This window comes from Miscanthus floridulus, chromosome 1 (assembly GCF_019320115.1).
Source record: "Miscanthus floridulus cultivar M001 chromosome 1, ASM1932011v1, whole genome shotgun sequence".
Taxonomy (NCBI): domain Eukaryota; kingdom Viridiplantae; phylum Streptophyta; class Magnoliopsida; order Poales; family Poaceae; genus Miscanthus; species Miscanthus floridulus.
In genome coordinates this window covers 80963381-81035469 of record NC_089580.1, presented here as the reverse complement: position 1 = coordinate 81035469, position 72089 = coordinate 80963381, and the positions used below count along the sequence as shown (strand labels likewise).

Sequence of the window (72089 nt, the reverse complement as noted above, 5' to 3'; positions counted from 1 at the left end):
TCTGTGCAAAACCCCCGAGCTCACGTAGGTCGAAGGTAAGCTTGGCGTGGTCTAGAGGTAGCGGTCCTAGAGGCGGCCATTCGACGTTCGTTGCCATCTGCATATTTTAAGGAAACAGGTGTTAGCATGTCAATAAATATATAAGCCTTGCATAAAAGTAAATGCAGGGTCGGTATATAACCGAAAGAAGGGCTGTTCTTGTCCTATTCTATCATCCATTTCTGAGGGTTTCATCCTAGGGTCAAGTATGGCTCTGATACCAACTGAAACGACCTGATTTCCGTGAAAGGAAATCTACAGAGTCAAAGTGTATTATGACCGTTGTAGATCATATTACCCAAATTCTAGTCAAATACCACATCCATACAACGATAATATCAGAGTACAAATAGTGCGGAATTACATAAATTATTACATCACCGCATTGGCGGAATCAAAAAGTAGCATTCATTCAGAACAGCTTGAAGATAAGATTGCCAAACTCAAGTGTAGGAACGAACCCCTCAACCATCAAACTCCTCAGAGCTATACTCCTCAGTAGAACCTGTGTGCCAAAATTTATCAGTACGATTTGTACTGACCACTCCCACCCTATGAGCTATGCTTTGTGGAAATTGGATGCAAGTTGGATATAATCAAAAGGAACCTATAAGGCTGGGGTTTCCTATGTATTAGCATATCAAGTATATAATAGTATAGTCAAGTTTTAACATCATTCCCACACACATTCCACCCTATTTCCGTCCAGAGCCAGGTTTTGATCCTAGGATCGATATACCACCATCTCCATATCATCACCATACTATCGCTCAATCGATAGGCCAACTCCCTCTCAGCACTGTCTCATGGCTCGTAGCCCCTGGCTACGACCGACACTCTCTCACGGGGAAGAAGAGAAGGACTCATCTTGCTATCTAGTTTAAGCAAAACCCAGGAAAGGTCCATAGCCGATAAGTCGACATATGTATCGATCGATCAACCATACACTCTATAGAGGTTTTACATAACCACAAGATCTGCCTTCTTCGCTGATCATCGTTAACTGGGCTAATTCTGGCCGCTTGCTAGCCTAGGATAATGCCACTCTACCATCCAGCCCTGGTACACCCTAAGTCTAGTCTGGGGTGGCTAAAACTGTGAGTCATGAGATGGTCCACATGGTCTCCATGAAGTCTCGGAAGGGTGTAGGGGAAATCCTCCATGCCCTATACCTCCTTGCACTGTCCGCTATCAACCTAGCAGTAGTGGCAATATCCTACCAGGTAGTCCGGCCATCCCACTCCATATAGGGCGAGTGGTACGTAAGGCTTCCCGGTGAGTCTGAGTACTAGTAAGTCCTTAGAGTTTACCAAGCCAGAATGTCTTCATCAGGGTTTTACCGTGCCACCACAGCACCTCCACCCCGGGCTCCTCCCATCATAGGTTCACACCTAGGGCCACCTCATATCACCATTTACCCACCACAGGTATCCATTCTAGGGGTGCCCAGGTAGCATCTCACGACAAGACTTGCCCTAGGCTCGTCATATACTCCAACTTGGTCGACACAACCCTTACCCTCCACATACCAAAGTCACCCACGTAGCACTCTCCCCAAAGTCCAGATAACTCTAGTTTCCACCACACATCAATATAGTATATAAAGCATAGTAGAAATAATAAGCAGTGAAATATAGCAGCGTGCGTGTGACTAGCCTAATAGTAGGGTGAGCAAGGGTAAGGTTGTGTCAAGGTAAAGGCCATCAAGAAAGCATACTACCATGCAAGTCCTATCGTAGTGTGATTATAACAATAAAGTAAAGCAATAGCAGCTCTATATTAGCCATGCGTAATAGGTGCTACGAGATTGGGGGGGATGTGGCACCTTCAGTGTAGTCGTCTCCGTACTCCTCACGGTACTCTCGGTCCTTGTTCGTCTGGTTCTCCTTCGAGTCTGCAAACGATCACATTATAGTCGCGTTAGCGACGTCCATAGAATAGCACAAAAGCAATGAAAAATCAAAAGAGTCAAATGCACTCAGACATGGGTTCATTGCGTAGAGCTCAATTTTAGATTAATTTTGGTCCTGGTCTTGTATTTTTTTGAGTTTGTATGAATTAGTTATGAATTTCTGAAGTCTCAATCATTTCTGGAAATGGGAAAAGGCTGAATTAATATCGTGCTGACACATGTCACGCTCCTGTTGGTCCACGTGGCATGCTGACATTAGTATGACATCAGCATGATGTCATCATCTTCGGTTCCGAGCTGATAGGGTGGGATCCCCTGACGTTAGCTTGACGTTAGCATGACATCATCAACGTCATCAGTTCCGACAGTGGGACCGGGGGGCTCTTGGTCCCTGTCATGTGGGTCCGGTCAAAGTCAATCGTCAAGGTCAACGGGTGAGTCAACGATCATCGGATCACAGTAACAGACAGGTGGGGCTAGAGCAGCTGATGTCACCGTGACATCATCAATGACGTCACCCGTCGACTGTGTTTGTTACCAACAGGTGGGGCCCGCATGATGTCTCATGATGTCCAGCATGACGTCACCCACTGACAAGTGGGTCCAGAAGTCTCTGTGTCGCTGACATGTGGGCCCGATCAATCGGTCAACGTTGATCGGTCAACGGTCAATACAGGCCGGGCCTCGACTAGGCCGAATGGGCCAGATATGGGCCGGGCTTGGCCCGCCACGTGGTGCTCACTGGTGAGGCCATGTCGCCCCTGTGGGCTTTTACTGGCCTGGGTCCACGGAATCGGTTCATGGTGGACTATGCGGTGTTGGTTCATGGACTGCAGACACGGTCTACGTAGTTCGGGTCCACTAATCCTTCTCCTCCATTTGGTTCACCAGGACCGGGTGCACATGTGCGTGAACTAGTTGGGGAGAATTCCCCATCATCCCTGACACTCCCGCCAGTGGTGAGCTCACTGGTGAGCCCCTCCAGCGGCACAGGTGTGCAATTAAGGTGGGCAAAGCTTGGCCTTGCCATGGCGGGTGTCCCGGTGAAGTTAACATGGTGGCCAAGCGGCTCCAGTTGGCTAGCCATGGTGGTGGCGGTCCTCGTACACTGGCGAGCGGCGGAGTGGTGGCTATGGCGGTGGTACCAGAGATTGGTGGTGCGCACGAGCTCCCCGACGCTGCTATGGCCATGGCGAGCAGGTCGAAGGGGCTCCGAGAGCTCTCAATGCCTCCGGCCATGGTGACGATGGGCTTGGTCATGGCAGTGCTTGGTGATAGTGCCACGTGGTCGAAAGAAGGGCTACGGCGATCTTCTTGCTCACTAAGCATGCGCGCGGCATATCCCATGGAACGGCGGAGCTTGGCGTGATGTTAACAGCGGCGTGTCCGCGGTGGGGTGGCCAAGGCAGCCTCGCCATGGTGGTGCTCTAGGCCATGGTGAGCGTGCCTGAGCAATGTCTACATGTGTGCCTCACGTGCGTGTGTCTAGTGGTCGTGTCTTCGAGCAGCGCGTGCATGTGCATCGACCAGTGCATGTGAGCATGGGTGCTTGTGTGCGCGAAGAGAGTGGCAGCGTGCGGTGTGCTTGAGCAGGGATGGCCTGATGTCGACATGGCGTTTGTAAGCTCGTGCTCAGGCATGCGGTGTGTAGTTGGCCATGGCTTGACCTCAAATTGGCTTAGCATAGCACCGCAAGGCTAAAGAAGACGATCATGGAGGTCTTTTGGTGGCAGTTTGGCTAGGCCAAAGCTTGGCTTGAGCTCTGGCGTGGTTTATTCATGGTGGCTAGGGGCTTGGAGTTAGTCTTAGTCATAGGAGGCTTACCGCGTTGTTCTTGATGGTGTGGTGTAGTGGTGCAGCGAGATGGTGTGGCCATGTAGCTCCGGAAGCAGTGCAGTGCGACGTCGCTCGCTCCAGCTCCGGCGAGCTCCTCCCCATAGCAGCTTCCTTCTCCTCCTTGCTTCTCCCTCCTCCCTCTCTCTCAGCTTGACGCTATTGGGTGCTATGCCACCAGCGGCGGCGGCGAACAGGCTGAGGGTTAGGGCTCACGGACATTGGCTTTTATAGCCGAGCTCTAAGGGCTCCAATGGCATATACGGTGATCGGGCGGTGGTGATGCGTGCGGCGCATCCGACGGCCTGCGTGCGGTAGCATAAGCGCGGCGCAAGGGGGAAATAGGGTCATGCTTCTTGTGTGACCCCCTGGCCCACGCCTGCCATGCTGGTCGGACCCCGGTCATGTGGGGAGAATGTGTGGGCGAGGGGAAGAAGATGCTACTGTGCTGACAAGTGGGGGTCGGGTCGTCAGGCGCTTGGCGCGATGTGGCTACGTGCGGCGCGTGATGGCTGACGAGCAGGCCCAGCTTGTCAATGGCTATGCGCGTGCGGGCGGCGATGCTGGGGCGGCTTCATGGGCTATGCGCATGAAAGGGTAGGCGAGGCTCGGCTGGGCTAGCTGGGCTGGTCGAGGCAGGCTGGGCTGAGCTGCTGCCTCCCTCTTTTCTTTTCCATTCTTCTTTTTCTTTTGTTTTTCTTTCTTTATTTGCTTTCAAATTGATTTGGAGTTTGAACCATATAGCTTCACACACTTATACATGGTATATGTAACTTGTCCAACGGTTAGAATGGTGGCCTAGACTCATCCCATATATTTGGAATTTATTGGCTATTTTTGTTATACCGAAATTAGTTATAGTTTTCTATTTTATGTATTTTATCCTTTGAGTTGAGGTCTTAATTGTTGAAAGTTTATTAATTATTTAAGGAGTTAGTCAAGTATCACATAAAGCAATGAAAATCCAAATCACATGTTACATTAATAATTATGCATGCAAGGTTTTACGTGTTGGGGATTTAAACACTCATATATGACATGTGTCATGATATGGTTATGAAAATGACTACTTAGGTTATGCTTACATGCAATACTTAGGGTTGGCTCCTACACATGGCACTCAACATTGCATGGGGTTTAAAACAAAAAAAATTCAGTTGGGATTTTTGGTGTGTGGATTTTTGGGTTGTTACAGTGACCGCGTCCAGACGCTAGCACCGACCAGGAACGTGACATGCACACATTTTAAAGCACCCCAAAAATCAAACTCGTTAGATCAGGCGCCAAACCACCTTTTCTATCCTTAAGAGGGTATGTTAAACTATTGAAACAAGCCCTAATACCACACCATTACTTAACCCAAATCTCCAACAAAAATTGCCAAACTTGCCCTTGTCGAACCATTTTCTGACTTAAGAAAATTGACTAAGTTTTGCTCGGATTCACGTCAACTTTCGATTTCCAAGCTACCAACCATGCTAGCTAGGGAATTCATTTCTCGATCATAGGTATTTCATTGTCACCTACGAAGTTTGTACTACAAACTTTATTAAAGTTTTGTCTATGCGTTCTATAGCATTTTCGTCCAATAAAAATTCGTTTAAAACCCTAAGTGATATAGCGTGACATTGAAATGTAACTTTCGTTTCTCGTTTCCGATGAACGTTTTGGGTCACAGAATTTGATTTACACACACTATATTACATACACTATCACATAAACATGATGCCCATATAGTATTTTAGCAAAAGATTTATAGTGTAACACCGAGGGTGTTACAAATCTAACCCCCTATAACAAAATCTCGTCACGAGATTTCATGTGTCTAGTGTGGGACAAGAGATAAGAATTACATTTCGATGTAGACAACTACCTCGGTGAACCAGAAAGAAGATGGAGGTAATGCTACAAGATATAGCTCTCTTGTTCCCACATGGCTTCATCCTCTGAGTGGTTTTGCCACTGAACTTTGCAGAATTTCACCACATTGTTCCTTGTCACTCTCTCCTTTTTGTCCAAGATCTTGATGGGATGCTCAATATACGTCAAGTCAGGCTGGAGGGGAATTCCTTTAATTTTCACAGCTTCATAAGGTACCCACAAACATTTCTTCAACTAAGATACGTGGAACACATCGTGTACCGCCAATAAAATATCTAGAAGTAGGAGACGATAAGCAACTGGGCTACACTGCTTCAAAATTTTGTAAGGACCCACGTATCGAGGAGCTAGCTTGCCATGGACACGAAACTGATGCACCCCTCTCATAGGAGACACCTTGAGGTACACATAAACCCCAACTACAAACTGCAAAGGCCTTCTTCGCTTGTCCGCATAAGCTTTCTGTCGGCTCTGAGCTACCTTCAAATGACTCTGAATAATGATGACTTGCTCTCGAGCTTCTTTGATGAAGTCAGTGTCAAAATATCCACGGTCTCCCACTTCAACCCAGTTCAGTGGTGTCCTACATTTCTTCCCATATAGAGCTTCAAAGGGTGCCATGCGAATGCTTTCTTGATAGCTATTGTTCTAGGAAAACTCAGCTAAGTTCAAGCATTTGTCCCACTTCTCCAAAAAAGAAATGGCACAAGCTCTCAACATATCTTCCAATACCTGGTTTACCCTTTCTATTTGGCCATCAGTCTAGGGGTGATAGGCTGAACTATGGAGGAGACTAGTACCAAGACACTCCTAGAGTTGCTCCTAGATGCGAGAGATAAAAACTGACCCTCTATCAGAGACAATAGTAAGGGGGACTCCATGCAGGGTCATAATCTGATCCAAGTACAACTCGACATACTTGTTGGTAGAATATTTGGAATTCACTGGGAGAAAATGAGCTAACTTGGTAAGGCAATCCACAATGACCCAGATAGAGTTATAGCCCTTGGATGTGCGGGGTAAACCCACAATGAAATCCATGGAAATATCTTCCCATTTCCACACAGGAATGGGCAAGGGCTGCAAATATCCTAGAGTACGCATGTGGTCGGCCTTAACACTCCCACAAGTGTTGCACTCCGTGATATACTTGGTGATGTCCTACTTCATGTTGGACCACCAATACAAGTGGCACAAATCATGGTACATCTTGTTGCTGCCAGGATGGATAGACAACTTGGAATAGTGAGCTTCATTCAAAATCTTCCTTCTAATCTCCCCATTTAATGGAACCACCAATCAATTCTTGTACCTTACTACCCCTTGTTCATCAATGCTAAACTAAGGACCACGCCCTTCGGCAATCAATTTCTTGATGTGAGGAATTTCTAAAGTGTATTGCCTTTGCTCCAGAATAATCTGCTCAAGTAATTATGAAACTAAGGCAATGTGAGCCAGCACCTCTGCATGGTTGAGAGACAAAGGTGTTTCTTCAACCTGATATGACTTCCGGCTTAAGGCATCAGCTACCATATTGACCTTTCCTGGGTGGTAATGTACCTCTAAGTTATAATCCTTGATCAATTCCAACCATCTCCTTTGCCTCATATTTAACTCAGACTGAGTAAAAATATATTTGAGGCTCTTATGATCTATAAAAATATGTACTTTGTTGTCCAACAAATAATGCCTCCAAATTTTTAGAGCGTGGACCACAACAGCCAGCTCTAAATCATGGGTGGGGTAATTCACTTCGTGCTTTTTCAGTTGGCGCGAAGCATAAGCTATCACATGCCCATCCTGCATAAGCACACATCCCAACCCCATCTTCGAGGCATCACAATATACATCAAAAGGTCTATCGATATCTGGTTGGGCCAGGACAGGAGTAGTGGTAAGAAGGTTCTTTAAAGCTTGGAAGGCTTCTTCACAAGCCGGGCTCCAAACAAATTTGGTATCTTTCTGGAGCAGCTTGATCATCTGCTGAGCTATCTTAGAGAAATTTAGGATGAAGCGCTGTTAGAGAAATTTAGGATGAAGCGCCGATAATATCTAGCAAGACCAAAAAACAGACGAATCTGATGTACTGACTTGGGAGAATTCTAATTTAGCACATCTTGCACCTTGCTAGGGTCTATAGAGACACCATCCGATGTCAAAACATGCCCCATAAACTGCACTCGATCTAACCAAAATTCACAGTTGCTGAATTTAGCATACAACTTGTGTTCCTTCAATCGAGTCAGTACTATCCAAAGGTGTTGAGCATGCTCTTCCTTGTTCTTGGAATATATCAGGATATCATCAATGAATACCACTATAAACTTGTCCAACTCTGGCATAAAGACTGAATTCATTAGGTACATGAAGAATGCATGAGCGTTGGTGAGACCAAACGACATGACTAGGTACTCATACAACCCATACCTAGTAGAAAAAGCTATCTTTAGTATATCTTGTGGTCTAATCTTGATTTGATGATAGCCTAAACAGAGATCAATCTTAGAGAACACCTTGGCACCAGCTAGTTGATTGAATAAAGTATCAATATAAGGTAAAGGATACTTGTTCTTAATGGTTACCGCATTGAGAGAGCGGTAATCCACACACATCCAAAGAGTGCCATCCTTCTTCTTCACAAAAATGATTGGATAACCCATGGTGAAGAGCTAGGACGGATGAATCCTTTTTCCAACAACTCTTCTAACTCTTTCTTTATTTCAGCCAATTCCTTCAGGGCCATGCAGTACGGGCGTCGGGAGATAGGAGCAGTACCAGGCTTTAACTCAATGGAGAACTCCACATCTCTGTCTGGTGGCAACCTAGGTAGATCTTTAGGAAAAACATCCTAGAACTCACATATCACAGGAATAGAGACAAGATCAGGAGAAGCTTCAACATGAGCAGCAACAGGTAAGACTGGATTTGAGGGCATAAGAAGAGACATCCTATCCTCAGAAGAAGGAAGCCGTAACTCCACAACTCTCTGCTTCAAATCCAAGGCTACCCCATATACATGTAACCAGTTCATTCCTAGAATAGCATCAATAGCTGGCCTAGGTAGTACCATGAATTAGAGACAGTAAGTGTGAGTGGCTAATACTAAGCCCACTGTGTCCATCCGAGTATTAACGCACAACTGTGCACCTAGAGTATTGATTCTATAGGCAAACAATATAGCCATAAGAGGTATATTGTGCTGGTGTGCAAATCCCATGCTCATGAATGAATGTGATGCACCAGAATCAAACAACACATAAGCTAGATGGGAATCAATGGTGAACATACCAGCCATCACCAGTTCATTTTGCAATATTTCCATAGCCTTCGTGAAATTAACCTGTCTAGATCGGCTGACTGGCACCTTCTTCTTGATAACTGTTCGCTTGATTAGCCTAGAGTTAGATGAAGGCTGAGCAGACTGGGCCGACTAGTTTTGTGGACAATCCCGAGCATAGTGGCCTTCCTTGCCACATTTGAAACAAAGCACCAGGCTTGTTCCCCTATCCCGAACGAGGTGGGACCTACTCTCCCTGGGGCTACTGATGTTACACCTACTAGGTAGGTGCATGATACTGAGTGGAAGGAGCCTAAAAGGTCTATTGAGGTTGTCAAAATGAATGCCCACCTGATGACTGATAGGGCACCTGCCTGATAACCTATACTTTCTAAGCATGGGGGTGACTAGAAGACCCAGTAGCCACCCGCTTGCACTTCCATTCTACTTGAGAGTCTCGCTGCAATCCCTCCATGGCAATAGCAGTGTTTATCATCACCCCAAAGGTCTGATAGTTGCCCATATATAACTCCTACAAGATGCAAGAGATGCAGCGATAAAAACGGTCTCTCTTCTTCTCATCTGTATCAACATGAGTCCTAGCATACTGTGACAAGTGGTTGAATGTGTTGACGTAGTCCATCACGGACATACTCCCCTATCAAAGGTCCAGAAACTCTGTCAACTTTCTATTTAGAACACCAGCAGGAATATAATACTCTCTGAAGGCCGTCGTGAACTCCTGCTAGGTCACCCCGGTGATCCACCGGCAGCATGGCATTAAATGTATCCCACCATGCACTCGCGAATCCCAATAGCTATTGCGCCGCAAAGTGCACCTTCTGCTCATCAATTACGATGAGCAGCAGAAACTTTTGCTCCAGAATGTGAAGCCAATGCTCCGCATCTAGGGGCTCAGCCATCGGTGTGAACATGGGTGGGTGTGTCTTTAAGAAATCTTGATAAGAGCAGGGTCCCTTAGGACCATGGGCACCACCCCTGTTCCCACCATTTCCCCCGTGACCTCCACGGGCAAAGCCATCGATAGCCTATGCCAGTAGCTTCATGGCATGGGCTGACTCGCAACGAGTAGCCAACATTTTTGCCATCATCTCCGCATGAGTCATCGGAGACGGCGGTGGCAGAGGAGGAGCCAGAAGTGGGGCCTCATGGCTCTCCCCGTTGCCATTCCCATTGTCCGGCCACTTTCACCTTGGCCTTCGCTAAGATCGTGGCCCACTCCAGCACTGGTGGTCCCATGTCTAGACCTCAAGTTCATCTAAAAATAGATAGGAGCCAACCATTTAGGACAACCCTCTAGATTAGGAATAAGAGTTAGAGAAATGATAGGACATTTATTAAAGCATTCTTTTAATTTATCCTATCAATTTACTAATTCAATTTATACGTGTAGGGGAATTTAGTTTTAGCAAGATTCTCTTATCATGATGCATGCATCGGCCTATACGTTTACTCAAGCCGGAATATAGCGGCACTCGCAAGAATTTTCGGCACATCGCACACTCATGTCACGTATGCCAAATGATCCTTACGCAGCATAAGTTAGTGTACCTATAGAAACTGATTAGATAAAACCAGTGCCGCTATCCTAGATAGACCATATTGTTAGGGCTTATACTTATTTACATAATTTTATCGCATCCTACTTTTCACAAACTTTTGTTGGTCAAATTTTTAGGTTTTGTAAAAGAGTGATGAAACTCGTAGACTCATTATTGGCTCTGGTACCAACTGTGGTAGAACCACCTAAAATAACGCACTTACGGAGGCGCTTGTCTTCCACTAACGCTAAGCACCCTGAGAGCGAGCTACATCGGGCGGGTTCCATCGAGCACACCCCAAGAGAGAGCCCGAATCATCCACATTTTCCCGTAGGATCCAATAATTAGAATGAGTTTACATTGCTTAGTCCATTTTATAATCCAGAGTTCTTGAAAATTGTATTATTACATTACCAAATTCAGAGTGTGGAATATTAAACTACGGAATGAAAATAAACATCAAGTAAACATTTATCGATAATAAGCAAGGATCCGTCTGTGCCCACAAGAAGAATCCTTCAAACAACGGCTACGTCTCAAGTAGTACCTACAATAGGGGTAAATAAACCCTGAGTACACAATGTACTCGCTAAGACTTATCCGACTAGTGGAAATAATTTCCTGACTCCAAGGTATATGATAAGCTTTATGGTTTGCTAGTTTCCTTTTTTGTAGAAAGCAATACTAATAGTGAATCCTTATTTCTGTTATTATTGGCAGTCATGATTCATTCATTACCTAGCCATTCTATGTAAGCACATGTTCTACTTTCAAGCAAGAGCTGAGCAAATAGTTCCATTTCATCATCTTTCATCTTTCAGTTCTTACAATGATGCTAGAGTTAAGACAAGTCACACCGACATGGTGGCGATTCATGAATCAATGTGCCCAGCTGGGTACCCCAAAACACACGCCCCACTTATACTCTAGGCACAAGTAGGACCAACCCACCACTCTCATGTCATTGGGGTCTAGGTCCCCAGTCCAAACTTGGACTCTAAGCCCCCGCTCCTGAGTCCCGGACTTAGTGCGGATGCTTAGACCTCCACCTTCCCTGCCTCCAATTAGTCTATCTAGAAAGAGCTAGAACCCACGACAAGAGAGCAACAAGTCTTCCCTGCGCCCATCCTCAAGTATGTGCTCGGGATAATAAATCCATGACTTGCCTAGCGTCCATTGCAACGGTCGGTCCTTAACCGACATAGACAGGGAAAAAGTGTAACCAAGCTATGCCACATTGGCCATAGGACACAACCTTGTACACCCACCAATACCCAAACCTATATCCCTACCCTAGTCTACCATTTTCCTTTCCACCATTTTATCATGAGTGATAATAATCACCTATTGTGAGTAACGGTAGGTTACTCACGCTATCCGAATCCTGAGCATAGCAGCTACTCGACCTATACTAGTATGACTCATAGGTAGATATATTTATGCATGTAGTTTCCATAGAATGCCTGTAACGTAAATGCACATCATATATATTCAGTGATAATTCAAAATAAGGGTTATGCACTGAGGCTTGCCTTGGGCAGGCGGTGTGTCAACCCGTAGTCCTTTCTACTATTTCACTCTCTCTAACGCTCTCACTAACCCCCCCCTGACTTACTTCGAATTCCCATTTCAAAGTCCCTAGGCCAGAACTTAATGGAGGTCGCATGGCATCTCTGGCCAAACTGTCGACGAGCACTGGACATCCTAGGCAACAAACATCACCACCAGTGACACTCTTCATCACAAGCGCAGTCGATAGAGGTACAAAACACCACGATTGGTGCCGCATAGAGGCATGACCATGCACCACGGTGGGGTTTGGCCACGGTGACACTGACGCCAGTGAAAACGTCTAGCCCAATGCTACCATCACTACCTAGACTCCATGCCTGGAGTATTGATAACATTCTAGAGGTCCTAGATATTCCCGTTCTACTCCCAAATGAGCTGGCCATGGACACAGCATCTACACTATGTTCGCCGGAGGCGGCCACGCGCTTCGGCGAGCCTCGGCCCTAACCAATTCAACCATCTACGCTAGGAGCAGGAGGGCCTCACCAGAGGCATGTAGGACGGACTAGACGAAGTCATGAGGCTCAGCAAGGCGGTTGGCCATGTGCGTGGGGTTGCTCTGGTTAACGGCAAGCGCAACGACGGTGTTCTCAGCCACTCGCTGCACCCTTGGTGAAACTATTTCACAGGAGATGCAACCAAGTCAAGGAGACGCAAAAACACTGCTCAATTGAGACAAAGGGGCAAGGAACGATGCCCTGGCCGAGCACTCACAACGATGGCCATGGTGGACCACCATGAGGGGAAATGCTCCGTAGTACCTCACTAAAGGATGAAAGCTCATTGGGTCGACTCCAATCGTGAGCTAACCACCAGAGCTAGTTGGGTGCATGGTTAAATGGACAGACATGGAAGGTGTGAGGCCAATTAGGTGGACAATGTCGTTTGGTCTTAAGGGGGGTCAACGGTGGGGGAAACCTCAAATTGAAGCCCCAACACCGTACGGCTACAGCAGTGGTAGGCTTGGCGCGAAGCTAGGCTCCAATTCAAGCTCCAGGTGTGTGCAATTACATGGATGGGGCTAGGCTCTGTGGGTTGGCCCTAGCATGGCTTGGTCGACTGGCGCGACGCCATTCAAGGCGACTGTGATGGGGAGCACGCCGTGGCGCTGCCACTAAATGGGAGAGGACAACGGTGCGATGGATGACGGCTACACGTGATGGCGTGCATGATGATGTGCGACCACAGCGCCTTGACTTGCAAGACAATGGTGGCTAGGCCATGTGACGGCGCAGCGGGAGCGTGCAGCAGCGACAACGACTACACGATGCAAGTGATGTGAGCGCACGTGAGGTGACAACACGATGCAGAGGCACGTGCGCATGCTGGCGACGATGGCAGTGGCCATGGAATGCCACTACACCCGAGTGGATGATGACTACGACTGGCAGAGCAGGACTGGCAACAGGGTGACGAGGGCGGCTCTAGGGCACCAATAGCGGCGACAGCGTGCATCGCGACAGTGAGGCGGGCCCGCTTCCAGCCAGGGTTGTCGGCCACCGTAGTCAGCCGAGCATGATCGACACGTGCGCGTGTGGCCGGCTAGCCGGTGATGGCATCGGAGCGCGGTGACCACGTCTAGACGCTGGCACCGGCCAAGAACGTGCCATGCACGCATTTTAAAGCGCCCCAAAAATCAAACTCGTTACATCAGGTGCCAAACCACCTTTTCTATCCTCAAGAGGGTATATTAAACTACTGAAACAAGCCCTAATACCCCACCATTACTTAACCCAAATCTCCTACAAAAATTGCTAAACTTGGCCTTGTCGAACCATTTCCGGCTTAAGAAAATTGACTAAGTTTTGCTCGGATTCGCGTCAACTTCGATTTTCAAGCTACCAACCATGCTAGCTAGGGAATTCATTTCTCGATCGCAGGTATTTTATCGTCACCTACGATGTTTGTACAAACTTTATTAAAGTTTTGTCTATGCGTTCTATAGTATTTTCGTCCAATAAAAATTGTTTAAAACCCTAAGTGATATAGCATGACATTGAAATGAAACTTTCATTTCTCGTTTTCGATGAACGTTTCAGGTCACATAATTTGATTTACACACACTATATTACATACACTATCACATAAACATGATGCCCATGTAGTGTTTTAGCAAAAGATTTACAGTGTTACACCGAGGGTGTTACAAATCTAACCCCCTAAAATAAAATCTTGTCCTGAGATTTCATGTGTCTAGTGTGGGACAAGAGATAAGAATTACATTTTGATGTAGACAACTACCTCGGTGAACTAGAAAGAAGATGGGGGTAATGCTGAAAGAAGAGGTGGAAAGGGATAGGCCCCGCTAGCGGCCAGTACCTAGGCACACGAGCGCTGCGGGCATCTCAGCCCACGATCAAGTCTCGGTCGGTTACGATCCATAGTTTTTCTTCGAAGAAAGGTACTTAGCCCTTGGGACCGGTCAAATGGACCCGAGAACTATATGGATTGACCACTGAGAATCTTGGCTCAGTCACCAAGCTGACCCAAGCCAGATCCCCATGAACGGGATGCTAGAGGCCCCACTTAGACTGGCCCATTAACAGCTCAATGGGTACCATGATTTGTCCTTAGAGAAAAATCAAGGCATGACTTGGCCCCTCCATTTTAATCGAAAAAAACAGTTGAGGGAAGGCAATTGCAAAGACAAATCAATCCTCGACCGGGCCCCTGCTATGGGAGGGGGCTCAAGGAAGGTCACGCTGTGGCAACAAAAGAAGGCCGAGGCCTTCAGAGTCGTCTCATTCGGAAAAGCCTCCGAAGGAGTTTTCTACTCCTTCATAGGCTCGGGGGCTACTGTCGAGGACCAATACTAGGGTACCCGAAAAGGAGGAGCTAATAACCATTAGCATTGATTCATCCGAGCAGTCAAGACCACGACTATAGCTCCAACCGACCCCTAGGTGCGCAAACTCCGCCTCACCCAATATCGAGGCCGCGAGCTCCGCCTCGCCGTACACCGAGGTCATGGGCTCCGCCTTTCCCAACCTCTGGGGGGGCGGGCTCTGCCTCGCTCGACCTCTGGGGGCGAGCTCCGACCTCTGGGGAGGCTCCGTCTCGCCCGACACCGAGGTCGTGGGCCCTGTCTCGCCCGACCTCTGGGAGCGGGCTCCGTCTCGCCCGGCCTCTAAGGGCGGGCTTCGCCTCGCCCGACCTCTAGGGGCGGGCTCCGTCTCGCCCGACACCGAGTCCGCGGGCTCCGCCTCGCCCGACCTCTGAAGGCTTGCTCTGCCTCGCTCGACACCGAGGCCGTGGGCTTCGCCTCGCCCGACCTCTGAGGGTTGGCTCTGCCTCGCCCGACACCGAGGCCGCGGGCTCCGCCATGCCTGACCCTTGGGTCTGTGCTCCGCCTCGCCTGGCCTCTGGGAGTGGACTCCGCCTCATCCGACCCCAAGGCCGCGGGCTCCATCTCGCTCGACGGAGACCCATACCGCCGCCAACCACTCTAGGTCCAAGCGAATGGGCCTGGGTTAAAGTTTTGACACCATGGAGGTGACCGACACGCCCCGATATAACCCGTGGCCGTGACGGGCCATACCTGGGGACACACGTCACGAACAGCGTCGGGAGTACCGGTGCTGTTCTGCCTAACCCTCGTACGGGCACTGACAGGCGCGTCAGTTCACCATGACATCCGCCAGGACAGAGTGGAGCGCCATGACCGGGAGACAATGCATGCGCATGGCGCCAGTGATGGACAGCACATCACACTGATTCGGACTCGAACCCCGAACCGATTAGAACACACAAGCATACAGCCGAGGAGCGACCGAGCTCTCGGCATCCGTTCGTTCCTCTCACCAGAGACTTGGGACCTGTCCCTCTCTCGACCTTTTATAACTCCTACTACGGACTTTCAGTGCTAGTAACACGAGCAGCAGCAACGAACTGAACGTAGGGACATTCTGCCCGAACCAGTATAAACATCGTGTCCTCTTAGCGTACCATTCGAGCTAGACACATAATATTAGAAATTTACTTGTTGGTGGCAACTCGAAACACCAACACCGCCCCTGAAAATGGTATTTTCGGGAAGCGGTTCTGAAAATGCATTTTCAAGAACAGTTGCGGTAGACAAACCGCCTCTAAAAAGCCATATGTGGTGCGTTGTGCAGACCGAAACACATCTTTAGCGTCGGATGGTCTCAGACAACCGGCCTTGAAAATGACTTTTCAGCATTAAAAAAAAAACTCGCCGGTGGCCGCGTTGCTGCGGCCAGCCAGCACACCGACGCCATCAAGCCACCACACGAAGCTCGCTGGTGCTACCGTGCAGCAGCGCAGCACATCAACCCAGCTCTGCACCACTGCAGACGAAGCTCTTCAGCCTTTTTGTTTCGGCTGGATTGACTTATAAGCCATGAGCTAAAATACTGCTGACTGGTTTGGTGTGAGAGAAAAATACTATTGACTGACTAATAAGCCAAGCCAGATACAGACAGATATAGCCTACTGAATAGGCTGCTTGCTGTCGGCATGGCCGCGCTGCCGCGGCCGGCCAGTACACCGGTGCCGCCGAGCCACCACACAAAGCTCGCTGGTGCTACCGCGCAGCCGCGCAGCACATCAACTCAGCTCTGCACCACTACACACGAAGCTCTTGCTGTCGCATGGCCGCGCCATGGCTGTCGTTGTCGCCGCGGCCACGCCATCGCACCGCCCCTTGGCTGCGAGCTACGGCCATGCGCAGTGGCATTTGGCCACGCTACCATCGCTGCGCTCCTAGCTGGACCCTAGAACGACGCGGAGCGACGCGTTTTTTTTACAACAGGAGCGACGCAATGAAGAGAGAGACAAGGGAGAGGGAAGTTGGAGCCTTGGAGACCTGGAGAGTACGAGTCTACGAGAGAGAGAATATAAATATAAAGGTTGTGTTCGGCTGATATTTTTTGGCTGGCTAGTTGGCTACAGTTGCCGACCAAAGCAGTGTTTTTCTCTCACAACATTCAAATATAAACAGTATTTTTTAGCATAAACAGTAAAAATTTAAGTTCAGTCGAACACTGAAAAAGAAGATAAGGATGTTGGCTGGGAAGGGATCTAGGAGCACGTGGTGGGTCCCATGCACATGGGAATGGACCTGTGGATGACATTCAAACCAGGCGCTTACTGAAATTTTCAACTACGAGCGCGCGAATTAGCTTTTTGCGCTCTTTAGAAGCGGGTCCAATTTGACTGCTACTAAAAAATCAAGTCTGTTTTTAAAGACGGGTGGACTAAGAGAACAGCCTCTAGAAAATAAATTTTAAAAACGGATGTCCTACTACAACTGTTCCTAAAAGTATATGTATCTTTAGAGACGGTTTTGTAAAAATGACCGCTTCTAAAGATCTATTTTCAGGGGCGGTTCTCTTAACAAAATCGCTCCTGGAAATAGACCTACTTCAGAGACGGTTTTCTTAATAGAACCGCCCCTGAAGATGGATCTTCAGAGGCGGTCACGGAGCTACAATGCCCCCTGGCGTGGTTAGAGGCAACATGCTAGTTGAACCGCCTCTGTTAAAAAAGGGTGGCGTCGTTAAAAATCATTTATGTACTGGTGATGAAAGCTTTTTCTGATTCTTCCTCATAAACTTATCGAAGCTAAATTATTATAAAATTATCATTTGCTAAACATTTTTCAAACGGCCTCAGCTAAAAATTGCTCCATAAAAGGAGCCGAAGTTGTGTGTGGCACCCAACTTTGGACGTTCTCGCCCAATGTGGCACGTCATACAATTCACCATTTTACCGATGTTGCGCATGGTGCACTTTCACCACCGATAGGTTGTGCTCGATGACCTGTCATAACTGTGCACGTTGCCGACTAGTGGCCGCTCGACTGTGACCACGCTCACATCAACATTTTTATGTCATCAAGTTAGTTTCATTAAGTTTTCTTTGAAATATATTTGATAGTGCATTCATTATAAACTGAAGATGAAATGAACTACTAGAGTTTGATTTAGGTCAAAGTCAAAATAAACTATAATTTGGAACGAAAAAAGATTACCATATCTCAAACAACCTTATTTGTTATCTTATTTTCAAATGGTGCTAGAGAGAAAATATGCACAGATGATAATGTCTATATAGTTGTCGCCGGTAGTTTTCATCACATTTTAATGTCTATAAAGTTGTCAAAATGTTTCGTTTCTATACAGATTATGTATAATTGCCCACATAATATACTTTTCTAGGTGATTTTAGAGTATGGTTGATTCGATTCTTTGATAATCATATCTTCTATATATATGTTTCTCTGGTTGATTCATTTCTTTAATTTGATAGCATCATTTCAATGTACCATCCCATTATATATGGTTATAGTTGTAGGCATATAAAGCTATTATGAGATAATAATAGATAGATGGGCTGGTTCATTCCTTTAGGGCCGTTCGGTTATTCAGGAATGCACTAGGAATTGTTCCAGCTGCTCAAATCTTGTAAAATTTGACAAGCAATCCAGGTTGAACTCATTCCAGGGATGGGTTTACTATTAACCGAACAAGGCCTTAATCTTTTGCAGAACCGAGTAGGCAATTTGAAATGGGTGACGGTGACCCGATTCACGTTTATATCGGTAACACAGGTACAACAGAGCACTTCAGCCAACGGGGCCAAAGGTTATTGATGTACTGTACTAGGTAGGCGTTGTTGTACTGTACTAGGTAGGCGTTGTTGTAAAACATACGAACTCTATCCTATAAGGAAAGGAGAAGGTGAAATTCTAATTCTAGTCCGTTTGTATGTGGGCTCTTACCAAACTTTTAGGCTATATATATATATATATATATATATATATATATATATATATATATATAGGGAGAGGCTATTCAGTAGCCGGCTACAAAATAAGTTATTCTGTAGCCACCTCTATTTACCATAATTTTATACACTAATTTACGATAATGTTAATACATATTTACGATAGTTGGGTTACTATAACACATGGAGATATTTACCGTAACGTTATAATAAACCACTTAGTAAATTAACATAGTAATTATCGTAACTCAAAGTGGCTACAGAATAAGTTATTTTGTAGCCAGCTACAGGATAGTAGTTCTATATATATATATATATATATATATATATATATATATATATATATATATATATATGAGCTCTATGTTGTAATCACGAATATTCAAAGCAATAAATAATAGTCTCACTATCTTGTGATTATTTGTTCTTCTACTTTCTTCTACTATGTTGATCATGAGAGCGATCATGAGAGACGGAAAGGGGAAGGTTCTAACCGCTGGCAACATGTTTTATAACACGTTATTAGCACGACAAACTCTTCCTCGACATCGCCGTTGAAGTCGTCGCTGATCTTCGATGCCGGCGCTTGTACCATCGACATCCCTGACGTTGTTAGCGGAACGGACCTGCTACCTCTTCCTGCAACTAATCTACGCTACATCCACATGCACTGTCGCCGTCAAGCAGCCAGTTCTACGACAATGCCAAACACCCTACGCGGTATGTATCTGCTAATCACTGTCCTACGCAGCATGTGACGTAGATCAAATTGGCATCCTCTAAACGGTATGAAAGAACTGCATCTCGCAGATTGCGTTTGTCTTGGCTATTAAGCCTGTTTACTATTTTCTTGATTGAATAACCGAACTGTACATGAAGTACGTACATACCACTACGTAAAAAACGATTTTTAGCAATGGTTCGATTTTTTTGTAGGGGCGGCTGGTGATGGAGCCGCCCCTATAGTGGCGTGCTCGGGTTCCCAGACACCAGCCGCCCCTACAAATGGAATAGCAGGGGCGGCTGGTGTTACGAGCCGCCCCTACAAATGGGTCTGATTTGTAGGGGCGACTCAATCACCAGCCGCCCCTAGAAATTCTATTTGTAGGGGCGGCTGGTGATTGAGCCGCCACTACAAATGGCCCCGTATTTATAGCTCCGATTTGTAGGGGCGGCTCAATCACCAGCCACCCCTACAAATGCCCCCCATATAAAACAAATGCAGCACCTTCTTTCTCCTCGGGTCACTCACTCCAACCCGTGAAAGAAATGTAGGCAGGTCTTGGGCACCTCCCAAAAATTGCTCTACTAAGGAGGGAAGGTTTTGGTCTCAAATCCTTTGATGAAGAGGTTACAGAAGGTAAGAAAATGCTATTCCATACTTTTTTATGTTTTAATGGTTGGTTAATGAGTAATTAGAGTTTTGTTTTTCTCTCTCTTCTATGGTGCTTGAGCTACTTATGAAGCAAATTAGACCCAAGTTTTAAATGGACTAGGGTAAATTAGGGAGGGGAACAAGATCATACCCTTATTTGGTCCATGTTTCTTGATTTTAGTGAACAATTAGTTAGTTTTATGGATGTTTCATGTGCATGTGAATCTAGATCTAGGGTTTGGTTTTTTTATTAATTTCATTTTTATAAATTTATGTTTGATGAAATTGGACTAGGGTTTGTATGAAAGATATTGGGTAAAGTATAATTGTTGCTAATTGTTGTCTTTGAAATTTTTATTGTAATCAATAAATATGTATTTTAATTATTTATGGACTAAATGGGTCATTAATTAATTTTCCTTTACCATGGTGTGTTTGTATGCTTCATGTAATTATATTAGATTTATATTCATATATATCTGAAGTATATACAATTATTCTCAAGTAATTATTAATTTGTTTCATTTTTATATATATCTGAATAAGTAGTCCTTTAATGTTTGTTGTTGTTGTTGTTGTAAAAGATGGAGTACAGGAACTCTTGGATGTATGGTTCGTTAAGGTTCGAGGCAGGTTTCCGTGAAGAGGTGGATAAATTTATTGAAGCCGCAAAGAAGCATGCAACGACATTGAAAGAGAATAAGGATACAATTATTTGCCCATGTAAAGATTGTAAGAACCATATGGCATGGACAGATGTGACTATCATCAGATCACATTTGATTATGCGAGGATTTGTTGAGGACTACACAGTGTGGATTCATCATGGTGAAACGGTTATTGTTAACGACGAGGATGAGGAGGAATACGACGACGAAACCATAGAATCCCTGTCCCAATATTCAGCAGAGCTTGATGCACGAATGGATTTCGAGTTTGGCAATGAACAAGGTGGTGATGCTGGTGGTTGGGATGGTAACGACGAAGGTGGTGCCAATAATGATGGTGGAGCACATGTCGGGAGATGAAGATGATTTGGAGGACATGATTCGAGCCCTTGGACCAGAGATTTTACTAAATAGCCCAAAAGGTCTAGAAATTTTGGAAAGGGTGACAAAAGCATCGAAGGAGACTGTGTATGGTGTTGAAAAGGGTTGTCCGACACATTGGACATTGCTACGTTTTATGCTTGAGCTGCTCATCCTAAAGGCTAAGTACGGCTGGTCAGACTATAGTTTCAATGATCTATTGCATCTCCTGTCATGGGTGCTGCCACAACCAACTCAGTTCCCACCAACACATACCAAGCGAAGAAGGTCATAAGTCCATTGACAATGGGGGTTGAAAAAATCCATGCATGCCCCAACCATTGTATACTTTTTCGTGGCAAAACATTCAAGGCACTGGATAAATGTCCCCGATGTGGGGCCAGCCGGTACAAGAACAATGACCTTTACGGTGGGGACGAAGCCTCCACGGGAAAAAAGAGGAATAAGAAGGGTACAAAAAAGGTGGTACAAGAATCTCAGCCCCCAGAGGAACACTCCATTAGGCAACGATGCAAAGCAGAGAAGAATTCCTGCCTTGGTAATGTGGTACCTGCCAGTGACCGACCACTTGAGATGTATCTTTCTAAACCCTAAAGAAGCCGCACTCATGACATGGTGGGATGATGAGCGCAAGGTGGATGATGATAAGATTGCACACCCGACTGATTGTAGTCAGTGGCAAAGGTTTGATGAGAAGCACAAATAATTCAGTGATGACCCAAGGAATGTACGGTTTGGCTTAAGCACCGATGGAATGAATCCCTTCAATGAGAGGATGAGCGACCACAGCACATGGCCAGTGATCTTGACCATGTACAACATCCCAACATGGTTGTGTCAGAAGAGAAAGTACCTTCTCCTCACTATTCTTATTTCTAGCCCTAAACAACCAGGCATTGATATAGACATGTTCCTCGAGCCTTTGATGCAAGAAATGGAGAGGCTATGGAGGCATGGGAAGTAGATGTACGATGCGTTCCAAAAGGAGGACTTCATATGTAGAGTAATAATATTTGTTACTACCAATGATTACCCCGCGCTGTTTGCTTTATCTGGACAGATCAAAGGGAAGATGGGATGCTTGGTTTGCTTGGATGGTACTACATGGGTGTACCTGGATGCATCCAAGAAGATAGTTTACCTAAGGAACCAACGCTTCTTAAAGACAAGTCACAAGTACCGCAGCAAATTGTTCTTTAGATTTTATGACAACGCCCCGAAGATTGAACCCCCTCCGGAGAGACGTCATAACGGAGAACACGTGTACAGAATGGTGAAAAACATACGCGTCATCTATGAAAAGAAGAATCCAGATGGGATGAATAGAGATAGAAGCACACCTCCTGTCGAAGGAGTACCTTTCAAGAAATAATCGATCTTCTTTCAGTATCTGTCTTATTGGCCAGACTTGGAGGTCCCCCATGCTATTGATGCTATGCACGTGCAGAAGAATGTCTTTGAGAGCCTCATTGCTACCTTGATGGACACAAGCAAGTCAAAGGATGGTCTTAAAACACGAAAAGACATGGTGCAGCTAAACGTGATGCCACAGCTTCACCCGGTACCTAAGGCTAATGGAAAATACACTATGCCCGCGGCTTGCTTCAACCTAACACCAGACGAGAAGATAGCTATATGCACTTTCCTAAGGGGGATCAAAGTCTCGACTGGGTTTTTAGCAAATGTGAAGAAGCTAGTGTCGATGAAGGACTTATCAATAACACACTGCAAGGCTCATAATTGCCATGTGATGCTGACAGTGTTTCTACCTATTGCACTTAGGGCTATAAAGCTAGAGTTCTTAAAAATGGCCATCACCCGCATGTGCTACTTCTTTTCGAAGATCTCATAGAAGACGATTAGCAAGCGAGAGCTGAGTGACCTACATGAATTTGTGGTGGAGACACAAAATCAACTAGAAATGTGTTTACCTCCTGCTTTTTTTATATAATGCCACATCTCATGATTCACATGGTTCATCAGATACAGGCGCTGGGCCCTTCCTACTTGCATGAAATGTGGTCCTACGAGCGGTTCATGTCGGTTCTAAGTCGATACGTGCATAATTGAGCATACCCAGAGGGCTCCATGATAGAGGGTTACAGTACTGAAGAAGTCATCGAGTGCTATCAAGAGTACCTAAAAGTACAGAAAGGGATTGGTAAACCTGATTCTCGTCACAAGGGTAGGTTGGCTAGGAAGGGCACTAGTGGTAGAAAAGTGTTCATCGACCATGATTACAAAGAGGTGAGTTGGGTGCATTACAGTGTCTTGTAGAGTACACAATTGATGCAACCGTACATTGATGAACACTTGGCTATCATTATGGCGGAGAGAAATAGCCATTTAGATGATTGGGTCATGAAACAACACAAGCAACGACTAACTACATGGTTGAAGGACCAAAACATACCGCTTGGAGAAACCATAGACTCTATTACCATCAGTAGGTTAGCGGAGGGGCCATCGAGACAAGTGACATCTTGGAATGCTTATGACATCAATGGGTATACATACTATACCCACGCAAAGGATAGTAAATATGTGAACCAAAACAGCAGCGTTCGAATAGAGGCTATCGATGGATTGGGGCGAAAGATCCAATACTTTGTCATCATTGAAGAGATATGGGAACTTGACTATGGAAGGGATATAACGGTGGCCCTATTTTGATACCGCTGGATTAAACAACACCAACTGAACGAGATCGAATTGAGAGTCCTGGACCTCGAGAATCTAGGCTACCAAGATGACCCTTGGGTGCTCACTTCATGTGTCGCACAAGTTTTCTATTTGTCTGACCCACAAAGTAACCTTCCCTTGAAGAAGAAGACAAAGCACGTGGTTGCCTCCAAAAAACAGCATATTATTGGAGTTGATGGCGTGGACGATGTTGAAGCTTACAATAACTACGATGAGATGCCGCTATTCACAGACTTTCCTAAAAATATCAATGTTGTGGAAAAGAACCTCCCCAAAGACATAATGCCATGGGAATGAAAAGGTGTCAAGGGGAAAGTTGTTACAGTGGGCTAGCTAGTTGTTGAACGTGTAGTGTTTGTGTAAGTGTGTGTTTGTACGTGTTTAAGACTACATATTTTTATATGTGTGTGAGACTACATTTTATGCATGTGTGTGAGACTACCCTTTGCAACATCCAGATGACTCTATTTGAACATCCACTCTATTACTACTAAAACTTTATGAAATCACTTAACACTTTATGAAATGAAGAAATGACCAAAATAAAAGTAGGAGATCTTGATGAGTTATACAACTTTTATATTCATCACTTTAAGAAATGAAGAAATGACCAAAATTTGTAACTAGTCTTTCTCTCTCATACTAACTCCAAATGTGATGATTTTTTTTCCTAAAATTTTCTAAAATCTTGCCCTATCAAGTTAGTGTGTTGATTTGGTCATTCTTTTTATTTGACAAAGTTTGAGCACTTCAAATTTTCAAATTTAAAAAAATGATAAGTTCGAACGAGATTTTCAACCATTAAATAATTTCAGCTGAAAAAGTGATGAATACCAAAGTTGTATAACTCATCAAGATCTACAACTTTTATTTTAATCATTTCTTCATCTAACAAAGTGATAGTAAATATTATTCACAAATCAACATGTTTCTCGTATAGTTCATGAAACTATGAGTCATATGTGAATTTATGAACAATATTTACTAATACTTTGTCACATGAAGAAGTGACCAAAATAAAAGTTGTAGATAGTGAGGATTTCAACAACTTTTATGTTCACGACTTTTATTGTTGAGATCATTTAAGGTTTCAAAATCTTGTTTGAAGTTGCCATTTAGTGAAATTCAAAATTTCAACTGTTCAAATTTGGTAAAATGAAAATATGATCAAAATAAAAGTTGTACATATTGATGAGTTCTACAACTTTGATATTCACGAGTTTTTCATCTAAAATCATTTACTCTTTCAAAATATTGTTTCAAGTTAAAATTGTTTGAATTTTAAAATTTGAATCGTTCAAACAAAGTCACATGACAAGATGACTAAAATAAAAGTTGTACATGTTGATGAGTTATACAACTTTTATGTTTACAACATTTTCATTTTATTTCATTTAATGTCATAAAATTGTAGTCGAAGTTCTAAAATTCAACTTTTTAATTTTTGTTTTTTTATTTTCTATATTGTTTTGACTACAATTGTTTATATATATATTTCTTCATATATAGAATAGTACAAAATATTATATTTGTGCATATACACAAATTTTTTATATTACTTTGTGTTTTTATGATATAAAAAATAGAGAATTTATAATAAAAAAACAGAAAATATTTGTAGGGGCGGTTGGATTAAGATCCGCCCCTACAAATGTATTTATAGGGGCGGCTAGATCAGGAACCGCCGCTACAAATACTGCCGAGTATAAATAGGAAGAAGCGCACGGGAGTCATCGTCTGGGCGTTGTCTTCTTCCTCCGACACTGTCAGGCTGCCCGCGCCTAGGGTTTCCGCCGCCGGTCCCGCGCCCGCCCACACCAGCCCCCGGCCCTCAGCGTCCCACACCCGGCCACCGACGCCCGCCCCCGCGCGCCAACCCTCGGCGTCCCACGCCCGGCCCCCGGCGCTCGGTGTCCCCGGCCCCCACGCGCCGACCCCCGGCGTCCCGCGCCTGGCCCCCGGCGCCCGCCCCCGCGTGCCGACCCCCGGCGTCCCGCCCCCGCGCACCGACCCCCAGCGTCCCGCGCCCGGCGCCCGCCCCCGCGCGCCGACCCCCGGCGTCCCGCCCCCGCACGCCAGTGCACATCGTCCATCTGGACCGGTAAGTGTCAGCTCTCTGGTTGCTCATTTTAACTTGTTTAACTTGTTTTTTTAATATGTTTTTCTTAAAATTATAGCGACATGATACTCTGGTCAAAATCTATACATCTTCTGTGCTAGTGTTAAAACTTCTGTGATAGCCAAATTTCAAGAACTTGCATTACACAGGATAACGTTAGGATAGTTTGCCACACAATATTCCTAACTTCTAGCAAAAATGGCATCTAGTGTCTTCTCTGCTTAACTGCTTTGTTCACATTTTAGTTAATAAGTCCAGAGGTATGTGGTGGTAAATCAATTACTTAAGGACATTTGTTAGGGAGAACAGGTAGCAGGGTTAGGGGCAGACTGAGTTTTGTTACTCATGGGATTGTGGAAGCCCAAGTATTTGTGCATGCATTTTTTTCGTTGTTTGATAGCTTGACTTGTATGACTATTTAATCCAATTTTGAATTAGCTATGTATCATCTGGTCGAAGTTGCAAATACCGCGCAGTTTCAATCAGAGGCAGAACTTTATTTAGAACAATAAGTTAGCAACAAATAGGAATCGTTTTACAACAGAAATGCCACATAACATGTTTAACTTGTTTTTTTAATATGCCACATAACATGCTTAGTCATTTTGATACTAATACAATCATTTATGCTCAAGTATGTAGTAGCTTATCGAGTTGTTATACTCCGGTCTTTCTTTTGTGAATTTTACAGCTTGGTATTAGGTTAACAATCTATCAGCTTACTGTTGTATGGTAGAAGTAGAAGATCTCTCTCTTTTTCTCCATAGGTCACACTAGATGCCTCCTTGTGATGGCATTTAGCAAATTTTCCAACCATTTTGCTTGCCTATTGGCCTCCAGCATGGCTTCTATCGGCTACTAACACTTGTCGGCTTCCTACAGGCCGATTTGTTTTTGCTTCCTACAGGCTTACCGATAGTACTTGCCTATCGGCTTCCTGCATGGCTCATATCGGCTACTGTATGGCTGACATGATCCTATCGTCTCCACTCTGTTTCTTATCCTCTCCTCTATGTTTGGCAGCAACAGCTGCTCTATTTGTTTTGTCAAGCTCGTGCTACTCTATTTGTTTTGGCAAGTAGCAGCTGCTTTTTTTTGGCCTCCTCTCCTCTCCTCTTCTCTCCTCTCCTCTCCTTTTTGCCTATGATGAAATTGTCATCTCCATATGTTATCTGAAATGAGCTGATGATCAAATTCTTGTGAGGAACTAGGCATCATCTACCTTACCTTCATGCACTTCGTTGTTACGATGATCATGATCAAATGATTATTGACATATTTCTAAGGCCTATTACTCATACTCCTCCTACTTCTACTACTACTAGTAGTACTACTACTTCTACTACTACTACTACTACTACTACTTCTACTACTACTACTGCTGCTCCTACTACTACTTCTACTATTGTCCTACTACTACTAATTTCTGCCTTTTGCTTATAGCAGTAATTGATTTCTTATGTTTTCACATTGGCTGGTTTCTACTGTTAACTATATTTGTGATATTTTCTTGGACTACTCCTCTTCCTACCACTACTCCTACTCCTCCTACTACTACTACTACTTTGTTTTTTTGCTTATATAATGCTAGTTTGTAGTGGCTATTGCTGCTACTACTACTCCTCCTCCTACCACTACTCCTACTAGTACTCCTCCTGCTCCTACTACTACTCCTTCTCTGTTTTTTTTCTTATATACTGCTAGTGTGTAGTGGTGGCTGCTGCTGCTACTACTACTGCTACTACTACTACTCCTACCACTACTCCTACTACTCCACTACTACTACTACTACTATTACTACTCCTACCACTACTCCTACTACTACTCCTCCTCCTACTACTCCTCTTCTTACTACTCCTACTACTCCTCCTCTTACTACTCCTACTCCTCCTCCTCTTACTACTCCTATTACTCCTCCTCCCTATACTTGCTACTCCTACTGTTGCTCTTCTTTCAGTGATGCTCCTACTACTACTCCTAAGTGGTTGCTGCTCTTACTCTACTACTACACTTACTCTACTCTACTACTTTCTACTTACTACTACTACTTGCTACTCCTAAGTGGCTACTGTTCTTACTCTACTACTACCATTCCTTCTCTATTTTTTTGCTTATATACTGCTGGTGTGTAGTGGCTGCTGCTGCTGCTGCTACTACTACTACTACTCCTACCACTACTCCTCCTACTACTACTCCTCTTACTACTCCTACTACTCCTCCTCTTACAACTCCTACTACTCCTCTTACTACTTGCTACTCCTAAGTGGCTGCTGCTCTTACTCTACTACTTCCACTCTACTGCTACACTTACTCTACTCTACTACTTTCTACTTACTACTACTACTTGCTACTTCTAGCTACTAACTGTTGGCTACTGTTGCATTTTTTGCCAAATCTTCCAGGACTCGCCTAGGACTTGTTGTCCTATCTTTTGCCATCAGCTGCTGCTCTATGTTTGCTAAGCAGCTGTTGGTTTTTTTGCCAAATCTCCCCTCTCCTCTCCTCTTCTTTGTTTTGCCGATGATGAAATTGTCCAAGTCCATACATTATATGGAATATGAGCTGATGATCAAGAACTTGTGAGGAACTTGGCATCATTAGCAGCCGCCCCTACATTACCTTCTCCTCTCTTCTCTGTTATGATGCCTTGATGCTCCAAGTTCATGATCAAATGATGATTGACATGTTTCTGAGGCCTCTACTACTGCTACTACTCGTTTTTTATATATTGTTGTTTTATAGGACTACTTTGGTTTATAGACCTTTTTTATTTCTTATACCTTCTCGCGTACCTAAAGCACACTTTCTTGTATATATTAGAACAAAGCGCGAAATAATGTCATGAACACCAGACAGTGCAGCCCGATGCCCCGAGCCTAATGAGCAGCCAACCCTTGAGGAGCAAGCACTAGAGGACCAGCTTACTCAGGAATAGTTCGATAACGAGGTAGAAAAGGATCTAGAAGTGATACTTACTCAGGAGCAATGTGACGAGGAGGAAGGCCCCGAAGGAGAGGCTGCTGAAGGCGAAGAAGAGAGGATGATGATGATGACTCAGAAGAGGGATATGAAAGTCCCAAGGATCCTTTCCCATGTGAAGCCAGAAGGAGGCCAATGGAGGAAGATTTGGACAAGGATTTTGACCCGAACGAGGAGGTAGGGAAAAAGCCTTAGCTTGTAAATTTTCCTAAATCTTTGGCTGTGTTACCTCTGCTAACACTTTGACCTATCGTATATACAAGTCCCTCCTGAAACTCAAAAAAGACGACGTCGATGTCCACAACATCTCGCTGGACAAGACGGAGTAGAGGAAAGGAGAGCAGAGGCAACAGCCATAGAGATGGATCACGATGCCTTTGCTCCACAAACTCAAGACACAACCACAACTACCAAGCCTAAGAGGAAACGAGGGGATAGAAAAGGAAATCTATATCCAAATAAGGCATGCTATGTGATAACGGAGGTCGGGCCAGCAGGGGAGATTCTTGAGCCAAAGGAATTAAGAGGAAAATTCCGTAATGTGATCGGGGCTCTAGTAAGAGATAAATTGAACCCAGCAATCCCTAACTAGAAAGAGGTACCAGAGAACACAAAGAATGCACTATGGGATAGGCAGCTGAAGGTTAATTTTAGATTTCTAGAGAGTAAGCACGAATTGGTAAAAAAAATGCTATCAGGATGATGGGAGAGTCATTCCGACGTTGGAGGTCGGAGCTCAACATGAAGTATATCCAAAAGGGGTTAACTCCCTTCAACGAGTTCGGCAAAATAACTCCTAGTCAATGAGAGGAGCTCATGGCTCAGAAGACTTCACCGGAGGCATTGGAGCTCAGTGCCCGTAACACCGAGCTGGCGAAGAGGAACAAACACCACCATCATCTAGGCCCCAGTGGCTACTATGTCAAGGAAGAACAGTTTAGGAATGATGGACGAAGAGGCCGTAGCTGCTGGGAATATCGATGTGATGAATTTGAAGGTACGCTCAAGGGATCTGGATATATGTGAGGAGTACAGAATCATCCGGCAAGTAATCTTAAGTTTGATAAGCCAAGATCCAAGAGGCGGTATCAAGGATACTAAAATATGCTGAAGACAAGGAGAAGGGCTCATTCAATCCTTCCAGAGAGAGGGACGAGCTTAGCCTTGGCTTGGGAAACAAGGAGCACACAGGCCGCACCAGGGGGCTAGGGAAAAGGACGACCTGGAAGCAAGGATTCGAAGAGGAACAGGCACATATACAAGAAACATGGCCGAGACCGAGGAGACTAGTCTTGAGTTCCAAGTGAAGGCTCTAGTTGCGAAGGCGCTGGAGGAGCAAGGACTGTCTATGGAGCCACGGATATTAGAGACGCCACCGGGAGAACTGGCATTAGTTGGCAGCCCTCCGAAAGTTCCTAGCAGCCAAGGTTCCACTGCAGCCACAACCCCAGTCGATCGCATACGGGAACCAACTAGTTGCATCTTAGTATTTCTTAGCGGTCGGTAGAACACTGTGATGGAGGTGGCAACGGGTGTGGCACATCCTCCCGGTGGCTTACACCACAATAATAAGATACCTCCGGACTACACTAGGGTCGAGGTGCATACAGTGAAGCCTGAGTTCATGCAGTGGAGGATAGACTACGCAACTCCTAAGGGGCTGGTGTTACTCGGAGACGTTATAGGGCAGTTCATCCTCTGGCACAAATGGGACATTATATTGATTGCTTCTTCGCCGCCTCCCCCTCTCCCAAATTTGGAGCGAGTTGATGAGGTCGAGGAGATATTTTCACCGTCTCGTGACCCCCACATTCCTGAGATGCCACATTCTTCCCCGCCTCCTAGCGAGCATGTGCCTGATGAGATGCCACAACCTTCTCCAACTCGTACTGAGCAAGTGCATCATGAGATACCACAGTCTTCTCAACAAGTATAGCCGATACATGAACAACGAGTGCCTCCTAAAGAAGCTGCAGCACAAGAAGATGAGGACGTGCCTAAATGGGAACTTCGAAAGAAGCATCCAATCACCATAAGGCCAGTTTATGTTCCGATCAAAGACGTCTTGTCAGTGTCCAAGTGGTATTCCCATGACCAGTTCAAGCCTGAGAACCAAGTTAAAAAAGTCCCATCATGGGGTTCTGAGGAGGCCGTCACTAGCAAACTCTACCAAATTGCAAAGCAGTATTCAAATGTTGATGCCATCAAATGGTCAAAGGATTGCCCAAAAACATATGAAAGAGGTAAGCCCTTCCTACCAAACCAGGACATCCAGTGTCTACCACTTGGAATGAGAAGGTTCCATGATTGGTACTTGTGTGTTCTCCCAATGAGCATAAATATCATACAAGCATGCTTTCCCACCGGCATATTTGGAAGCCCAGCCGGGAAAATTATCTTTGACTTCAATGACATGCAAACATGCTTTCACCCGGGAGAAATGGAGATGAATCTAATTCGCACGTGGTGCTTGTAAGTCCTTGTCCTCTCGATATGATATGAATGTAATCTTTGAATTTTGTTGTAACTAACCCACGTCGTGATTTGTAGAATATAAGTGCACATTGTCAAACAAATGCCAAGTGTAAAAGTCAGGTATGTGGACCATCAAGCTATAGCCCAAATAAATTTCAATTACCCTAAACGGTGGACACTTGATGCCAAAGAGCTAGCTGCTGCAAAGACTCTTCGGGAGAAAGAGCACATCCGTACGACGAAACTAAGGGAAGAGTCCCTTAAGGTTACGGCATACATTGCCCTAGCTTTTAAAAATCTCCAACAACACTCTACTATATGGCTACCATACAACTTTGAGTAAGCTCAACTCTATACTTAAAGCTTTGTTCGATATATTTTATTCGATGCAAAAGAGCTTATCTAGTTCTATGATTAAATCCATGCAGCAACCACTGGATTTGTATAGCCGTCGATGTCGGAAGAAGCATGACATGGGTCTTTGATTCATTAGATAAGGACCCGACGACATACAAAGACTTCATATCGATTCTCAAGACGTATACATATCGACAATCCTCATTAACTTATATGTTTGTATACATACTTGTAACGTTCACTTTTGGATACTAACAAGTTGTATTTGCTAAAATAATTTGAACAGGGCATTTAGGTTCTATGTCACTAATCATCATGGAAGGCATGATCCAGTAAAGAAGGAAAAGCTGGCTATAAAAATACTATGTGCGGTAAGTGTAACTTACTTCTTCAGTACTCCATTACATGGCTGTCAAAAGCATTACTTAACATTTTCATATGCAAAACACACAGTACCCCAAGCAGAAGCCTGGGAGTGTACATTGTGGATACTATATATGTTCTATAATGAGTAACACCGGTGCCTACATGAAACACTCCTTAAGGGTAAATTTGAACCTCTTCACCCGTAGTATAAAAACTTCGTAAATGGTATGAAATACTAAACTAAAACTTGTTCTCTTGTAGTGGAGAGAAGAGAAAGGAATGAAAAGAGACCCATACAAGGATGACCAACTCTTAGAGCTCGTCGGCGACCTTTGCAACTTCATATTGGACCAGATTGTACACGTCAGAGGCGCCTACCATGACCGAGAGTCTGAGTTAGGTACAAATCCTCAATACCAACACCTTCGTGAGACTGAAAGGCTAGTTCTAGGACGTTGGTAACAATGTGTATGGAATTTGTATATTTAATGATGGATTGTATATATTCTTGTGAATTGGACTTGTAATTGTAGTTTATAGAATACACTTGTGCTTGTAGTCGCGGTCGCGGGGCGTTCGGCAACGCGAACGCTGGTCGCGGGACGTTCAGCAACGCGAACGCGGTTCGGAACGTTGGTCGCGGGGCGTTCGGCAACGCGAACGCGGTTCGGAACGTTGGTCGCCGGGCGTTCGGCAATGCGATTTTAAATTGTAAATTTGATTTTTTTTTTACGGGAAAACGTACTGCCGGGGCGGTTTTAGATTGAATCGCCCCTTCAAATACCTGTTTGTAGGGACAGCTGGTACTACAGCCACCTCTACAAATCGATTTGTAGGGGCGGCTGGAAACAACAGCCGCCCCTACAAATAGATTTGTAGGGGCGGCTGGTACTACAGCCACCCCTACAAATCGATTTGTAGGGGCGGCTGAAAACACCAACTGCCCCTACAAATTGATTTGTAGAGGCGGCCTAGGAACCGTCCCTACAAATGCATGATTTGTAGAGACCCTTGCGTAGAGGCGGCTGGGCAAACCGTCCCTACAAATGGTCTACAACCGTCCCTAAAAAGCCTTTTTGACGTAGTGTACACACTCAAGTACACCAATAGTATATGCACGGATACGTGCTAGTGACACGAAGATCACTGCATTAGAGAGAAACCGATCTTGCACGATCTTTGTGGTCCGACCCTAAGGCTGCATGTTTAGTATCGATCGGCCATCAAGCTGAATTATTATTTTCTTTTAATCCGTGTGCAAGCAATAGCAAGTACACTTATATGCTTGCACGCATATTTATTTGCTTATCATATGATTTTTGCATATACAGTAATTCATCTACGAGAGGTTAATCTAGGGTTAAAAAAAAAAGAGCATGGTAGGCTCTACCTCGTCACATAACTGAACGCCACGAAGTCTATCATGTTGAGCTCTTGCATGAGCGCACGGGCACACGGTTGTGCATCCATGAACTAAAAGTTGTCCTCGGCGTGTCGCTTGTTGCATCTATCTCGGCCTGCAGCTGAGCAGCTAGCTAGCCGTAATCGGCTCGTACGCCGTTGGTTGTCTGCACGTTCCTGATCGCGTCCATGCGCACCGGTGGTTTGTACGCCACCGTCGCACCCTGACACTTCGTGTTACCTTCGATCCAGCCTCCAGCAGTGGCTGCCAATGCAATCATGCCTAGATTCGTGCTTCCCGTTCTCCTCGAGTTGAATCCCATCTATGACGCCGCGGCTCGCACGCTGGAGGCGGCTAGTCTATCCTGGCCGGCAACCATATCGTACAATAGGCCTCTACGCCTTCGTATGTACTCAGGATCGGCTAAAAACAAACCCAACAGCAGATCTTAACGGAACTATAGGAGAACACGGGTCAGAATCAGTCTAAGCATTGAATTGGAATTGTACTCTTGTAGAGTCGATCATGTACTTCACAAGAATTAGGGTGCTATAGAATATAACCCCTTGAGAAATTCAGTTTTTACAGTAATTTTCTGAATAATTAACACTAAACCCTCTGTTTATGCATATTTAATGTATGTCTTATACCCGTATGTATAAGAGTGTAAATATACACACATTAAATCTGAAGTTTAATGGGTGTTGTTTCTACCTTTATTTTTCTGAATCAAATAGTAGATTAATTTTGAAAATTTTCTACGCTTCAAATTTAATTCGGAAAAATTCTAGTGCAACTCTGTTATGAATATGTCACATAATTATTAGAATAAATTGTTACACTAGAAACATTGATATAAGGTATATGAACTCTCTAAATCCTGCGGACCTTAGACTTATCATCTTTGAGAGGCTCGTATTTTTTTCCTAGCATAATGATTTTTTGGGATGAATGAATAGTTGGTATTAATTTTGAAAATTTACATATACCATAATCCTAAAAAATGTTAGGATGCTTATAAGAATATTTTGCATAACCATCACTATCTTTTTGCACCTTGCTACTTGTTTACACGTAGTAAACATATATGCACATGATTTAGTTATAATGATATATGCATACCTTCATGAAGAAGGGGTATCCTGAAGTTGCCCTGAATGACAAAATTATATAGCATGGTCTTGTTAAATCCTAGTAGGATATTCTACTACTACAGTGGATTAGATCTTAATCATAGTAATTCCTAGTATTACTCTCAAAGAATAAGTATATGACCGAGCTAAATCCTAAAGGTCTTATGAGACTCACTGCATGAGAAATTCTAGAAGATGTCATATATTATGATTGCATAATGTTAGAAATATTGGAAACTAAATTTTCAAGCATATATGAACATATGGGATACAAATGCTACTCTGTAAACAAATACAATTAGTTTGAAGCTTTGTGTTAAAAGTCATAGAAGATGAGATGATAAAGATGATTTTGTCTAATTTCAGAAGAAATATTTCTTGAAATAGAAGATCAAGAGTATTGAAGTACTAGAAGTATCCAATATCATCCAGAATTACTCAGTATCAAGTAGAAATTAAGTTAGAATTTTTAGATAGCTCTATAAATCAGGATATGTGACTTGCATATATTATACTCCTAGAAGGATCGAGCAAGCATGAAGCTGCTAAATGTTAAGCATTGAAGCTAAGACATGTAAGAATAGATAGAAATTAGAACATTTAAAGTTTCTCTTAAAGAAGAGCTTAAATCATGTGCTTATAGATTTGTTGTTTTTGAAATTCATATCCTGAATTATTGATAGTAGTGGTGGTGGTGCTTTAAGTTTTAATTCCCGTTGAATTAAGTGGATTAAGTGAATTATGTAAACTCTTGAAGAATTAATGGTTACTTTATTAGCTTGAAGACTAATATGAAGCTTTTAGTTGTAATTTTTTACTTACAGTAATATATGTTAATCTTACATGAAATAAATTATATTTATATGTTTTACATATAAACAATTGCCTATTGCCTATCTAAATAAATTTTGTATTAATTTTATCCACAAAGAAGCATCAATTAACTATGAAGGTTATAGTTATTTGTGTGCTACTATCACATAGGTAGAAAGGAAACTAAATTTCTAACAGCACATGAACAATTGGACTATACTAGCATATTAACTGATCTTAGAAGGATCAATTTAGTCAAGAAATATTATAATCCATAAACTAAGTATTTAATATTTTAGCCCGGAAACTAGAAGTTTAAGTTCTACTCTAAATATGTTGTTGTACACTAAATAGTGCACTTGATATGTGAATTTCATGCTAGAACCAACAAATAACAGAAGTATGATTGGATTATATAGAACATTAGAAATGATTATTCATAGATGATGTATGTAGCATATTACTAATTGAAGTAACTATGGCACGAAAAGAGGAAGAACTTTGGGTAAAGACATAAAAAATATGGGTAATATATATTTAATAGGCATAGCCTTCCTAAATCTATCTTTAAGTGCATGTATCAGAACTTGAAGTTCTAGCCATGTCCCTTTCGGCCGAGCTAACTTTCTCTACATTATACTAATTGCAAGTAAGCTTGTAGCTTTACATTTTGTTATTATCTATTACATTGGATTGAATATCAATATTTCACATTACATATGAATGTGTGTCACTATGTTGTGCTCTTGTTGAGCTATAACTATCTCCACTCCTACATGAATATTAGCATAAAACCTATATTCATAGCTTGTAGCTACTACCTTTTTGCCTTATAATTAAATTGACTAGCTAGCACGCTAGTTCTTGTTGAACTAAGGAATATTTTGCTTTCAATGCGCTACATGCATAAGCATTATATTGGTCCATGGTCAAATAGCCTAAGATCAGGGGGAGTTGCTTAATCTAAAATTAGCTAAATGAAGACTAACCCAATTGATGGGACGGATAATTGTGGAATTAATATGATGGATAACACACTTATGATGGTTTGGGAGAAAAGACATATGGGGAATTTTGCATTAATGGCAATTAGAAAGTCTAAAAGAAATTCCATGTGAGTTTGAATGTTGCGTATTCTATATCTTTTTGAAGTATATGGTCCTTTTTTATGTATGAGTACTTGATCAATTATTTTGGCTAAATAATAAAAAAGCTAGACAATGAAATAGTTTTCTAAACTATGATATGTGCAATTTAGAGGAAGAATATCCTGAGTTTGTAGGAATGCTGAACATTCTTAAGTGCACTTTATGTATTCTAGCTCGCTACATTAATGAATAAAAACCCCTGAGTTTAAATATGTGCGTTAATATTTTCCATAAATCTCTATCATAGCATACATGCATGGGCCTCCACTTGTAGTTGGAGATACATGAATTTGATTTTTTTTAGCACATAATAGATGATATCTTTTAAAGTATGCTATTAAAGATCTAATAATATTGGAATTAGGGGGAGAGAAAGCCTATTTTGAATGCCAAATATTATTTCCACCGAAGGAAAATGATCTTAAGAGAAATATTCCTTGAAGCATGAATAGTATCATGCACTAAATCAAACAATAGTTTGACTATTGCTCTTGTGAAGCATGAAGCGGAGCATATGCTAGATATTTTTGAAAAATTAAGAGGAGTAACTTGAAGTTATAAACCAAAAGTTGTGTTTACTAGTAGTAAACAAAATATTATATATTATCAAGCTAAAATCTATGGGGATGCCTGTGGGTTCTAGTTTAGTGTATACTTGTTGAATAGAAATAAAATGAAACTCCTCCATTCTCATAAAGAAAACACCTCATGAAGAAGGTTAAGCACCTCTTTAAGAGGATCATCATGAAGATAAAATCCAACACACTAAGCGCGCGCATCATTAGTGTTTGGTATACAGAATAACAAATCATCTCTTGTTTGGAAAATAACAAAGAGATAGAATAATCTCATATTATGAGAATATTGAGAAAAATAATAGTTGTCGACGACGCTACCTCTATAATTACAAATATTTCTCTTATGAGAACCCAGATCCAGAAAACAAAGCCCATAGCAAAGTCGCTTGTAGCGATTATATCGGTTTAATGAAGAAAGCAATTGAGATTGAATCTCCTATTATGAGAAAATAAATGTTCTGCTATATCTCTGGCAAATAAAATGAATGAATATAAAATAATATAGTTAGTAAGTGGATTATGAAAATCCATATAGTTCCTGAACAATAAAAATCGCAACATATGGAAATTAAATCTCATACTAAGTATTAAGAAGTCTAAGGTAGAATATATATTCCTGCATGAATATTGAAGTCTTAAAAAGAGCATGTCCTAGAAGGAATAGAGTCATCGAATGACTTTATAGTGAATAACACTATCTCATTGTGTATACCTCAGAATAATCTCTCATGGAGTAGATAATATATCTCATGGAAGAGAAATGTAATTAACCGAAAATAAGAATATTCTTAAAGGAACTAATCCATGAAGGATTTACTAGTCGATTCTTGAATAAACACAATTGATCCCTAAAGTGAATATAGACCCGAGAGAAAGAAAAAGAGGAATCTTAAACACCATGAATGTGTCATATAAACATTCAGAAAGTGTATATCAAAAGCTAGCAAATGAAGTGTTGATATCCTCTAAATACCATAGAAGGTATAAGAATAATAATGATTTTGACAATTAAATTATCCCCTAAATACCAACTGTAAGACTGAATTTATTATTTCATAGTACAATTAAAATCATTAAGATTTGAAGAACATATAATTTGAAAATCCACTAAGGAAGAATTATACGTATTCAAATTCTAGTATAAGTTTGATACACTATCTAGAAGATATTGAATATTGTAACTTATTTACCCCCATAATCCTTTGAAAGGATTTATTACCCTGAAGGATAAATTTTATTTGTTTTGCACAGCTAATAAGTGGTTATTTATGCATGAAGCATATTGCTCTTATTTACCCATATTATAATTTATTGAAGAATGGTAAGCCAATTTGTTGGTATTATGGTACTGCATATCATTATTAAGCACATATTTATGAAAAAAGTGTGGACTGAACAATGAAGTTCAAAGGACAACTTTACGAGGGGGAGCAATTTGAATAAATCTACCTTGAAGATAATTAAAACCACTAGAATTACAAAGATCATGTAGATCATATTTGCTAAAACATTAAAGTTTATGCATAGATCATGAAGAATAGAATATCATAAAGAATACATGACCAAGAAGGTTAAATGTTGTACTCTTTTTTTCTATGTGAGTTTTTACTTGAAGGTTTCTCACGTAAGATTTTTAATGAGACAACATGCGCAATGCAATTAACGAATGCAATGTACTCTTTTTTTTAAGAACCGTTTTTTTCCACTGGATTTTTGGATGGAGTTTTTAATGAGGCATATGCATATCATCGTGGTAATCGCCCAAGGGGGAATATTGTAAAACATACGGACTCTATCCTAGGGAGAAATGAGAAAGTGAAATTCTAATCCTAGTTCGTTTGTATGTGGGCTCTTACTAAACTCTTAGGTCTTGATAGGACTATATATATGTGGAGCTCTATGTTGTAATCACGAATATTCAAAGCAATAAAGAATAGTCTCTCTATCTTGTGATTATTTGTTCTTCTACTTTCATCTACTATGTTGATCATGGGAGACGGAGAGAAAAGATCCTAACCGCTGGCAACATGTTTTGTAATAGATATCACATCTCAAGCCTGCACAACAATAATGTCCCACCGTACACGGCATACATACACGCTTCGATCAAGCCAGTTTACGTGACACAGTACACGCTGACGCTACAATACAAGGCCTGCATCGCCCACGTATTCTGAGGCCACCTCAGCTCCTGTCCGCGAGCTTCGGATCAGTGGCTGCCTCCACACCGGCGCTTGAGCTCGTCCACGAACTCGTCGAAGCTACGCCGCGACGAGCCACCGGGCGCCACGGCAGCCTCGAGTGTGCCCCTTAGCTTCTTCACCTGGTCCCTGAGCTTAACGCCGTCTTCCCCGCCCATCACCCCTTCGATCCGCGCCTTCACCTCGTCGGCACGCACCACGCCGCGGTCCCCGATGGACACGCCGGCGTGCCACTCGCGCATGACGAGACGCCGGTTGGTGATCTGGTCCGTGAGCAGCGGGAAGCACAGCATGGGCACGCCCGCCCACGCGCTCTCCAGGATAGAGTTCCAGCCGCAGTGCGTGAGGAAACCGCCGACGGCGGCGTGGGAGAGCACCTCCACCTGGCAGCACCACGGGACCACGAGCCCCCGCCCCGCTGTGGCGCCGGCGAACCCCTCGGGCAGCGGGTTCGGGTCGTCGGAGCTGACGATGTCCGGGCGCATCACCCACAGGAAGCGGGCGCCGCTGGCCAGCACGCCGCCTGCGATCTCGTGCAGCTCCTGCTTGGTCACGTGCGCGTAGCTGCCGAAGGAGATGTAGAGCACGGAGCCGGGCGGCTGCGCGTCCAGCCACCGGGAGCAGTCGGACTCGACCCACATGGACGTGGCCACGGCGCTTCGTGCAAACCCCGCTGGGAAGATGGGGCCCACGGCGTAGAAGGGCTTGTCGGCGCGCAGCGCGGCGATGGTGGACGGCTCCAGCTCCTCCACGGTGTTGCACAGGACGTAGTCGGCGCCGCGGGCCTCGTCGAACGCCTTGAAGATGATGCGGTGCACCGCGGAGGTGGTGTCCGTCTCCTGCAGGTAAGACGTGAGCTCGCTCGGCTCGATGGACGCCACGCCCGGGATGTAGGTGATCGTGTCCTTGCGAGGCTCTGCAGATGATGCATGCATGAAGGAACGGACATTATTTTTTCCAAGAGAAAAGAATGTTACCGCTGCATCTAAAGTGGCCGTTCTGGGTGAGCAAGTCGATGTGATAGTAGAGGTTGAAGATGAGCGCCGGTTCGGTCCAGAACGAGACGTACGCGACGCCGAGGCGCCTGGCCAGCGTGGCGGGCCACACGAAGAAGGTGTCGGCGACCAGGAACGTGGCGCCCGGGTCCACGATGACGCGGCGGAGCAGCTGCTCGACGTGCACGGGCAGCGCGTGGAACAGCGCGCCCATGAAGTCGTCGTCGTGCCCGCGCGGCCGCGAAGGGGTCGTACCCGTCCGGGTCGATGCCCAGCGCGGGCGCCGTCTGGTGGTGCACGGCCTCCGTGCTGACGAAGGTGACGGCGAACCCCCGCGCCGCGAGACGCAGCGCCAGGTGCACCACGGGGATGATGTGGCCCTGCAGCGGGTACGCCACCACCACCGCGTGCGGCTTGCCGCCGCCATGCCTCGCCGTCTCTACTACGCCGGCGGCCCCTTGCGCCATTTCGTACGTCGTCCTAGCGTAGCGACTAGGGAAGTAGGGAGCGCACTCTGGTGGTCAGGCGATGCTCGATTTCAGTGCAGTTGATTCACTAGTGTGCATCAAGTCGCCGCAAAGAGACCCGGCCCCCGGTACCGGTGGTCGTCAACAGCGGCATTCGATCACCTAACGTGCGTACGTTACTTATAAATCCGTCGCTGTCGCGTTAGCCGCCGGGCGGCAGCCGGCGGCCTTCTGGTTTGGTTCTCCATGTTCATTACTCCTACTCCTATCCTATTTTTTGTTCAGGGCAGTATAATATCGGAGTAGCAGACAAGCAGTATGTACAAGGTTTGATGATGTATGGCACACAAAACCGCCCGCCCTTATTATTGGCTACGGGGAGTATTGTATAGATGAATGCAGGTACTACCAGGTAATGATGTAACTCCGCGCCCACGCCCATGCCCTACCGGAGACAAAGACGACGGAGGCGGCGGTTAGGGTTCAAGCGACGGCGGCGGCGGTTAGGGTTCCAACGACGACGACGGCGGCCTCCCTCTCCGGCCTCTCCTCTTCTTCTCCAACTCTGGTGAGCTTTGAAGGGGTTTTGCGGGAGGTAGGGCGGCCAGGTGGTGGGTACGGCAGGAGGCGACGTTAGGGTCCAGGCGGCGGGGGAGACGACCGTCAAGGCGGAGGCGTCCCATGGCCATGGCGGCGGCGGGAGGGGAAAGGGGAAGAAGGAGGCCGCCGCAGGTGCGGTAGGCTCGATACCCTACCGCGCTGCGGAGGGACAGTGGGCGGTGGGCGAGGAGGAAGATGAACACCATCATGCGGGGAGGAAGAGGGGCGAAGGGGCCCTGGACGGTGGAGGGCGGGGGAGGGGCAGTCACGGGAGGAAGAAGGGCGCAGGGAAGAAGAAGATAGAGAGGAGGAGGGTGTCCGGACGCGAGCGTCCATCCGGACAACTAAGCGTTAGCCATGCCGTTAGTTATAGGAGTAGCTAGACGATAGACGGCCTAAACATTTTGACACAAATCATAATGGAAAGGAAGATGATATCAACGTGTATACCTCAGCTTCTATTGTACAGCACTATACCTTCCTCTGAAAATGATTTGTGGTATATATGACAACATTTAAAGTTTGACATTCCACTTCTTGTCTGCTACTTCACATGACAATTATTAGTTTTGATGGCATTCCTAGCCCATATTCCTATGACATTCTTGCTGTTATATATACAGAACTCTTAGTTTTATGATAGAAAAACTCTAAGTACTATACCTCCTTAGAGCCCATATGACAACTATTATTATAATAATTTTATCCATACTCAAATCATTTAAAGTTTGACCATATTTATATAACACATATCATTATTTATGGTACCAAGCTAAGTTGGCTGTAGAGATTGAGCTCTAGTAGGCTCGGATTGTAGGTTTTGTAGCTCTATCGCGGTGCATAGGTCAGAAGTGCCATTGAGCATCTTTGAGCATCTTCTATGATAAGAGGCGGTTGTTACCTTTTAGGACCTATTTGGTACAGCCCAGCTTCACAAGCAAAGTAACTTTTGTTAGTTTTAGCTTTAAAAGTAGTTTTTTTTTGGTAGAGTTGAATCTATTTTGATTAACCGTTTGGTTAACGACCAAACGGCTTCTCCTAGTGCATAAAAGTACGAAATGACCAAAAATGCCCTTTGTCTATGTTTTTACCTACTCCATCTCTTCCTTATCCATTCAGCTGGCCCTCTCGCAAGGAGCTCCGAGCTCATCCCGCAGAGAGCCCCGTCCTACTCGCCTCCGGCACCGCCCCCGCCCCCGCGTCGTCTAGCTCACCCCAGCCCCTGCATGGATCAGAGCTCATCCACGCCGGAGCCCCACGCTCGCCCGCGCCACCCGCCGGCGCCCGAGCTGCGCGCAAAGGGCACCACGACGGCTCCACCCCGGCGCTCCAGCGAGTCCGTCCCCGCCCGGCGAGGTTGCACCGGCGAGGCGCCGCCTCCATGCGCGTTCCTGCAGCGCTGCCCGTCCCTCCCCGCGCCTACCGCGGCACCATCCCTCCCAGCCCCGGCCATGCCCGCGCGAAGGCTTCGCGGGGGCAAAGCTGACCACGGGTACACAAGGCCCCACCAGTGCAGAGGTGAAGTTGGTTGAAGCCAGTTTTTTCAGCTTCTCTTCTCTCTCCTCGCTTGTCTCAGTGCACAATCCGGAGATTCATCCTGATGGCCCGTTTGGTGAATGAAGCTGAAAACAGCTCTTGAAGCTGCCCTTGAATCCGTACTAAACGGGGCCGTACTCTTATATGCCACTTTGATAAGAGGTCGTTGCTACCGTTTATATGCCACTTCAAGTACGTTTGGATATGCCACAAACGTTTTAGATTCTCACACTCTTGTCCCCTATCAGGGAGATCATATGCTCTGTCTTTGTCAAGTCGTTCATCATCTTCCTCACCTTGGTTGGAAGAGGGGCGAGGGCGAAGGAGGAAGCAAAGCCAGCAAGCTCTCATCATTGGGGCAGAAAATGGACAACAACATCATTATACTGACCCCCCTCTGATGCTGAGATTGCTGACACAGTTCTCGCTGCCTAGCTTGTGCCACGTCGAGTGGCATATATGGACCAGGTGTTTCCACATGGTGGACTAGGGTATGCATTGGGATTCATAAATGGTCTAGCAATTCATCTGTTAGCACGTTGAGGTTTTCTAGCTTTCTCTTCATTCCACGTCGGTTGAGACTATATATATCATTAAAGGCAGTCTCAAACCACAAACTATGAGGTGATTTCTATGCTTGCCAGATCACGTGGACGCTACAAATAGAAACTATATTTTCAATGGATATTTTCTTCAAATAAATTTTTGTCCAATCACATGTCTTCTTTTTCCATCATCTATCTATCATATCTTTTCATATCTTGGCTTCCGTGTAGACCTGGTCTCTTACCGAAGAAACCATTTCCTCCTCTCTTCTTTGATTCTAATGCCACATCATCATTTTGTTTAGTTGAAATCCTAATTAAAGAACGTAGAAACCATCTACTTCATTTTATCCTAAAATATAAGGTATTGAAGCATTCAAAATTTGTCTCAAATTATAAGGTATTTGAGGTGAATTAACTCCCAAAAGTACCAATAATATGTGTACTTGTCATTAATGTATACCAGCAGACTCAAAATACAGTAAGCACAAGATTTCTCTACAGTTAAAGGAAGGTTACATGCGCCATTTGTTTTGCTCCACAATCTATCTGTCTTATACTTTTTTTGATACCTTGTATTATAGGACCGAGAGAATAGTTTCTAGGTTGAGTGCCCTTAAAGATGCCTGATAAGGCCAAGGGTGGTGACGAACTGGCTAAAGCAAGCGATAGGGATTGGATGACAAAGAGAGACAGTTGAAAACAGAGATACACACATGGTATAAAATGGTCGTGTTATCAACTATCAAAAGAATGAATATAGCGAATCGAGTGATTTGTTAGACGTGCATGCAACGTTCAAAAAATACCACCAAATCCAAGGGGTTCGAGTCTCATTAGGACGGAAGGCTAAGCAATCTCAAACGGACTGTTTGCATGGATCGTCCGAAACAGATTAGTGAGTAGTGACCGGCAAGCAAACGTTTCAGTCTCCAAGACGCTGATGTGCATTGTACCTGTAATAATGCTCGGTGCCCTGGGCGACCGGCGGCCAGCGACGTGCCAGCGACGTGCCAGCGACAGTGAGCCGACAGTGAGATAGGATGGTTCTGAAGAATACAAACCCAAGGAGGCACATCAGTATGTGGCCCACATGGCGACCGGGTGGATCTGCGCCACTCCTGGAGTCCTGGTCGTCCAATTGCGTGGAGCATGCAGTGCAGGTCGTGAATCGGTTTTTGGCAGAACTGCCCAGATTGGAGAATGGAGGCAGCGGTCCGTGTCTTCCACCCACCACTGGTTGGGGTTGCTCTCGTCATGCGTTTCATATCGTCGGCCTCTGTTCAGTCCAGTGGCTTTGTCCTCAAACTATTTATTATGTAAATGTAAACCTAGATAATGAAAGAGTTACACATGCCTTAGCACCAGTGCTGGAACATATTCCAGATAGCATTATTTTGTTTTTAGCTTCAGAGTTCTTCTTTTTAAAGGACACCATTTTAGTGACCGTTTTGGTTTTTTTTCCTTCAAACCTATATGCCCTTGTACCGTCAGCCTGTTCGCTTGCTCGTAAACGATCGTAAATTTCCAGTCAGGAACAGTGTTTTTCTCTCACACCAAACCAGCCAGCAGTAAATAATCCACGATACGGCCTCCCGAACAGGCTGTCAAGCGTTACTAAAGTAGTACTCCCTCTGTTGTAAATTATAAGCCATTTTAACTTTTCTAGTTCATCCATTTTGCTACGAATCTAGACATATTATTATATCTAGATGTATGACAAAATGAATGTATTAAAAAAGTCAAAACGACTCATAATTTAGAACGGAGAGAGTACTAGTTATATAAATAATTATATATAATATATGCACATAATATTGGCTATAAGTATATTTAAATTACATAAACTTAAATTTAATATAGTATATGATTTAACAAGTTCTTGAAATCGAACATCAAAGGAGTATGCTACTTGACGTTGGCCAGAATGACCGGCTTGGAGGCTAGTATGGGATGGAGACTCTTCTTCGCCGGATATACCAACTAGTACTGGAATGATACAGAGATGCTTGGCTTGTCCAACTTGGTTGATGATTATACTTGTATGTAGACATGGTGTTAATTTAGATCTTGTTTGGTATAGAGTTTTCTCCGTCTTCTTAAGTAGTTCAACACACCTTTTTTTCGCCAACGGCTAAAATTTTATCGGCTCCTTGCGTGAAGCTCCTGAAAAGGTGCTCTCACAAGGAGTGGCTCGCACGTGCAGCTGAAAAAACCTGGTTCTGTCGTTTGTGCTGATTTGTACGACTGATTTATTAGAAAAAAAAATACTATACCATAATTTATAAACCGATTTATAATAGCAGCCGAACATTCCCAAGCTTGTACTAGCTATCTGGACATTTGTCTTTTTTGTCTCAGCCATTCACGATAATACAAGTTCAAACGTTCTTTTTTTTTAATCAAAACAGCTTCAACTTCACTAGTACCAAATGACGAGGCTTAATTTTAGACGACATATACGGTAGAGATCGAGGTCGAGATCAACGAGGTTAATTATAGCATCATCTCATCAGTTTAGCTCAGTTACCTTTGCATTTGAAGTGACCGTGCTTGGTGAGCAGGTCCATGTGGTAGTAGAGGTTGAAGATGAGCGCGGGCTCCGTCCAGAAGGACACGTACGGGACGCCCAGCTTCCGCGCCAGCGTGGCCGGCCACACGAAGAAGGTGTCGACGACGAGGCACGTGGTGGCCGGGTCCACGACGACGCGGCGGAGGAGCTCCTCGACGTGGGCCGGGAGCACGTGCAGGACGCCCTCCATGAACTGGTCGTGGTTCAGCGAGCGGTCGAAGCCCAGCGGGAAGCCGTCGCTCACCAGCTCGTACCGCACGTCCAGCTCCTGCTGGTGGTCGCCATCCTCCGTCGTCGTCGACGTCGTCGCTCCCGCGCGCCCCCGCACGGCGGCGAAGATGTCGCCGCCGGCGCCGATCTGGTGGTGCACGGACTCCGTGTTGACGAAGGTGACCGCGAACCCGCGCTCCGCCAGCCGCAGCGCCAGGTGCACCGCCGGGATGACGTGGCCCTGCAGCGGGTACGGCATCACCACGGCGTGCGGCCTGGCGCGGCCGCCGGCGGCGGCGGAGGCGGTGCCGTTCGCTGCCACGGCCTGCTGACCCATATATGGCGCGCTCTCGTTCTCTCTCTAGTGTGTGGTGCCTGTGAAAATATAGCAAGTTAAGGTAGCGGGATCAGCGGGCCGATGTATAGGAGGAACGTGAGGGTTGATTGGTCGCGTTGGGCGTCCGCGAGCGCAGGTCCAGCTGCAGGGGTTGGGCGGGGAAGCGTCAATGGGTGGTGTGGTGGGACTCGGTGTCGGAGCACGTGTTGGCGCGCGATTGCATGCACGTACAGTACGCACGACGTGCCTGTCTCTCCAGACGCGTCAATGGGGTCATCGTCGTCAGTGTCGTCATCCGATCCGGTGCGAGATCACCGCCGGTTAACAGTACCGGCGATAGACCGATGCCAGTGGATTTTTGCAGTAGCGCCTTTCAATGTACAGAGATATATTTACGGGAGAGATGGATACACTTGGGGCGTCGGATCGATGGTGGATTCTAGCACTGGTATGCTTGCCTTTCAATTTAATTGGGGCCACCTGCAACAATGTCGAGTACTCAGTCCGTCCAAAAAAAGAAGTCATTTCCGTTTTTAATAAATAAATGAACCATATTTGACCCAACACTCCCCGTATCTTAAAATATAATAATATATCTTCAAATTCCCTGGGGAAACGGATTCTACGTGAGAAGTGATTCTCCCGCTGAAATTGATTATATATCATCCTGTTCTGCAGTATTACTTCAGCAATACTTTTCAATAAACGAACAATATTTTCCTCTCATAACAAATTAACATAAGCATCAGTATAAATTAAATTTCAGCAAAACGAATCTCTAGGATAAACTGTATGCATATAGTCATTGTGTGCGTGAAGTGAATCAGAAAAATCTTTTTTTTTTAGCTCACAGCCTTCTGGTTCATTTTAGAAAATCACTTTTCAGTAAAAAAATGTTTAGCAGAGTCTCTCTCTAGGATTCAGCCTGGAAGTTGCTTAGGAGCTATGTCAAACTGGCCTAAAGTATGTAACCCTTCATTAATTATTATAGAAAAATGTAGCTAGTGTTTACCATATTAGTACGGCAGACACTAATGGCAGGTATACATGTGATTGGTTCTTGGAGAGTATTAATTCGTCTAGAATCTCCTACAACTAAAAAGAATAAAGCGTGGGCATCTTTTGGTGCGACATTTATTTTGGTTCGTCCGTCTGTCCACCTCATGCAATACCCCGTGCGATAGAAAAAGAATCTGCCATCCCTACGATCCCCACCTGTTTTGAAGAAAACAAATCGATCATCTAAGACCACATGCATGAAAGGAAACAATCATGCATGGAAGGAAACAATAATCATGCATGAAAGGAAACAATAATCATTTACTCTTTTTTCAAATAGTGGTCTTTATTTCGGAACCCTTCATGCAGTTTAATAATGGCTGGGGAGCTAGGATTGCGAGAACTTACTCTTAATTGGGTTGCAAGCTAGGGATGTAACACTTCAATGGGTATCTTGGTTGAGTTCTATAATTACCAAAAATTGATGGTGCTGATAAGATTGACAATCCTATAACTCTGCAGTACCTTTCTTTTTTTCAAAAAAAAGGAGGACAAATGCTACTTATGGTCGAATCCATGTTCTTTTTGTTATTTTGATTTGATGCCCACAACCCACAGGCCACATGTTAACTTTCAGATGTGTTTGTAAAGAATCAAAAGAAGTTGGCCTAATGCTAATCTTTCGTGTCGTCTTTTTCATTCTTTATATTTATACTAGGTATCATGTCCATGCATTGCTACAGAATAACTAACAATTTATACTAAAAACATACGAATCGTACGATAAGATAATAATACTGTAAAAATTAAATACCAACATTAAAGTGACATCTCCTACAACTAAAAAGAACAAAGTGTGGACATCGTTTTGGTGCGACAATTGTCTTGGTTCGTCCGTCTGCCACCCCATGCGATCGATCCCACCTCCGTACGATAATCACGACAGTTGTTGATTTTCCTTGCATGAGACCCGCGTGCAGTGGCAATCATGGCAGTTTCCTTCCATGCAAAAGGAAGTGCTCCCTCGCGCGACCATCACGTCTATTGTGATATAACTTTCTTGCATTCAAAAGGAAACTACTATCAATCAATCAAATCAAATAAGAAATTATTCTCATCAAGAGGTTATAATTTTCCTTCATGCAAAACAACCGAACATGATTATCTACCACGTTACGGTGGCGATTGATCCCTGCGGTGGCGGTCGCGCCGCTGGCTGACGGGAGGTGGCCGTTCACTGGCCTCAGCTAGCAAGAGGACAATCTCGCCCTCGCCCGCATCGTCTAGGAGCTAGCAAGAGGCTAATCTCGTAGGGTTGATTGCGCCCAGGCCAGGCACTTCGCTGCAGATTCCTCCTGCTTTTTGCAGGAACGGGCATACATGATGCTGCCGGTGGCGAGTACGTGATCTCGAGGCCTTCGCGTGCCCCCTGTAGGACACCGAGGAGCTCGACATTGTCGACAGGCTGATGGCACTCGTTGAAATCGATGATTGTGAGTGTACAAACTAGTCAAAATTCAGTCAACCTTAATAATCTTTTTTTTCCTATTTTTGTATGGTGCTTAATCTGCCGCTGTACCATGGCGAGCTATTGAGCAGGATGATGCTGGGGACGATGATGAGGAAGAAGATGATGGGGTTCATACACTGTTGATATTTTCTATCTAATCTTTGCATAACTCTATTGTCACGTGTAATTTTGTACCTTCGGATAGTTTCATAAAAATATACTAAGATTATTGCTGGTAATAATACAAACAGGGACTATTTAAGGTAGTGAAATATCTTACCACATCATTTCTCTGAGCTCTAGAATTAATAAGGTGGTAGTATGTACTACTAAATCATAATCTTGAGCTGGTAGCCATAATTGGCTTCTTGCTAGAAAGAGATAGAATGCTAATCGAATTTACATAATCTTGCGATGATGTTCCCACCTCTGTGAACAAGCAGGCATGACAGTTTGGAAGAAACTAGCAGTGACTTCATATTTATCTTTTGTTGGTGAAGTGAAAGCAGCAGCAACTGTTGGATTGTTTAGATAAGCAAGGGAAATGGTTGTTTTTGTCTCTCTGTTTTCTTTAGCTCAACAGACTTAATTTATGACTATGGTGCTGGTTATTTATGCATTCCATTAGACATCAATGATTCATTCATGATTTGTTGCCTGTAGATGTAAAATAACAATCATACTAATATCCATTGCTTTAATATTTGTCTGATCTTTTCATGTTTAAATGGTGTAAGTTTTGTTCCTTTTTTTTGAGATGGATTTTTTCTTTTTTTACTAATAACCCACAGATGATAAAGTAGTTGAGGGCAGAATCAAGGATGATAGCACTGTTGAAGGCAGAGCCACCGATGATAAAGCTGTTGAGACAGAGCAAAGAATGATGAGGACATTGAGGACGGAATAAAGGATGATAAGGCCGTTGAATGTCAAGTCACTAATGATAAACCTATTAAGAGCAAAGTAACTAATGGTAATGCCATTGAGGACAGAGAGATTGAAGGTAAAGCCACTGAAGAGACAAAGGAGATCGATATTTGGATGAAACTCTGAAATGTGATCAGATTTGGGGCACTGACTATGGAATTGCTAATACTGAAGAAAACCTAGCTGATAATGGCAACTAAGTTTCGTATGAAAATAATGAGGCTTCTCTTGAGGATTCTCTCTACTCTGTGGTGCTAGAGCATGGTTGTTCATGACATAAGTTTCATACGCTAGCTCCCCATTTATCTAGGATTTACATTCATGCATCAAAATTTTGGTCCTCAGATAGGAAAGCTTCAGTTGCAAAAAATTCAGTTTTTGGGCTTCTGCTTGTTTCAAAATCTCATGGCAATGATGTTTCAAGGTAAATTATGACTACGCTCTACCGCTTGTTTGCCTTATTGTTGTTAGCATCAATTCTTTTAGATCAAAATTTAAGAAGTAAGAACCTAATTTTGATGTAGGCTGATATTTTGGCTATCGAACACATTTGTCCTAGGAGATCGTTGCACAAACATTTGGTACTTCATGGCACTCAAGTCCATTTAAGGTTTTCAGCACAAATGGGACAAAGAAGCCCGAGAGGAGTTTCGCTACAACACGATGGAAAAGTAACTACAATGGCAAGTATACCCAATATCATGAAGCTGCTAGATGATTGGCGCGAAACTAGCACATTGTAGATGCATTGGAGAATATGTGGTGGCATATAAAGGTTAACCCTATTATTGTCTTGGCACTTTCTAAAAAGCTGAGTATGGCTCCTATAAAACAGTGATGAGTAAAACCTACTGCAAACTAATTCATTTTTTAGTTTTCTGAAGGATTTTCATTTCACATGCAATGGCACCCCACATGCAAACCCCTGTAGAAGATTTGTCAACTCCAAAGATTGGAATGTTGTTAGGGCTTTCTAGGTGATCAATAACATAGGAGTTTTTCTATTGATCTCTGGAAAACTGCATTTGATGATGCATTCAGCAGAAGTTGTCCTATTCGTGCTGGTGGACATGAGTGTGGATGTTTACCAGTATTGGCAAAATTGGTATGCTTTCAGATGCTAATTTTTGTTTCTTTGGTAATGGTATCTTTTATGTGAAGTCATGAAATTTTTTATGTTTCTATCAGGTGATGGAGCATTGCGTAGCTCATTTAGATATTGCTATGTTTAATGACATCCTTCGTGAATTAGAGAATGAGATACCCACGGATATTATATCTGACCCAATTGTGGATTCAAGAGTTCTGCAGATTCTAGCTGGCGACTTAAGCTTTGGATCAGGCACAAAGCTTAAGAACTCTGTATGTGCTTAAATTATGAAATGCTTGCAATTGCATGATGAACAAACAAACAACCTAGAATAGGGACTATGCATGACACCTCCCTTGCACTATTGATTGTTAACACATGATATATACTTCTGTAGGTTGGGAATTGGTTCAGATGGTTGTCTGATACGTTTATAGTTACTTGTCCAAATTTAATTATCTTGTTCTGAAAAATATTACCTTTGTCTTTTTCCATGCATGCTAGGGCCCTTAAACTGATGGTTTATAGTCAAGTTAGAAGGTAAAATACTAATGATTTCTTAAACTTTATAATGGTCTATACAACATGAAGACTTATGTAATATTGGTGTTCCGTACATCATATTTATAGGTAATAGTACAACACATGTTCATACATATGTTATCGTAAATTTGTTTTTTCCGTTGCAATGCACGAGCATTTACCTATATTTACATATATACTCGAACATATGTACAAGATGGTATAGAGATGCGGCGGAACTTATTCGTGGATTTATTGGCGTACGAAAGAAATGAATATCGGAGATTTCTTCCTGCCGATATAAAACATTGGTCCCGTTCGCTGGTCTGAAACTTGACTGAAACTGGCTAGTTCTGTGAGAGAGAAACACTGTTTGGCTGGTTTGGTGAACAGTAAATTGTGAGGGGGAGCAGCCGGCTGGCTGGTCTTTCCAGACCAGCGAATGGCCCCATTATCTTAGTCGTATCACGGAAAGATCTATACAGTAGAGCCTGTGAGCTTGCGACGTCACGCTCTCCGTGACTGTGTTAAATTCATAAACTTTGCTTTTTGGATTAAATGTCACTTTAACGTTGGTATTTAATTTTTACAGTATTGTTATCTTATCGTGCGATCCGTGTATTTTTAGTACAAAATGTTAGTTATCCCGTAGCAATGCACAAGCACGCTACCTAGTATACTTATAAATTAGGATGATTTTTGAATGCTTCAATGCCTTAAATTTCGGTACGAAGGGAGTATAAAAGGTATAACAAATATGAGTAGATAAATTATGGAATATATTTTTATAATAAATATATTAGAGATATACAGTATTAGTAATATTTTTTTATTAATCTAGTTAAATTTAAAATAATAACTTAATCTGATCTAAAGTGTCATTTTTTAAAGATGGAGGGAATTGTCAACCATATATGGAATTATGGACGGGATTGGTAGGCTGATTCTGACCCTCACTATAGCTCACGAGATGCAGCTCCATGGTAATTGGTTGCTTGGACACCTGCAATGGTTAGTCTTCCAAATAGCAAATTATGGACTTTATTTGAAATAAAATGTCATGAGAATGCTATAACATTTACTTTATTTCAGAGATACTAACGGTCAGAATTAAGGTTTAGTGACCATCAACAAGTAGCTTCTTCAAGTCGACAAAAGCTCCAAAAGCCGTACTTTGTACTAAAAGCAAAGAAACTACCCCAGAACATCTTCCTGAGCTTTTCTAGTCAACTTCTCTAGGAGGCACATTTGAAAAAGCTACAGCTGTCCCAAATAGGGTTGTAATGTAGAAACCCCTGAAAAAGTGTTAGTGACATGATATAATGTTACACACCAAAATGTTTAATTTTGGGATGTGATTAATGAACACAAATAAAGGCAATGATTTTATTAAAATTTAATTTTTTTTCAAACCTTTAGCGTGTTGCTTGGAACTTATTTCAGTGACAAAATTATTTTTCTAAAGTAAATTGACGAATCATATAGGTCATATAAATGATTGACGGATTCATATGCCGCTTCACTTTTATTTTTGCTTGCTTATTAGAAGTAATATTTGTTTGTTTTATTTAAGATATGCGTTGAACTATTAATAGATGCTTTGTTTTTTTTAAGTTAAATACACCAGGGTCCATTAACTTGTGAGGAGGTTTCGTGCCCCCGCAACGTTTTTATGAAACGAAGGGTCAATAATTGCGTTTTAGATGAACAAGTCAACAGAACATGTCAGTACGACAAGCCTACGTGGAGGGATATAGACATAAATGATACGGTATACAAAATTTATGGACCAAAAAATCATTTTAAAAGTTGATGGACCTAACTAAAATCTTTAGAAAGTTAAAAGATCTCTAGTGTATTTAACTTTTTCTTTCTTTCTTTGTTTGCCGCAGTGCACCATGCCCACCTTGCTCAAGGGCCGTGCCCCAAATCCCAATAGCCATAGCCAACAACCTGAAAACCCCGTGCCCTCCCCTTGTTTCACTGCCAGCAGGTCCGAGAGGTCAGCGCCTCTCTCGCCTCCCTGGAGAAGCAGCAGAGTTCGCCAAAGTCGGAATCTACGCTGGCGGCAGGCCAACAAAGTTACACAGACGAGCTTGACGCGGCCGATTATAATTTACTATTATATTGCCCGTGCTAACGCTCCGAATCACATTAAATCCAAAGTTAATCCTATCAAATTTGAAGTCCTTAGCCAATTGTATTTTATCAAATTTGTTTCTACAGCACTGAACTGAGCACATCATGCCTCAACTATCATCAGTGTCCCTAGACACCGGTCAAATAACAAAAAAAAAGAACTATTTTATATAGGGAGAACATTGGTGTGCAGGTGTAGCTCGGAGCACACCTGTCATCCTCAGTCCAGGCACATATCTTGGCCTGCCTTGCCTACTGTGGATTCAGCACCTGCCTCTCTCAGCTTCATCCATTCACCCAGCCGAATACATGAACTGATCCAGTTCGGAGCCAACTCCACCAAGTTACCCAGAGTCAAATCTTGCATGATCGGGGACCACCCACCTCAATCATCTCAGGTCTTGAGTTTGCTGCTTCCAAAGAAAAACTGAAAACCACTGGTTGAATTGGTTCAGGGAGTCCAAACATCATTCCAAAAGTATAAATTATTTCTTAGCTTCCACAAATCCCGTAGAGCTACTGAACTGAACATTTTTAAAGCTACATGTTAAAATAAGTAGACAAACAAAAAACAGCAAAACCAGCAAAAAAAAAAGGAGGCTGCAATCAGGAGGATAGGGTTCAAGCATGAACTTGGGCGATAGTGGGTGCAAAGTATCTAACAGCTTTATCTATGTCAATATTTTTTATATAAAAAAAGCTCATATGGATGGTCTTGCTTGTTCGATAAAAAAAGGGACTGACATTTAAATGACATAAGTCTATGTCTCTTCTCAATCTTTCTCTCAACTTGTTCACCTTATAGGTAGAATTTCTTAGGGAAAAATGGTTGAATTAGAGACCACATTAGAGTTTTCTATTAAGAAAATCACGCTGCCCCAAGATCCCAAAGAAAATTCATAATAGTTGTATCCGTGTCAAGAACAGATGCTTATGTTACACAGACAATGATCATAATTCACAACATGGCTACCCAGTGATCCTAAGGTTCAATTCCTCAGAAATTTCAGAATATGCCTAAATGCCAACACAACTTTATTTGTGGAGCTTGAACCAAAGAAATATACAAAAGGATCAACAAGCCAGTGTTAGAAGTTGGATGGGGAATTTTAGTACAGAAGGATCACAACATGTAAGTGAGTAGCAGAGGAGACAAGCATTAGCTGCATTCCTCAAAACTTTATGCATCATTATTAACTTAAGGTCCATTCTGGATGCAACTATTGAAACCTTTTATATTCCTCAAAACTTCTAAAGACAAATTCCATCTATTAGATATTAATGAACCAAGGCAATGGGAAGCAATTTTTTCAATTTCACCAATTTACCCCAAACAACTGAATCATCGTTCTTTTCAAGAACCTGGATCATGAATGCATCCCTCATCTCAACAAGAAACCTAATATCCACTCCAAAAAATTGTTGAATAGTATTATATTTATATACATAACCTAATGTCCACCCCTTGATAAGCTCCCTGACATGGCGCGCCGCCAGGTCCTCGCATCTCACGGCCCCCACCACACGGCGCCGGTAGTGAAGTACGCCACCGCAAGGTCCTCACCAGTGGTGCTGGAGCCTCATGACAAATCAAATGCAATTGATTGAAAAGAAACTGTATGCACGAGTATGAGTCATGTCCACGGCATTTGTTCGTGCTTACCAGGTGAAATTTGAGAATGTATTGTCCATAATAGAACATAGTAGTGAGGCGTCTGTATGCTTTCATCACCATGAACAACTGGAGAAGACCTCTGTCCTCCTAATACCTTCTGTGAGTGCAAAATTATGAAGAGAAGCCTGTTGTAACATCCCCATTATACAGTACCTAATAAAAAACATAGCTTGTGATCAGAACACTCACTTATTAACTGGACTCGTAGATAGAATAATGGGAAATGGAACTGAATGAAGAGTATACAATCCATGTCCAGATAAATGGAATCCAAAGAACATCCTCCAATCTGGTTCAACTTAAGCAAGAGAAAATCCAACACATGACAGTCCATCCAACTAATCCAATCAAATGAAAGATGAATTCAGTCAGCGTACCAAACGCATTCACCCCTGAAATGCTTCCATGGATGTGCACCTGCTGAGCTCCCCTTCATCTTCGGCTTCCTCGCCTACCACCATCAACACGTGCTCCATTCCACGAGAGATCTTCAGTGGATCCACTCGAATGGAAGACTATGGTCAGACGGATTTGCCACCCGGCGCGGCCGCGCGTCCGTGGAGTGCCGAAGCTCGGGAGCCACAGAGGCTGCAGGCGGCCATCGCACATGCCGGCACGCCCTACCCCTGCGCCCCTTCACCCGCCTCGCCGCTCGTCGGCCGTAGTCGCCTTCGTCCCTTCGCCCATTCCCCACCGCCGCATGACTATTTCCTCGACTCGATGCCCTAGAGGGGCGCCCGCCGGAGCTACCGCGGTGGCCCAGCTCGCCCGCCGCCGGGGAGCTCGACCATCGCAGGGGCCGAGCGCGCTGCCTATCCCGGTCTCTCTCCAACGCCAAATCTCATTTCTTTTTTTCGGAAGAAAAAGAAAATAATGCGTGGGATGGGAATAGAACCTATGTCGGGGGCGTGCGGGACTGCGGGTGTGGGCGTGGGAGATGGTAGGGTCACGGCGAGCATGAGGGGTCACGGTCGTTGGGGGCGATGCAAAGAAGCAGCACCGTGGGACATGGTTGAGGAGAGAGGGAGAATGAGTAAGACGTAATCTGCTATGCTCGTTTTTAACGTGGTCTATTTCTATGTGTTTTATGAGGTGGACATTGCTTAGTTTGTGACTGTAGAGCTAATATTTGCATGGTGGCTGTAGGATAATTTGAAGTGGTATATTATAGGGGTAGAGATAAAGAGCAAGCAAACTGCACCGGAGTCATCTTTTATCTGCATCGATTTGCATAGCCGTGCCCTTGTCTTGCATCAAGCCGCCGCCGCCTGCTCCACCTCCACCGTTGCCCTTGATTTTCTCGACTGTTGAGAGCCTTTTCCATTCGTCACTGCAAGCAACATCGAAGCATTTTCTGATGTGTTTGGTCAGAGAAATGAGGTGGTGCATCTTCTTCTCACTCTTTATTTTTCTTATTTGGTTTGTGAAATAGAATGAGTTGATCTATTACCACCCCATTTCTCACAATCTAATAGTTAGTATATGCATGAAAAATGGATTGATTTCACTAAATTTATGAGATTAACTCATTGATACATCATCTCATTGAGTATGGGGTGACTCCACAGACTAAACAACATCACCCAAAATACAAGACCCATTCCATATTTGGGTAGCGCCACAGGTAAAGGGTTCAATACCCATTTTTTGTCTTCTCCAACAAGAGGACCAAAAAGAGAACCCTTTCTACAAATGAGTCTCTAGAGAGAGACTACTCATATTTAGGTTATGCCTCTCCTACAACCCAAAATGTGTCTCGCATATAGGTACTCTGTTGGAGGCCGAAACAGTATCATCCAAGACCCATTTTGGGTTTGGGTGCCCATATGGGTCAACTGTTGGAGACAGTCTGAAGGAAAGCTGTGGCCGAGTATAGGACACAGAACATCCAGCTGCTGGTAATGATGAACTAATAGAGAGAGACTACGATTGAAAAGGTGCACCTTTAATCCCTTATTATTTACAGAAGGGCCAGCGTTCGGACGTCTGTATGGACAGCGCATCTGGACGCCCACGTGATTCGCTCGCCCACAATCAGGCGTACGCAGGGACCACCCGAGCCCGCTCCACCCGAACACAGCACCGCGCCTCCTCCATCACGCGCGCCCATGGGAAGCCCGCTCCCTTTTATGCGCCCGCATGCACATGGGCACCACAGAGGCGTCTGCCGGCCTTAGGCACCCACACGGTGACCCACGACGGTGCCCCAATAGCAGTACATAGCAGACGGCTCTGGCCGGCCGTTGTCCACCAGCCACCGGCTCCATTGCAACATGTGCTCTCCCAAATCTACTTTTGAAACATCTAGATAAAACACTTTTAAACATATGTATGAAAACAAATGAAACACTTAAAACATACGCTTGAAACATGTGTGTATAGCCATAGCGACATATGCAACAACAAGATTTACTTTTGCAACATCCAAATGAAACACTTGCAACATACATTTGAAACACCTGGAACACTTGAAAAACATACGCTTGAAACATGCATGTTATGCAACATCTAAATATACTTCTACAACATCCAGATAAAATACTTAAAACATACGCTTGCAACATGTGTACATAGCTATTGCAACATTTGAAACACCTAGATGAAACACTTGAAATATACGTCTGAAATACCTGAAAACACTTGAAACCATCGCCGACGCGCCATGGCCTACCTATTGGGGAACTGCGCTAGCTAACAAGCTCGGGGCAGGGGGATGTCGAGAACAACGTGATGAGGACATCGCCACGCTGGACACATCGACGCCATGGTCTTCCCCAAGTTGCAATTCGTTTCCAACTCAGCTGCCACGTCGTCCTCGGATTCAGCAGACACGTCGTCACTGTTTCGGTCATAACTTCCTCATACGACATCGAAACGGGCCATTCTTGGATGCGTTGGAAAGGGGACGATGACGCCGTCGTTTTGTATCTGGTCCCAGCTCTAGAAGGTCCGTGGATCATTCTGTGTGACCACGGCAAGGTGCTGCATCACCTATTTGGGCCAACTTGGCCATGTATCGTGTCGGGCCTTAAGCCCAAGTTGTGGGCGCCCAACCCTTAGCCGTCCCCAACCCTAGGTTGAGTCTTAGACTATAAACACAGCCGCCACCACTACTACACAATTGGGTTTTGTTTAGAGTTTAGTTTTCCATCGAAAAACTAAATCGTTCATTGTAACTGTGGTGACAAATCCTTTTACAGTGATCCAGGGCCCCCGTTCTTGATCTCCTCTACTGTGTCGATTAGTCCTTTGGAACCGAGTTCTTGAATCCTCTATTGATATCCACGTCATTCATATTTGCAATTTCAGATTGCGTGTTTTACCTTCTTGCTTGTGCTCTTCGATTCGCTTGTAGGAAAAGCCTTCTTGGCGAGATCAATCAAGTTGTGCTTGGTTGATAACCAACGGAGCAGTGGTATAACGGTTGCAGGGTTCGAATCGTATCTGATTTGAAGCTAGATCGCCAACGTCGAGATCTCCACAAATCAAACTTATCGGCTACCTCTTGGAAGATCGGGCCTGTACTCATCAATTGGTATCAGAGCTTTCAGGTTTACCGCGAGGTATAATCTCGTTTGCCTTATATTCATATTTGTTCATTACCTAGAGTCCACAAAAAGCCCAAAAATATTTCAATTTCCGCTGTCCTATCGCCCTTTGTGCCTTTGCAATTTCGTTTCAGATTCGTGTTGTTGAGTTTGTGTCCGTGGTCGAGTCTTGTTGCTGGTTTAGGATTGTGTTCGTGGTCGTAGTTCAATCGCCCGTTGCTGTGATTTTGTTTTCCGCCGCTATCCCATCCACCGTTCCCAAACAACAAGTCAAAGCCACCACATTACTCGACTTGCCCCGCTAGCCGCCTTGTGTAACTTCTCGCCGCCGCGCAAACCCTAGATAGGTTGCCAGCCGCTCTTATTTTGCCTGCATCGCAGCCCTCCTTACATCATCAGGCGAATACCTACTGCTATGATCGGTGTTAGAGTTTAGGGACGCTTTGTCCTAACTGCCGCCGCCGTGTTGTGCCTCCCGAAAAACATACCTTGAGATACCTTCGGTAAAAACAAGCATAACTTTTCGCTCGTTTATCAGAAAAATCTGAATTTTTTTCAGCAGCTTCTTGACACCATTTGGACCCGACCCAAACTTGGCTTTGCCCTGTTTGGTTTCATCAGAATTGCCAAAAAAATTTGGAAAAATATAGAAAAAAAATTGTCAAAGTTTTTGCACGCTTTTCAGAGAACGTGCTGAATTTCGGTAGACCACATCCCACCTCATTTGTAGGTGTCAATTTTTGTGGTTGCATCTTTTGTGATCCTTGTTCAGAGAAAAGTATAAAAAAAATAGTAAACTTTTTTTGTTTCCTACTAGTGCCTTTTGGAAAAATCCGGGAAAAAATTTAGGAAAAAGGAGAAATCTGGGCTATTTGCTTGTTCTGTGAGTTCTTTCGATCTTTCTTTGTTTTCACCTTGTTGCGCTACGTCTTGACACATCTTAGCCAGCACCTGTGATTTGTACTTTGGATCCAGATTGAACAATCGCTACTCTGCACTCGTTAATTGCTAATCCTTGCTGACATATTGTGTGCCTACCCATAGCTCCACATATTCTTCTATCAGCACAGGTTCATCTTGCAACTGTTACCCACGCTCAACAACAGATTGCTTTGCCACTTTGGTTTTGCTCCTGTTTGACGTTGGTAAGAATACAGGCAAGACGGTGATAAGCCGCTTGTGATTTTGTATTCCACTTTCACCACCATCACCACCACTTGTTTCCTTTTAGTTGATAGGGATAATACTTTGGTGTTGTCTTTTTCTATCTTCTAACCATGGCTGGAACTCCGATGAACTTCAATGAGTGCGTGTCCAAGGGCGAGCTTGCAACGTTCATGACTGAACAACGCAATCTTATGACCGAGCTGACGCGCAACATGAACAATCTAGTCACCCGCATTGAACAGCTTGAGCAACGTCCTCCACCTTATCGTGCTGATGATGAAGATGCGGATGCTTTTGGTGATAAAGATGCGTATGCTGACGGTGGTGCCCGTCGCCGCCTCAACTTCAATCGTCGCGGTATGGCAGGTAATAATCATGGTAATAATGATCCTTTTGCTAAAATTAAATTTAGTCTACCTCCTTTTGCTGGTAATGTTGATCCAGAGGCATATTTAGATTGGGAGCTTGCTGTTCAACAAAAATTTGATTCTCATAATGTTCCTGCTGAGCATAGAGTTAGACTTGCTACTAGTGAGTTTACTAATTTTGCTTTGTTCTGGTGGAGTGATCTTTGCAATGCCAATAATGCTGCTGCTGTGCCTCAAACTTGGAATGTTTTAAAGCAACGTATGACATCTCATTTTGTTCCTCCTTATTACCAACGTGATTTACGTTTGAAACTACAAACTTTAAAACAAGGTGATAAAGGAGTAGAAGCATACTATCAAGAATTGCTTATTGGTTTAGCACGTTGTGGTATATATGAAGATGATCATGATGCTAGTGCTAGATTTTTTGGTGGTTTAAACCATGATATACAGAACATACTTGATTACAAAGAATGACGCAATTTTTTCCAATTGTATCATCTTGCTATTAAGGCCGAACGAGAAGTACAGGGACGCAAACAACACCAGCCTTTCAGGTCTAACAATGGGTGGAATTTTTAGCAGCGTTCCGAGCCGGAGACGCCCAAGCTTCCTGTTGCACCACAGCCATCTACACCTCCATTTTCTTCTGGGGTAAGTAAATTATCTAATGTGCAGTTTCCACAGCTGAAGAAAGGTGGCACTCTGGGTGCTTCTACTAGCTCCTCCTCGTCCAGCTCTAAAATCATTTGCCACCGATGCAAAGGCATGGGACATGTCATGAAGGAATGCCCCAGTCATCACGCTTTCATTGCTACCGAGGATGGATATGTAAGTGCTAGTGATGTTGAAGATGATTTAGCCCTTGCTGCTAACATTGATGCAGATCCCACCGAGGGCGATCAAGATAAGGAGGCCATCACCATTGACTCCATGGCTGCTGCCGTGGACTACCCTAGCCTTCTTGTGCAGCGTGTGTTGAGTACACGTGTGGGTCATGAAGAAGAGATAAAGATCCAACGCCACAATTTGTTCCACATGTATCTCATTGTGCAGGGTTGTCGTGTTCTCACTATCATTGATAGCGGGAGTTGCAACAACTTGGTGAGTTCAAATTTGGTTGACAAGCTTGGCTTGACCACACGACAACATTCGTATCCATATAAACTTCAATGGTTCAATAATAGTGGTAAGACTAAGGTAACTAAATCAGCACGCATTAGCTTTTTCACAGGCTCTTATCATGATACTGCTGATTTTGATGTTGTCCCTATGCAAGCTTATTCCATTTTGTTAGGTCGGCCATGAGAATTTGATAATGATGCTTTACACCATGGTAGAACTAATACATACACTATCATACATAAGGACAAGAAAATTATATTGCTGCCTTTGTCTCCTACGGATATTATTAAATATGCTAATGAGATCAAAAATAAACCTCCAACAGACATTGCTAAAAATAATGGGATTAAGTTAAAAGGAGGTGCTTTTCTTGCTACAACTCCTGCTACTGCTGAGTTATGTGATAATCCTGATGCACCATGTTATACTATGTTTTGTCAACCGTTTATGTCTGGTGCATTGCCTGCTGTCACTAACCTTTTGTAGGAGTTCGCTCATGATGGGATGGAGTCGAGGACGACTCCAATTCTACAAGGAGGGGATGATGAGGACATCGCCAAGATGGAGTCGAGGACGACTCCAATTCGAGAAGGGGAGGATGATGAGGACATCGCCACGTTGGACACATCGACGCCATGGTCTTCCCCAAGTTGCAATTCGTTTCCAACTCAGCTGCCACGTCGTCCTCGGATTCAGTAGACACGTCGTCACTGTTTCGGTCATAACTTCCTCATACGACATCGAAACGGGCTGTTCTTGGATGCATTCGAAAGGGGATGACGACGTCGTCGTTTTGGATCTGGTCCCAGCTTCAGAAGGCCCGTTGATCATTCTATGTGACCACGGCAAGGTGCTGCGTCACCTATTTGGGCCAACTTGGCCATGTATCGTGTCGGGCCTTAAGCCCAAGTTGTGGGCGCCCAACCCCTAGCCGTCCCCAACCCTAGGTCGAGTCTTAGACTATAAACACAGCCGCCGCCGCTACTACACAATTGGGTTTTGTTTAGAGTTTAGTTTTCCATTGAAAAACTGTATTGTTCATTATAACTGTGGTGACAAATCCTTTTACAGTGATCCAGGGCCCCCGTTCTTGATCTCCTCCACTGTGTCAATTAGTCCTTTGGAACTGAGTTCTTGAATCCTCTATTGATATCCGCGTCATTCATATTTGCAATTTCAGATTGCGTGTTTTACCTTCTTGCTTGTGCTCTTCGATTCGCTTGTAGGAAAAGCCTTCTTGGCGAGGTCAATCAAGTTGTGCTTGGTTGATAACCAATGGAGCAGTGGTGTAACGGTTGTAGGGTTCGAATCGTGTCTGATTTGAAGCCAGATCACCAACGTCGAGATCTCCACAAATCGAACTTACCGGCTACCTCTCGGAAGATCGGGCCTGTACTCATCACAACGACCAGCGTACACCTCCGCCGTAGGCCTTTGTACCACGTCCGTGCCACGGTACAGGAGAACATGGTAGGGAAGCTTGGCGAGGAGGACAGATGGAGGCTGCCCTTGCGAAGGCGCTGGAGTGGCTGGACCACTGGAGGGAGCGGGATGGCTCCACTAGACGAACAGTGGAGGAGGACTATGAGGAGAAGCTCAGGGAGGTGGAGGAGGTGTGTGGCCCAATCATCAAGCAGGTGGGGCAGTGGGGATGGGGGCATGGTGCAGGATGGGCGTGCGGCACGGTGCAGGATTGGCATGCGCGCGCAGCATAGGCTTGGCTTCTAGTGAACGGAGAATGGATAACAGAGCGAGAATGGATAAGATTGAGAGGGAAGATGAGCGGTGGACTACTTTTAGTGGGATGTGGGTCTGCATCCAATGCATCCGGACATTAGGTAAGTAGTATTACCGTATTATTTAACAAAATACTCTTTTTTATATAAAGACACTCCGAAGAATGTCTCACATCGGATATATATATGTCATGTCATGGTCGTGTAAGAATTCAGCCTTTGATTTTATGTCTAAAATTCCATTTATTCCAACATTGCCATATCTCAGGTAGCACCTCTTAAGTTTTTATCTCTTTTTATGACTCCTTTATATTTTTTATCTATACCCTTGAATACATGAATTCTATTCATGTCAGCCCAATAAATAGTATGTTCACTTACAGTGTAGTAGTATATAATTAACATTATTCCTATGCCATTACACAGTAACATGAAATTGAATTATTAAAGTGACTCATTTTGTGAGTGGTACATATTACTATGGAGTATTGTTTATCTTTTTCACCATCTTGCTTAGAATACCGTACATCTGTTGAATCTACGACCTCGTCAATGCGAGATAAGTCGAAGGGGTCTTTAGGGCAGTGTTTGTTGAGATCGGTGTAATCAATGCACATTCTCCATTCATTATTCTTTTTTCATACAAGGACCGGATTGGTGAGCCACTCCAGGTGATACACCTCTTTAATAAAGCCGGCTACTAATAGCCGAGTTATTTTTGCCCTAATAGCCTCCTTTTGTCTTGCGTGAATCGTCAGAGCTTTTGCTTGATCGGTTTGGCGGTCGACGAGACGTTTAAGGAGTACTCAATCAGCTCCCGAGGAATGCCAGGCATGTCAGCAGGTTTCCATGCAAACACATCGATGTTTCTGTAGAGGAAGCTAACGAGCGCGTCTTCCTATTTGGAGTCGAGATGGGCCCCAATCCGGGCCATCTTGCTTCTGTCACCGATCACGTGCTCAACCTCCTTTGTGTCCTTAGACTTAGTCATAGACCAAGGTGGCTCCTAAGTTAGGGCTCCTCCACTGGGACCTTCTTAGAGTCAGCGATGCAAGCCTCCATTCTGGCCGAGAGATCCATTGCATCAGCGATGGTGAGTCCTTCTCTTTCATAGTCATAGGCGGTGGAGATGTTGGCACGCAGGGTGAGAACGCCCTATTCCATCGGGATCTTCAACACCAGGTAGACATAATGGGGCATGGCCATGAACTTGGTGAGAGCTAGTCGGCCAAGGATGGCGTGGTAGGTGGTGTCGAAGTCTGCCACGAAGAAGTTCACGTACTTAGTACAAAAGTGGTCGGTGGTGCCAAACTAGACTGGCAAGGTGATCTGCCCCAAAGGTTGGGACGTTCTGCTAAGTACAATCCCCCAGAATGGAGAATCAACAGGGATGAGATCATCCTTTGTGAGGCCTAACTCAGTTAGGGCTCCAACGAAGAGGAAATTGAGGGCACTCCCACCGTTGATGAGGACCTTCTTGAACCACATGTTGCAGATGGTGGGATCTAGCATGAGTGGGAAATGCCCTAGGTATGGGATATCCGCCCACTGATCGGACCTACTGAAGGTGATAGGGTACTCTAACCAGTCTAGATATTTAGGATCAGCGACCGTGTCGTACTTGGTGATCGACATGACCTGTCGAGCAGTGAGTTTCTATTGGCGTTTGCTCTCAGAGGCGGCGTGCCCTCTGAAGATTGTGGCGATAGTCTTGTTGGCATCTTGGAAAGCGGGTCGTGCATCCTTAGGATGCTCCTCCCCCTTGCCGTCATCTGACTCATCGTCCTTGTGCCGCTGCCATTTTTGCTCCTCAGCATGAAAAGCTTTGGCCATGCCATAGCATTGCCGCATGGTGTGCTTGCTGTCCTTATGTATTGGGCATGAACCATCAAGGAGCTTTTCATAAGCAGCATTAAAATTGCGCTTAGCACGTGGCTGCTCTACGTTGTTGATGAAGTTTTTCGGTCAGCGGTGGCGTGGCTGTGCAGCCCTTGATCCCTTTGGTCGATCATTATGATGGCGTTCGCGATCATCGTAGTGCCTGTCGTGATCTTCATAACGCCGTTCTTCGCGGCGATCATCATCACAACATGGGTGGCGATCCGAGCAGGAAGCACAAGCAACATCTTCCTTGAATTGCTGATCAGCTTCTTTAGAGTCTACGTATGAGTTTGCAACCTTGAGGAGTTCACCGATGGTCTGAGGCCTCTTGCGGTAAAGTTTGGAGCGCAGCTCCTGATGGTGATGGGGTCCTCTGGTGAAAGCGGAGATGGCCTCACTGTCCCCAATATTGGGGATGGTGTTCCTCATTTCTGAGAAACGCCTGATGTAACTTCGTAAAGGTTCCCCAGACATCTGATGGAGTTTCTCCAGATCATACTTCATGCTAGGCTACTAACACATTGCCATGTAATTCTTAATAAAAACTCTCTTAAGATCATCCCAAGATTCGATGGAGTCCTCCCCCAAGCCCATAAGTAGATTAGGAGAGCATAATTGGCAGATAGTTTGCCATTACGTTGCTGTTTCCCCTGGCAGCACGTACGGTGATCTCGTAGAGCTGCATCCACTACTTAGGATTAGCCTTGCCATCATAGAGATCGACCCCGAAGACCTTGAAGCTTGCGGGCCACTGTACAACTTGTAGCCTTGCTATGAAGGGGCGAGGTCCCGTCGGCTCGACAGCGAGGAGTGGTCGGAGGCCGACGGGGTTGCCATGTTGGTCGTCGTACTCCTGTCGGCATTAGAGTTCTGCCTAATGCTACTGGGCGTGACTATTCTCAATGCAATTGCGAGCATCAAGATTGGCGTTGATACGGTCGCGGGCGTCACTGCATAGGGGTTGATTAACCTCCTGGTTGGCGTCATGAGCTAGTCAGCCACACTGATTTTGTGGTCCTTGTGATCCAAGGTTGATGGCAACATTGCCCCTAGACCCCCCTTGGATGATCTGGCCGCTATGATAACGGTTTCCTTCCTCGTAGCGAGAGCCATGGGGGTTTCGACTGTGAGCCGATGCGGTCAAAAAAGATGGAACTAGGTTCTAGATGTCGTTGACCTGGACCTAAGCTGCTTTAAGCAGCGCTTGAATCTTGAGTACATCCGATGTTGGTGGGAGCCTAGCCAGCTCATGGGTGGCCACAGCCAGATTGGCGCTCGGCGTCTGCTCTACTTGCTGGTTGTCCACCATGAGGAACTCTTGTTGGAGATTATGAGTGAGAGGCGACAGGCCACCTCTGGTGGCTTGGGCTGCATTTTCTGCTTCTTTATTATGACATCATTGGTGATTAGTGTTCCTGGCTTCATGCTCACAGAGCTAGACACTGGTTTCTCCATCGACAGCAATGCTATCATGGCTAACCATGAAAAACTCTCTCCCAAAGCCTAGAGGGAAAGGTGGGCAGCTATTGGTAGAGCCCTCGGAATATGGCTCGGGGCTTTCCTCCAAGTATGGAGCGTTTCATCTAGAAGCTGCCGGATTTGCACCATGTTTACCGTTGGCGCAGGCTGGTTGGCCTCATCTGGTAGAGATCATTGACGTAGCTGCGCTTGGTGTGATCGGCGAAAAGATGGTGCAGGGCATCCTGATAGATCAGATCTGCACCCACCAGCCCAAAAGAATGGGGCCTCAGTATGTTGTCCGTCGGGGTGGGGAGTGGTCGGCGTTGATTGATACGCCCGTCCAGAGTTGCCTTGATCACCTGATCTTCATCTTGCCACCTCGGACAGCGTGCACGAGCAGGGTGCTCGGCATTAGTGGTGTGGTGACCTTGGAGTGCACGAGTCACGTCTCTATTGGTAGATTGATTTAAAACCAATTTCGCGAGAGACAAACACTTGGCTAAGCCATTGGTGACCCGATCGATAGATGCGATCAGATCATCCTGATCAATGGATCTCCTAACTCAGTGAGGAACTAGGATTGGAGCTTCTGGTGCTAGCACCGGCGTGATCAGTGCCAACACGTTCGGGGTAGGATTATCCTGTATTGCCTCCATGATCTCTCTATTGCCATTGGCATTGATAATCCAGGTTATGGATCCAATCGTGAATGACTAGCCTGGCTTAGGGAAGATCATGGATCTCAGGAATTTGACTATCTGGTTGGCCATGGAATCAGCATGCACACCCCCTACCTAGCGCGCTACTGTCGATGAAATCTAGTCGGTAGTCTACCGAGGGGTATACCCATGGTAGTAGATGATTGGTGGAGGTGCGCGTAACAAGAATCGGATGGTGACACGGGCACAGAGACAATGATTTAGATAGGTTTGGGCCATCTAATCGATGTAATATCGTACGTCCTGTGTCTTTGGTGGATTGTATTGAATATGAGATGCATTCGAGGGGGCCCTACCCACCTTATATAGTCTGGAGGGTAGGGTTATAGGTCGGTCTAGGTCTAGATCTATTTGGCTATATGATAAATATTTACAAGGAATACGATATCTATCATATCCGAACAGATCTTTCTTCATCGCCAAGATGTCTTCTGATTGTCTTGTGGTGCACGCCGACCAGAGCCGAGCACCGTGGGCCTTGATCTTATGGGCTGGACCTCCCCTGATGGTGTGGCCCATGTCCATTGCCGTGGGTACCTGGGGTTATACCCCCACAGCTACTTAACCTAAATAGAAAGCTAAGTTGTCTGGCAATTTCGAAGGAAATGATAGAACATTGCTGCTTGTGCAGTACAAAAGTTAGCAATGGTGTCACCCCCACCTCTTTTTTCTTTATCTGCTTTTCATACCAGTGCTTGCTATATATTTAGTTTTGTTTAGGGCTAAATAGATGCTCTATCTACATAATTTAAGAATAGAGGGGAGGTGGATGATTCGCAACTTATGGTAGTGATTTTCAGGGATGATCTAGCCAAGTAAATTAAGAACAAAGGTGATCTCGATGGTTTAAAACAACTGGAATCTGGTTTATTTATAAACCCAACTAAATAGATCAAGAGTAGGAGTTGAATGAAGATTGTTTACCTTATGGTTTCCCACACTCTCCCACCCACGGGAGCCTATGAAACCAGCAGTAGGGCTTAAGGACGATGGACGACGATAATACGGTTGTCAATTCGATGGAAGCAAAACTGGTAGTGGATTAAGGGTGTCGGCCAATGATTGTGGACTCAAGATTAGGCTTCTAAGCTCGCTCTGCACTCATAGTTCTATCTTACAAAATACATGTAATATTCTGCAAGTGCAATAAAGAAAACAGAGAGGCTTAGAAGTTAAATCAATAACTCAATCATACTTCATTTAATGATCTTGAAATTTTTACCATAGAAGACTCATGCAATGAGTAGATTACCATAAAAATTTTATTACAAAAGGAGCACGGGAACTACAGATAAAAAGCATATATACACATATACAACACAAAATTTCTACTAAAACATCACATATTAAGTATATATTGCATAGATCTACTCATAAGGAGTCTAATAAAACTGGATTTTCCTGTTTATCAATTTTATATGAATTACTATGTTTTTTTTAAGTTTCAGCTGATTATATGCATAAAAGAAAAAGAAAACAGAAAACACCGGGGACCCTGGTCTTCTAAGTAATTAACCTACAGCTTCTATGTACTGTAGAGTACTATTCACATGAGTCACGAAATTTGCATCTGGACCTGAGAAAGAGTTTCTAATCATTTTTTCTACCTCTTCCTCAACCTTAGGAACAGAGCAAGGGGAACGGGCTTGCAGCGCCGATTCCGGCTAGTGGGGTAGCTCGCCAGCGATGAGCGGGGGTGCTCCGTGCTCGAGCACCAGCTTGCCGACCCGCACCTGTAGGTGGACGCAGGGTTGTCGGGACGGCTTGAGGGTGCCAGGCCACGCACACATGTGTCCCAAGCAAGGGGCGCCGCCGGCGGTTCACACTATCGTCAGCACTATCGTTGGAGCTCAGACGGTGACGGGCTGTAAGGACCTCAAAAGGGAGGACATCGAAGCTCTCTCTTCTGGCTGGGACTTCCCAAACACTTCACAAAGCCTTTGGAACTGGACTCTGTACAAGCCACGTTGAAACACTCGATGATCGTTCGTTTGAGATCTGACGGTTGACTGGTTGAGGGAGAAGCAGGCGACGTGGCCTAATGGAATGCCCTAGTTTGGTGCACGAATCATTTTTAGAGAATTAGAAGGATAGTGGTGAACAATCAAGAGCAAGTTGTTGAAGACCCTAAGCAGCAGTATCAAAATTACATGGAAGACAAGTATCCTTAATCATATTATATCTTTTAGATAATAGAAATAGATCTAGCTTCATCTTTTGTCATCAAGAGAATCAGACCATTTATGTTTAACCGTACAAATGTCCCATTCAAAACTCAATTCTAACATTATGAGGTCATCTAAAGGAATAAAAAAATTCATAGCCATCGCCTCTAGCACTTGACAAACTTGGAGAATGCGTTCTTTATTGGCTTCACCCTGCTATAGTTGTGTCTATTGGCATAGCCAGCACGTTCCTCTGAACTTAACCTGTAAAAAAAAGTTTGGCCGACACTCGTCAAAAACAAGTTCTTTCCTAATAAGCCATATTGTCTACCAAATAACTACACATTCTATCATCAACAAGGATTGATTTAAAACCCCTCCGATCCTTGTTTACAATCAAAGAAGACATGTTCAGTTGTTTCATATTTAGAGTAGAAAGCACACATTTTGCTCCAGTTCCAATTTTTTATTGTTGAGTTATTTTGGTTAGAATAACACCTATTTTTAGGAACCACAAAATTAATTAACTTTTGGAAAACCTTTATTACTGTTGAAAGTGCAATCAAGCCATAATTATGGGTTTTGGTGATAACGACCACACAATTAGAGGACTAATAAGATTTACCAAGATGACAAGCAGGGAACTAAGAATCAAGGATGTTATATGAAATGGTGGAGCCCCCAATTACAAATGTTGACGGCTTCAAACTCAAAGGAGGTTTAAATTCTTTTATATTTCAAATTTGAGTATAGGAATGCCATACTATAAAGGGGGACATAATAAACTTGCTAAAGTGTGCAACCAAGTGCTCAATCTTATATACACACATCCTCATATGCTCAGCCAAGACAGCCAGCTTATCACTGTTTTCACCCTAGCTATATTGTTTGGTGCGGCAATGCCACACCCGAAGAGAGGTACTGTCGTAGTTGAACCGTGGCACTGCCGTGACTTAACTGACCGTTGGGGGTTGGGGGTATTTATACCTTTCCCATCCCTCTCCAATGGCTCTTCTTCCACCTCTGCCCAGCAGATCGACACCTAGTAGCTCTTAGCTCTTTCTCTCTCTTCTCCATTGGTGACCTTGAGCTCCCAAGCATTCCTTTGTGATTTCCCCATCAATCCTTGAGAGAAAAGGCTCCAAAACTCGATTAGAGAGTAGATCCATTAATTTCCAAAGTCTAAGAGCACTTGGTTCATGTTTTAGCTGGTGGTTTGTGTTTGTTACTCTTGGAGCTTGCTCCTAGCTGGTTAGAGTGTCGCCCGTGGAACTTGCCAACTTATGTGGCAGCCCCGGGAGGTTTGTAACCATCTCTTGAAGCTAGTAAACTCACCCCTCATCTCAAGAGTTAACTCTCTTGACTTGAGAACGAGGAAGGGTTGCAAAGCCCTAAGCCTTAGTGGCTAACCTCAACAACATGGAATTAGGCAAGCCTTGGTGGCGAGCTGAACCATAGGATAAATTCTTGTGTCACCTTGTGCTTGATTTACTTCATTGTATTTTATATTGTTGTTGAGGTGATTTCTAAGGTTTGAGGTCGATCTACTTGTATACTCTTGTGCTACTACTTTCTATTGTTGATCTATGTACTTTGTACCTGTAGAAACCTTAGTAAATTCTCTAACCTAAGTTTCCTTTCATAGATTTTGAATTATGCCTCGAAGTTGTCTACAAGTACGACAGTGTCGCTGTTCTGGCCTGGTAGTGCCGCGGGGTCAGAGTGGCAGTGCCGCGGATTGAATTTGACGTTTACTCAAGTTTTGTTTTAACATGCCTATTCACCCCCTATCTAGGCTAACCAAAGATCCTGCAAGTGGTATCAGAGCCAGGTTCCCTCATGTACGCTTCACCGCATGAGGTATGGAGCCCGAAGGAGGATCCAGTGGCATGAAGTCTGTAGATGTCGATCCAGAGGATGTGAGTTCACATGATACTGACATCAGTGAGTTCAGCACATCTATAACGAGCAACACCATGCTCCCACAGCTAGAGGCTACCAATGCCGAGAAAGCCCTAAATGAAGAAGAAAGAAAGAAAATAAAGATAGCAAGAGAAGCAAGAGAGAAGAAGAAGGAGGAGGAGCAAAGGCTTGAAGACAAGAAGCAAAGAAAAGAAGAAAAAAAGCTCAAGAGAGAAGCAAGAAGAAAAACAAGAGAAGCCAGAAAGAAGGAAGAAGAAGAGAAGACAACCAATGCATCATCAAGTGACATATCAAGTAGTTCCAAAGATGGAGATGATGATGAGTCCTACCAAGTGATCAAGGGGGGCAAGA

General features: G+C 44.2%; 1 protein-coding gene and 2 pseudogenes across 1 annotated transcript; 1 reads left to right on the top strand and 2 right to left on the bottom strand.

Annotated features, from left to right (window-relative positions):
- Nucleotides 1-39328: 39328 nt before the first annotated feature.
- LOC136536813 (UDP-glycosyltransferase 86A1-like) lies at nucleotides 39329-46855 on the bottom strand. The gene is made up of 2 exons (XM_066528982.1): nucleotides 46195-46855; nucleotides 39329-40437 (listed from the first exon to the last, which is right to left on the bottom strand). The coding sequence occupies exons 1-2, from the start codon at nucleotides 46781-46783 to the stop codon at nucleotides 39530-39532; spliced, it is 1497 nt and encodes a 498-aa protein (XP_066385079.1). The 5' UTR covers nucleotides 46784-46855; the 3' UTR covers nucleotides 39329-39529.
- LOC136536823 (UDP-glycosyltransferase 86A1-like) lies at nucleotides 40447-44973 on the bottom strand (annotated as a pseudogene).
- A 3224-nt stretch (nucleotides 46856-50079) lies between the features above and the next one.
- Nucleotides 50080-51778, top strand: LOC136459461 (uncharacterized; annotated as a pseudogene).
- The last annotated feature ends 20311 nt before the right edge of the window (nucleotides 51779-72089 follow it).

Excerpts from the sequence above, each read along its gene's own strand:
- LOC136536813 (XM_066528982.1), bottom strand. The coding sequence starts at position 46,783 with ATGGGTCAGCAGGCCGTGGCAGCGAACGGCACCGCCTCCGCCGCCGCC. Across the intron at positions 40,438-46,194 it reads CGGTCACTTCAAATGCAAAG|AGCCTCGCAAGGACACGATC; the intron begins GTAACTGAGCTA and ends CATCATCTGCAG.